We start from the raw sequence: 71,144 nt of genomic DNA on the forward strand, positions 1-71,144 counted from the left end.
ACCAAATGTAGCATTTAACATAAAATTAAGAAATCTTGAGCCACATCCTTCCTTTATCTCAATCATTACTCTGTCTAAACGCGAACCAAATTACAATTTGGTAGGGTTCAGTTCAGTATGTAAGGGTGTGCCGAAGTTGTACCAAACTTTTCAGAATTCGTTTTGTTTTGGTACAAAATGGTATGGATTCGATTTTTTAAAAGATGCATACTAATTAGGACATGACATATGATGCATTGTAGCATTGTAAGGGAAAAATAACATAAACCAAGCATTGGAAAATAGCTAGGTGATGAATACACAGATTGCACAAATAATTAGGACATGAGGTTGAGTTCAATTACAGATGAAGATCGAAGAAGTGAGAGCAATGACCAACTAACAAATGAGACTCTGATTTCTAAACGAATATGTTTGGTTCCAGTTCTTTTGGAATCTTTAAACAGAATGCCATGTGAAAAATGTTGTACTGTAACCATCTTATGCTTTTTCCTTTTCAGACTACATATTTTCTAATGGATAATGAGATAAATTCCCTAATCTAAGACTCATCACAAAACAAAATAATTCGCTTTCTTACTTGTCGACTCTCGAGGAATGTCTGCTTTGAGATAGATGGGAAGGTTAAATAGCGCTCTTTCAAACTAGCAGTATCGCAGGGCAACCTTAAGCATTAGTTTGATTCTTATTACTTTTCGAATTTGAACCACTTCCAATTTGCATACATGTTTAATTTGTCGAAAGGCAGAGCATCATTTTCAGGGGATCATGACAATTGAGGAAAATGAAATCTTTTTTCATTAACTCAAGATAATAATTTTACAGAGTATATATAACAACACCTAACTGAAGTTACCATAGAGGAAAAGTAAAAGAATTATTACTATAGTAACTCTAGCTAACTTTTGACTCTCTATTAGTCTCTTCACACCCCCTTAAGCTAAACGGAGAAGGTTGAAGTGAAAGCTTGGATCTTAGATCAAGAAACCATTGTTGAGCAAGAGATTTGGTGTGAATGTTCGCTAGCTGATCTTGACTACATACAAACTAAACTGTGAGAAGCTTGGCAAGAACAAGCTCCCTAATATAATGGTAGTCAATTTCGACATGTTTGGTCCGAGCATGGAAAACAGGATTTGAGGCTAAAGCAATCGCAGAGATGTTGTCACACCAAATCTGAGGTAAACTGGATAACTGAAAACCAATATCAGTAAACAATTGACATATCCAAGTGATTTTGGCAGCTGTAAGAGCTAAAGACCTATACTCAGCTTCTGTGGAGGAACGGGCAATAGTATGTTGCTTTTTGGCACTTCAACTAATAAGTGAAGGACCAAGAAAGATACAGAAACCACCACTTGATCGTCTATCCAAAGAGCAACCGGCCCAGTCAGCATCAAAAAAGGCTTTGAGTGTAAAAAGGAAGAAACTTGGGGAAACCACAAACCATGTCCAAAAGAGCCTTTGAAATATCTCAGTATCCGTTTTACAGCTTGAAGATGTTGATCCCTTGGAGAATGCATGAATTGGCAAACAAGGTTAACAGCAAAGGAAAGATCAGGCCTTGTCCAAGTGAGATATTGAAGAGCCCCAACAATTTGTCTATATTCTGCAGGATCTTCAAGCAATGCACCAGTGTGGTCAAGTTTGGTAGAACCGAGAGGAGTAACATAGGGCTTTGCTCCTCCATTTTTGTCCATTTAAGCAAGTCTAATACATATTTAGACTGATGAATAAAAATGCATGCAGAAGACCTTTGTACTTCAAACCCAAGGAAGTAATGAAGATTTTCTAAGTCTTTGACATGAAATTGAACACTTAACTGAGATATCACATCACTGCAAGCAGTTGAAGAAGGTCCAGTCATAAGTATATCATCCACATAGATAAGGATAAGAACTAGAACTAGTTTGTGAATGACAAATAAACTGTGATCTAATTGAGAGGCTTGAAATCCCATAGAAATTAATGTCGACTGTAGCTTCTCAAACCAAGCTCGTGGAGCTTGTTTCAATCCATAGAGAGATTTCTTTAAATGACAAACATGATTGGGGTGATCTTGATCAATGAATCCAGATGGTTGAGTCGTGAACACATTTTCCTTCAAATTGCCATGTAAGAAAGCATTGCTAACATCCAATTGATGCAGAAACCAATTAAACTGAACTGCCAAAGTGAGTAGGATTCTGATGGTGACTGGCTTTGCCACTGGACAAAAAGTTTCAATGTAATCGATTCCTTCCTGCTGGTTATACCCATTGGCCACTAATCTGGCCTTGTACATGTCCACAGAGCCATCAGGCTTTCTTTTAATTCGAAATACCCATTTACACCCAACTAGATTTTGAGATGGGTTAGATAGAACCAATGCCCAAGTTCCAGCACTTTGCAAGGCGTTGAATTCTTCTTGCATTGCTGTCCTCCAATGGGGAAATTTAGAGGCTTGCAAATAGGTAGAAGGGACATACTCAAGATTCAGGGTAGATGGCAAGGGATGTTTGGTTGCAATGTATGCTTTTGGTTTATAAATTCCAGATTTGGATCTAGTTTGCATAGGATGAGTAGAGGTAATGGGAAGTGGTGGATGTGATGGTAAGGGTACTGTACGAGAAGTACTAATGGAGGGTGAAGGAACATAAGTGACTTCTGTGGGTGGTATAGGTAAGGATACAGAGTGTGATGGTAATGGGGACAAAACTGAAGTGGAAGGGTTAGAGGAGGGAGACTGGTAGGTTGATGAAGGATATAAATTTGGAAAAGTAAGAGAGAATGAAGATGATGAAGTGGTGGTTGTGGAAGGGAATGTAGACATTGACATAGAGGTAGATTGATGAAAGGGGAATAAGCTTTCATCAAAGTAAACATGTCGAGAAATGTAGACTCTGTTGGTTAAAAGATCTAGACATTTATATCCTTTGTGGACTAGACTATAACCAATGAACACACACACCTTGCTCTTAGCCTCAAGTTTGGAGTTAGTATAAGGTTTTAGCCAAGCGTAGCATGCACACCCAAAAACCTTAAGGTGAGTGTAATCTGGTGACTTGTTGAAGAGTTGTTCCCATGGTGAAGGTTTGGAGACAAGTGGAAGTCTATTGATTAAATAGACTGCAGTGAGAAAGGCTTTGACCCAAAATTGACGAGGAATGTTTGATGCAACCAATAAAGTTCTAGCTGTCTCTACAACATGTATATGTTTCCTTTTAGCACAGCCATTTTGTTGAGAGGTGTAGGGACAACTAAGATGTTGTTGAATACCATGTGTAGCAAGATGTGTTTTGAAGGCAGAACTGAGGAATTCAACCCCTGAATCAGATCGTAAAGTACCAATTTTGGTTCCACACAAGTTCTCAACAAGAGCATGGAACTGTACAAATGTATAAAAGACATCTGATTTATGCTTCAAAGGATACAACCAAGTATATTTCGTGAAATCATCAACGAAAATTACATAGAACCGATAACCACTCACAGAGAGTAAGGGTGCTGGTCCCCAAACATCAGCATGTACTAGTTCTAAAGCTCTAGAAGTAGTACAAATAAAATCATGAAAAGGTAATCTGGCACATTTGCCCAATATGCAATTTGAACAATGAAACTGAGTAACATTATTAGTAATAGGCAAGATAGACTTTGATACAACAAATCGAAAAATCTTGAACGTTGGATGCCCCAAACATTGATGCCAGATTTGAGTAGTTGCTTTTATTGCAGGATTTGCAAAGAATCTTCGTGTAGAAAGATAAGACACAGAGAAGAGATAAAGACCATTGCGAACAGGACCTCTAAAAAGCATCATCCCCGTAGTAAGATCCTTGACATTAAAGTCAAAAGGATTTAGTGTTAAGGAGCACCAATTATCCAAAAGAAACATATTGACAGAGATAAGATCATGTTGCAGATGAGGAACATGCAAAACATTGTTCAATTTAAAGGTAGCAGAAGGTGTTTGAATAAACGAAGAACCTGAGTGGAGAATTGGCAAACCTTGGCTATCTCCAATGTAGACTTTGTCAGGACCAGTGTATGGCTGAGGGTTTTGCAGATTGTGAACATTGTTTGTCATGTGAGTGCTTGCACCAGAGTCAAGCAACCATGGCGGGGAAGAAGATGTGGTGGTGTTGGCACACATTGCAAGTTTGGCAGATGGAATGCACCCTTGGAAGTTTGGATTCATACGATTAACAAAATCGATAGCACGATGACCAGGATCCTCACAAATTTGACAAGGAACAGGGCATGGATAATTGTAATTATTGTTGTAATAATGTCCACCACGATTGCCACCACAATTTCCTCCGCGATTGGTATTGATGTAGCGATTGAATTTGTTGCGATTGGAATAATTGCGCTGTGAGTTATTCCTCTGAAAATTATTTCTGTTTGGCTGAGTTTGAGCATTGTAAGCTTGCACCTGAGGAACATTTTGTGTAGGCAGCAGTAGAGGTTGAGTAGATGCCTGGATAGAATTGAAAGCGTGATACTGATAATTAGAAGAAGAATCATGATTTTGCTTCTTTCTGGAAAGAGCCATCTCTTTACTAAGAAGAAAGCCATGAAGATCATCAATGGTGGTATCAGCCAAACGGAATTGAACAGAGTCCACAAATGAGTTATATTCATCAGGAAGGCCATTGAGAATGATGAGTAGAAGATCATTGTCATCAACTAATGCTTCAATAGCAGCAAGAGCATCTGTAACTTCCTTGATACGCTACAAATATTCAGAGATTGAAGATGATCCTTTTGTCATGGATTGAAGACTGGAACGAAGTTGATGAATGTGTGATCGAGAGACTCCACCAAAGCGACGTTCAAGATTCTACCGAAGCTCACGGACATATTAGACTCCAATAGTGAATAGAATGAGATCTTCTGAGATAGTAGAATTTATCCAAATGATAATGTTTTGGTCTTTCTCATACCACTGCTTGAAGGCTGGATTTGGAATAGAGGTGAGATTACCAGATAGATCAACAAGAAATTGAGGCGGTGGTGGCTCAAATCCATCAACAATTCCGGTAAACTTGTAGCGACGAAAGATCGGATTGAAAAGAGATTTTCAGACAAGATAATTGTGGCGTTTAAGCTTTGTTTGAGCCATACTACCAATGTTTTGGATCGTAATCCAATTGATCGAAGCCTGAAATGAAGAATTAGGATTTAAGAGAAGCGAAGAAGAATTCAAATTTACGATCGCACGAGGAGATCGAGGAGGTGCGATCGCTGGAGAAAATGAGCCAGAGTGTTCCGCCATTAAAGATCATAGATACAGAATTCGGAGCAAGAATTGAGAAAATGGAAGCGGAAGTTGAGCTGTTTGATAGGTGAGAAAATGACTGTTTGGTAGGTGGGAAAATTTTGGGAAAAAGGATCAAGGTTGTTAGACTGTGGCGAGAGATACCATATTGAGGAAAATCAAATCTTTTCTCATTAACTCAAGATAATAATTTTATAGAGTATATATAACAACACCTAACTGAAGTTACCCAGAGGAAAAGTAAAAGAATTATTACTACAGTAACTCTAGCTAACTTTTGACTTTCTGCAGTTGGTAAGAACAGCAAGCAGCTTTTGCCTATACTTCTTTGCCATCGATCTGAAAATTTTCTTCCCATTCAAAGAAAAGACCATAAAAAATAAAAAATAAAAAAATAATAAAAATAAAACAAAGAAACCATTTGAAACAATGCAATCAGCCAAAAAAAGAAACTCTACACACGACAGAGGATCGACGCAAACAGAGAAGCAGTGCAAGCTGAACATGTAAAAAGATCCAATCTTTAGCCAAACAATCTAAACCCTAAACCCTACCAAAATTACAAAGGAGAAGAGAGAAATTAAATTAAGAAATTAAATATATATGCACCACACAGAGATTGTAAACATTTGACGATGAAATATAGCACAACTGCAATTAGGTTTTCATCAAATTTTGAGTAATTAATCCTTGAAATTAAGCTGATGATCTAAATTAAACAGAAGTTGAAACGAAATTAGTGAAAGGGAACAAACCTTGATCCATTTGCCTTGCACTAGAGAACTAAAATACCACGAATATTGCTGAGGACTAAATCAAACAATAGTAAAAATTAAACCCTACTTTATATATATTTTTTTTTAGGGTAAATTACAAAAAACTACCTCAAATATTGGTCTCACGACACTTTCATACCTCATCTTTTAAAAATGACAATGTCATACCTCATCTTACGAATTTGTGCCAATGTCAGACCTCCGTCAGTTTTTCTGTTACTTTTTCTGTTAAATGCTGATGTGGCTAGAGACGAGACTCACTCACTAATCTAATTGGATTAAAAAAATATATATATATTTTTTTTTAATAATTAAAAATTAAAAAATTGAAAAAAATAAAAAATGGCCTAAGGGATCCAACCTTCCTTTCCACCCACACCAACCCTTTTTCACCCAAATTTTAAATTAAATCCTTTTACCAATCTCCTCCAACCTTCCTCCACCGACGACGATCACAATTTCTTCCCCCATCCCCTCTCTTTCTAAAATCGCCTCCCCGACTCACAAGTCAATTCCTTCAAGGACCTTCGTGAGCACCACCCCAAAAACCCTCGCCTGCAATCTGAAACTGTTTGTAGGGTTTGTACAAACGACAACAACACAGAGGCCTGAGCTCACGGCGTCGATCACAAGTGTCTTGAGATTTCAAAATTGGGGAAAATAGAGAAAATGAGATGGATTAGGATCTGCAGGTACATCAGTCAATCATCCCTTCTCCGAAGCATTTCCGGCGACACTGCATTGACCTACCAACGGGGACCAGTGAAGTGGCAGCGGTCAAAGAGAAAGACGACGACGATAGTGAAGATAAGTGGGTGGTTGAAGGGTGCGAGGGAAGCTCGCGTGTGTTTGAGATCAGAATTGGGACAGCTGGTTGTGCGGGAAGTTGAGGATCGCTTTGGCACCCCAGAGCTTGAACGCTGCTCAATTGTAAGCATTAGTTACTCCAATCGCCATGTTGAAAGTCCCTAGCCAGACCCGGAAGCTAATGCGGTTTGGATCCCAGATCTCCGCCGCGTACTTGCCCCACGGTCTTTGTCGGGCCCTTCAGTAGTGCTTCTTCTTCTCTTCGTTTGAACTCACTTTTTGAACCGCCATCGGCTTCACGGCGGCCTGGTCTGAGTTGGCAAACTGGATCCACTCAGTTTTGTTGGGAAGCGAGATTGTGAGTACGAGCTTTCAAACAGGGTTGGCGGGAGGTGGGTCTGGGGGGGTGATGCGAGAATTATACGCACACAAATTAAACCCTCTTTTTGACAATTGTAGTATAAGTATAAGTAGGGATCGTTCTGGACCGGGGATTAGGAGGGATTGTTAATCACTTGGATTTGACGAAAAAAAACGTAAAAACACAATATAAAACACTATACTAGACTCAAAGAATTCAAAAATACTTTAAAACATAAACTAAACAGATTCTAAGCACTAAAGAACAAGAAAGTAAAGGGGGGGTTTGATTTGACGAAATTAACTAAATTGCACAAATTGTAATTAAAGACAAAACGTAAATATGAATGTGATGAAAATATGGATGATGGAATAGCCAAGGGGTTCTTCTCCACACATATTACACTTGCATACAAGATTGATTCTCAGTTGGTCTTTCGATAAATTATGAAACTCAACACCTCGGGTTAATTAGGTCCGCTTAAATTAACCGTCAAGTTCTCCTTAAGTTAATGAATTGGATGGGTTAGCGCAACACAATTCACCACATTCTCCAAAAGTCATTTACGTGAACAACACAATAAAGATACAATCAAAGATCATTAAGCATTATGAAAACTATAAGTGTTGACGAGGCATTCGTTACTATGATGAGCATGAAACTCGTGCCAAGAATTCATTTAACGCGATTGTTTATAAGCAACCTCCACTACTTGTGAATATAAGTTCATAACGATTAGGTGAAACTCACTTATATTCTAGCGTCATATTCATGCATGAAAATTAAGCGTGCATTCTCAATAAACATACATAAATAAGTTATCAATCAAACGGTTAAATAAATTGAATCCACAACTTATGAAATTCCAACGAAAGTTAATCAATTCATATTGCAAATATAAACATAGTTTCGAATCACCCCCTAGCTAAAGGGGGGTTTAGTTCCTCATAACTTTGAAATCAAAGAAACACCTAAACATTCCAACAACTCAAACTTGAATTGTATGAATGTTTAGGCACTCTTCTCTTCCATTCCTCATACGTACAAAACAAAGAGAATTGAATTTAAACATTGAAATCAAAGAAACACCTAAACATTCTAACAACTCAAACTTGAATTGTATGAACGTTTAGGCACTCTTCTCTTCCTCGTTGTTGTAGCACAAGGTCTAAGGAGATGTTTAGGGCTTTAGGTGTATGTGGAATGGAGTGGGGAATGCTTGGAGTGGTTGCAATGGAGGAGAAGAAATGGTGCAGAAATGGAAGGGGATTTGCGGCACAAGGGTTGTGTTTGTGTTGTGTGAAGTGTTGTGAATGGAATGAATGAGAATGAATGCATTGCATGGTTTTATAGGGAGAGAATGGATGGGAGAACATGTGAATGGCAGCTAGGAATGATTAAAGAAGGGAATGCATGTGTAATGACAACTAGATTGGTTGGTGGAAATCTGAAAATGCAAATGGGAATGCTGGAAATGCAAGGGATGCCATGGCAAGGTGGGGTTTGGTGTGCATGTGGCTGATTTGTTTGTTGGGAAAGCATGTGGATACAAGCTAGGGTGAATGATTAGGAATGCATGTGGATTAAAGAGGGAATATGGAAGTGAATGTGCAGAAAATGATAGGATGAATGCATGTGGCTGCAAGGTTGTGTAATGATGGAGAAAAATGGGATGGATTTTGCACGGCAAGGGTGTGTGTGTGATGTGTGAATGTGGTTGATTTGTTGATGCGAAAATAGTTAAACACACAAATTAAACCCTATGGATGACAATTGTAGTAAATGAGCAAATAGGGATCGTTCTAGACCGGGGATTAACTAGGGATGCTAATCAATGTGAAATTGACTCAAAAACGTAAGAACACAATATAAAACACTTACTAGACTCAAAGAATGCAAAACTAAACTTTAAAACACTAAAACAAACCAAAAGACTCAAACATCACCCAAAACACTCAAAACTGCCTTAAAAACACTTTCTGGGCAGTTTTGAGCACTTTGGTGAATTTGGACGAATTTGTGTAACAAATTGAATCAAAACACTTAAAAACACAAACTAAGACACTTTCTAACTAAGTTGGACACTAAAGTAAAGGGGGATTAAGGTTTTGACGAAATTAAATTAAATGCACAGATTAATAAACTAGGCAGATTGTATAAACGGATTTGAGAAACAAGATGATGGATGGATTAGTTAGAGGTCCATTCTCCACACATGACACATTTATATATGAATCGATTCTCCAATTGTTTTTCATTAACTATGATGCTCAACACCCCAAGTTAACCGTGATGCACTAATTAACTCTCAAATTTTCCTTAAGTTATTGAATTGGATGATGCATGCGACAATTCAAATCATTCTCCAATGGTTCTCAACATGAATGCATAGAAGAGATACAATGAGAGATCATTATGCTCTATGAAAATTATAAGTGTTGACGAGGCAATTGTAACTATGAATGCATGATACTTTTGCCAAGAATTCAATTAACGCGGTTGTGACTAGCAACCTTCACTACTCATGTTTATAAACTTGTGACGATTAGGTGAAACTCGTTTATAAACTAGCATCGAGTTTATGCATGAAGACTAAGTATGCATCCCTAATCAACATACAAAAACAAGTCTTTAATAAACATGATAATTGAATTGCAATCACAAATTAACAAATCACAATTGGAAGAAATCAATTCATATTTCAAACATGTTCATGGCTTCAAACTTTCCCCTAACTAATTAGGGGTTTAGCCACTCATGATTACAACAAACTTAGAGAGTAATAACAAAGTAAACATTGAAAACAAGAATCGAAGTACACCTAAAAATTCCAACAACTCAATCTTGAATTGTATGAACGTTTAGGCCTCTTCTCCTCTAGTTGCTGCGGCACAAGGGGTTTTGGTGAGTTTTGGGGGTTATGGATGATGTAGAAGGATGTGTTTAGGGTAGGGATGGATGTAGGGGAAGGTAAGGAGTGTTTTTGGGCAGAAAATATGAAGAATGGTGAAGTATGGTAGTGCTAGAGAGAGGGGAGGAATTTCTGGCGTGAATGAATGTGTATGAGAGATGGTTTTCTGAAATGGAAGAGTGTGTTGTTTGTGGCTGCAATGCATGCTTATTTATAGGTGAAATGGGGGGAACATGATGACTAGGAATTAGGTGGAAAGCTGAAATGGTGATGGGAGATGCATGTGGCTGTTTGTGCATGTGATTAAAGGGTGGAAATGCATGTGCTTTGACAGAAATGAAAGGGAATGCACGGTTTTGGTTGATTTCTGGTGGTTGTGAGGTGGAAATCTAGGTGGAAATGCATGTGGATTAAAGCTATGTGAATGATTAAGGTGAATGTGCATGAGTGCATGTGAAATCTGCCAAGATGCATGTGTTATGAAGTGGATTTTCTGCAAAGGCAAGGTGAATGTGCATGTGATTAAATTAAAAGATGGAATGCATGTGAAAGGTTGGAGATTGAATGTGTGTTGGTGTGATTGAATGATTAAAGTGCATGTGGCTGATTTATGAAGGGGAAATGCAAAGGGGAAATCTGGAAATGGGATAGGAGCCACGGCATTGTGTGGTGTTTGTTTGAATGTTTGCAATGATGAAATGGATGGGAGTGGTTTGATGAATGAGTGGATGGAATGATGAAAGAATAAAGGGAATGATGAAAGGGGAACAAGTGCATGTGGCTGCAATGATGGTGAAAGAATGTGTGGATGCATGGTTGTGTTGGTGATGAATGTGAACTCTTTGTTCTTCATTTTCATTCCTTTGGTCTTCAATTTCGTCCATCTTCTTGGCTTTAAGCATATGCAATCCATTCCAATCTCTAATTTGCTCCAAAAGGCTCCGAAAGGCATCCTTTTGCATCCTTAGCCATATGAACCTATAAACACACGAAAATGACTTTAAACACTAAATTAAGTAAGAAAACACAACATAAATGCATAAGAACTAGCTAACTAAGGCGCATAAATATGCTTCTATCAAATTCCCCCACACTTAGCTTTTGCTAGTCCTCGAGCAAAAACAAAGAAACAAAACATAACCTAAACCTTCCAACGTTCACCTCAGGGATTTCCAATGGTACATGACATGTTAAAAATCATCATCCCCACAGATTTGAGTCATCTTTACAATTGAGAATATACTTAATCATAGTCACCACTTACTAGTTCACAATTAATCGATTAAAAGAATGTTTTGAATGTAGTAACATGCCTTAGAGAATTTGCTCAATCCTTACAAGATATGCACTCAATTTTCACTCAGATTTTCTAACTACACACCCTATACTAGTTATATGTGAGAAGATTGATGTAAATATGAAAACGAATGCTCACATATACGTATAACAAAGAACGCAATTTATGGAGTTAATAAGCATGTTTAGAAATGATCTCATGAATGGAATGCTACTACTTAGATGCGAGAACCAATGACCATATGCTCATACCAAATTCAAACTCCACAAATTGAAACACATAACACTCAAGAATGAAGTCAAGGGTTGTAACGGGGCTTGGGGTAGTGGTTAACAAAGAAAAGATAAGGAGAACAAGCGTTCTTCAAGTAATAGTAAGCAAAGTAGTGTACTTAAGACTTAGAATTCATTTAGATTGCAGAAATTAACTTTAAAACACAAGGGGAAGACTTAGACAACTCCTTAGGGCCGAATTCATTGTTTTGGACCCTTACTTCAACAAACAATACTTTGGAATTCTTTTTCACAACTTTTCAACTCTTTTTCATACTTTTCACGCCCTTTTTTTTTTCTTTTTCTTTTCTTTCATGCCGTGCCTATGGCACACAAATTCTCACACAAGAACACTTCCCCCACACTTGTTTTCTGCCAACATAAATCGAAAGAAATTCAATTTGAATCATGCTTTACTAAGCTTTAAGAACAAGGGTGTGGATGGTCCTAATCTAGGCTAGGTGAGGATAATGTGGGTTAACTTAAACATAAAATGACATGGGATACACGGCAATATGGCTAAGGTGGTGGTCACTACACAACTTCATCTTGAATCTGTGTTATGCAAATCAATAACATGCTTTGAATGAAATGGGCATGAGTTCTAGCATTTGGAACTAAATGATGAAACGCCTCTAAGTAGTAACCAAGCAAAGAATAATGAGATCATGCAACGACTTAGAAAACAAAAATGCACAGATTCTAACTCTCCAAATAAACGTTTAGGCTCAAGTCTCACAAGGTTGTAGCGTTAATTTGAGTTCCTTCCTTCAAGCATGTTACAAAAACTGATTTTTTATTTTTTTATTTTTTTATATTTTTTTATTTTTTTTTTTTATGATTGCATGTGAAGTCATAAGTTATAACCACAACCAAGCATACACAAAGAGTAAATCAAACTTTCATCCATGTTAATCACTCTCTTTAACAGCCATGTAATTACAAACCGAATCCTCATCATTGTGTTGGAAGGTACCCTAAAACAAAAACAAACACACAAAAACACTTTGAAAACAACTCTTTTTGGGTTTTTAAAACAAATTTTTCAAATTTTTATGTGATTTTCGGATTTTTACTTCAAAACACACTAAAACACACCAAAACTGCTTAAAAACACTTAAAAACAGCAAGGAACAAGTCTATAAGTAAAGGGTGATAAAATCCCATGAATTTGCATCAAAAACACTTAGTTACCCCCCCCCACACTTAAATCAAACATTGTCCTCAATGTTTCAAGCATAAAATCACACAAAACACAAAGAAACACACAAACAGCAAGTAAAACAACTAAATAGGCAGATTCGAAATAAACAACAAAGTGAAGGGTTTAGGAACGCAAATCTGGAATTGGAGTGATTCCTTGAGCTTCCTTTGTTGAATTGCATGGGTTGCCTCCCAAGTAGCGCTTTCTTTAACGTCTTGCAGCCGGACGAAGACACGTTCATGCTCCATTGGAGCTCACGGCATGGAGTGGGATCTCCTCCACGACATGCTCCACAAAGTTCTCATAGTATGGCTTCAATCTATGTCCGTTCACCTTGAACTCGTGGCCACTTTTTAAGCTTTGGACTTGGACTGCACCATGAGAAAAAACATTAGTAACAACAAGAGGTCCAATCCATTTAGAACGTAACTTACCAGGGAATAACCGAAGTCTTGAATCAAAAAGCAACACTTTCTGCCCCTTGGAGAACGTTTTGGTACGAAGCATCTTATCATGATAAGCCTTCGTCTTGTCCTTGTAGATGCGAGCATTCTCGTAAGCCTCGTTCCTAATCTCCTCAAGTTCATCTAATTGGAGCTTCCTATGAACTCCAGCAGCGTCTATGTCCAAATTGAAGGTTTTCACAGCCCAATGTGCCTTGTGCTCTAACTCAACGGGCAAATGACATGGCTTACCATATATAAGCCGAAAAGGTGACATGCCAAGGGGAGTTTTGTAAGCCGTACGATAGGCCCACAATGCATCGTCCAAGCGCAAACTCCAATCTCTTCTTGAGGGTCCCACGGTTTTCTCTAGGACTTGTTTGATCTCCCTATTTGAAACCTCCGCTTGCCCATTAGTTTGAGGGTGATAAGGTGTGGAAACCTTATGAGTAACGTTGTACTTCTTGAGCAAAGCTTCAATGGTGCGGTTACGAAAGTGAGAACCCCCATCACTAATTAAAACTCGTGGCATCCCAAACCTAGCAAAAATATTAGATTTCACAAAATCTGCAACAACCTTAGAATCGTTAGTACGGGTGGCTTTGGCTTCCACCCATTTGGAAACATAATCGACAGCTAGCAAGATATAAGTGAAACCAAAAGATGGAGGGAAGGGGCCCATGAAATCAATACCCCACACATCAAAAATTTCCACAAATGAGAGAGATTGTTGTGGCATTTGGTCCTTAGGCCCTATGTTACCTGTTCTTTGACACTTATCGCATGTTAAACAAAACATTTTAGCATCTTTAAAGAGATTAGGCCAATAAAATCCAGATTGTAACACCTTTAGGGCTGTCCTTTGGGTGCCAAAATGTCCCCCACATGCATAAGTATGGCAGAATGTAAGAATGGAATTAAATTCAGATTCGGGCACACATCTACGCACAATCTGATCTGGGCAGAATTTCCATAAATATGGATCATCCCAAACATAAAAACGTGCATCATGAACAAGTTTATCACGTTGGAACTTGTTTAGGGTACTAGGAACTTGCTTAGACACCAAGAAATTGACCAAATCGGCATACCAAGGGGTTCTTACCTCAATGGACAGAAGTTGCTCATCCGGAAACGTTTCTAAAATGGGGGTGGACTCTTCCTCACGCACCATTCTACTTAGGTGGTCAGCCACCACGTTTTCACACCCTTTCTTGTCTCGGATTTCAAGATCGAACTCTTGAAGTAGGAGCATCCAACGAATGAGTCTTGGCTTAGCCTCCTTTTTGGTGAGAAGATACTTCAAGGCTGCATGGTCAGTGAAAACAATTACTTTAGTACCAAGAAGATATGATCTAAACTTATCTAAAGCAAATACAACCGCCAAGAGTTCTTTTTCGGTTGTAGAATAATTCAATTGAGCATCATTTAAAGTGCGGGAAGCATAATAAATAACATGTGACTGTTTATTTTTCCTTTGACCCAAAACAGCCCCAAGTGCATAATCCGAGGCATCACACATCAATTCAAATGGAATGGACCAATCCGGGGGAGTTATGATGGGTGCCGTGGTTAGGAGCTCTTTGAGATGCTTGAATGACTTCTCGCATGCCTCGTTGAACTCAAAAGACACATCTTTTTGGAGGAGGCGGCATAGGGGTTGTGCAATCTTGGAAAAGTCCTTGATAAATCGTCTATAGAATCCTGCATGACCAAGAAAAGAACGAACCTCTCTAACCGAAGTAGGAGAGGGTAAGTAGCGTACAAGATCTACTTTAGACTTATCAACTTCAATTCCTTTTTCAGAGATTATATGACCCAAAACAATACCTTGTTTAACCATAAAGTGACATTTTTCCCAATTTAAAACAAGATTTGTTTCAACACAACGTTTCAAGATTAAAGTGAGATTATCCAAACAATGATCAAATGAATCACCAAAAACACTAAAGTCGTCCATGAATATCTCAATAATCTTCTCAACATAATCAGAAAATATGCTTACCATACACCTTTGAAACGTGGCAGGAGCATTACACAAGCCAAATGGCATGCGTCGATATGCAAACGTTCCAAAGGGACAAGTAAAAGTGGTCTTTTCTTGATCATCCGGAGCAATGACAATTTGGTTATAACCGGAATAACCATCAAGAAAACAATAAAAGGAATGACCTGCTAACCTTTCCAACATTTGATCTAGGAACGGCAATGGGAAGTGGTCCTTCCTTGTGGTGGAATTTATCTTCCTATAATCAATGCATACCCGCCAACCGGTTTGAATTCTCATAGGCACAAGCTCATTCTCGGAATTCTCCACAACCGTTACCCCAGATTTCTTAGGCACACATTGGATAGGTGAAACCCAACGACTATCGGAGATAGGATAAATAACTCCACAATCTAGAAGTTTAATTATCTCCTTTTTCACAACTTCCATCATCGGAGGGTTAAGACGGCGTTGAGCCTCTCTAGTTGGTTTGGCCCCCTCCTCAAGAAATATGTGATGCATACAAGTTGTAGGGCTTATACCTTTAATATCGGCCAATGTCCAACCTAGGGCAGATTTGTACTCCTTCAATACACGAACTAATTTCTCCTCCTCTTGTGCCGTGAGGGAGGAAGAGATGATGGCAGGTAGTGTCTCGTTTTCCCCCAAGAAAATGTACTTCAAATGACTTGGTAAAGGTTTGAGTTCAAGAATAGGTCCCTGAATTATGGATGGAAGCAATTTGTTAGTCGAAATGGGAATGGACTCACGGTTAGGAAACTTTCCCTCATGTTTAGGTAATGACTCAAGGGCAGCAACTACTTCAAGGAATTCCTCACTAGGAGGCACGTCATAGGTTTGTTCAAGTGTGCCGTGGGTTTGCATATAGCTTGCCTCCTTGGTTTTGACTTCTACACCTCTTGTAATGACCTTTTCAAGTGCATCGTCATTCAAATCTTCAAGATATCCCTGCGCCAAAGAGTCAACAATATCAATAGAGAAACATGAATGATCTTCACTAGGATACTTAATGGAATCAGAAAGATTGAAATTAACCACTTCCCCATCAAATTCCATGGACAAAGTTCCATTAAACACGTCAATCTTAGTACGGGCCGTCTTCATGAATGGCCTTCCAAGTAGAATGGGCAGCGAGGGTGCATGATCCGATTCATCCATCTCAAGAACATAGAAATCCGCCGGAAAGATCAAATGATTAACCTGCACTAAAACATCTTCCAAAACTCCTTTTGGATAAGCATTAGATCTATCGGCCAATTGTATGATAACACCATCATTTTTCAACACTCCTAGGTTCATAGATGCATAAATGGAATATGGATCATTCCTTGGTTGATTGTGGCTCGGAAATCCAATAGCATTTGCACTCTCCCATCCCCCATTCTCAATCAATTGTGGGCATTTTTCCGAAGGGTGTCCTTGGATAGAACATACACCACATACAATCGGTCCTTGTATCTTCATTCCTTCGGCCATCTGAGACACAATAGAAGTAAGATTAGCTAATTGAGTTTGAAGGTCGGATTGAGAACTTACCTCATTCACTTGTTGCCGTGGGGGGTCCCTTTGCCCAAGTCCTTCATATTGTTGTGCATTTAGAGCACGGTTTGCGATTAGGGTCTTGGCTGCCATAGGAGTTTTGTCCACCAATGCACCTCCCGCCGAAGCATCGAGCATTTGCCTTTCAATGGGAAGAAGGCCCTCATAGAAATATTGAAGGAGAAGCTCCTCCTTCATTTGATGTTGAGGACATGATGCAACAAGGGCTTTAAAACGCTCGTAGTATGCCGGAAAAGTTTCTCCTTGACTTTGTTGGATTCCGCTAATTTTCTTCCTCAAGAGAATGACTCTTGAAGTAGGGAAGAACTTCTCCAAGAACGCTCTCTTCATGCTCTCCCAAGAAGTAACGGTCCCGGGTGCCAATTCATAAAGCCAATCCTTAGCCTTTTCCACAAGAGAGAATGGAAAAGCTTTCATCATTAGAATGTTCCCATCGACATTTATGGGTGTCATGCTCGAACAAACAACCTCGAACTCCTTGAGATGCTTGTTGGGATCTTCCATGGAAAGCCCATGGTATTTCGGAATGTGGTGCAACAAGCTTGACTTCAACTCGAATTCATCGGTCTTGCCTTGGGCAGCCGCGGGGTATTGAATGCATAATGGTGCGGCATTGGCCAACCCCGAGGCCGAAAGCTCTTTAATGGTCCGATTGTCTGCTGCCATAACTTCTTCTTCCACACTTTCAAACTCAGATTCGGCCTCTGAACTTGAACTAGGTTCACTAGGTTCGGGATGCCTCCTCTTTCTTCTCAAATCACGTTCAAAATCGTCGTTAAAGTCTAAGATATGTGCATGCACAGTTTGAGAACTCCGCGTCATGCACTAGTACCTAAACCAAGAAAACAAAACAAAATGAGAAAACTAGGTAAATTACACTAAAAACATACGGCAAAAACACAAGGGATTAGCAATTTTGCTAATCCCCGGCAACGGCGCCAAAATTTGATGCGAAAATAGTTAAACACACAAATTAAACCCTATGGATGACAATTGTAGTAAATGAGCAAATAGGGATCGTTCTAGACCGGGGATTAACTAGGGATGCTAATCAATGTGAAATTGACTCAAAAACGTAAGAACACAATATAAAACACTTACTAGACTCAAAGAATGCAAAACTAAACTTTAAAACACTAAAACAAACCAAAAGACTCAAACATCACCCAAAACACTCAAAACTGCCTTAAAAACACTTTCTGGGCAGTTTTGAGCACTTTGGTGAATTTGGACGAATTTGTGTAACAAATTGAATCAAAACACTTAAAAACACAAACTAAGACACTTTCTAACTAAGTTGGACACTAAAGTAAAGGGGGATTAAGGTTTTGACGAAATTAAATTAAATGCACAGATTAATAAACTAGGCAGATTGTATAAACGGATTTGAGAAACAAGATGATGGATGGATTAGTTAGAGGTCCATTCTCCACACATGACACATTTATATATGAATCGATTCTCCAATTGTTTTTCATTAACTATGATGCTCAACACCCCAAGTTAACCGTGATGCACTAATTAACTCTCAAATTTTCCTTAAGTTATTGAATTGGATGATGCATGCGACAATTCAAATCATTCTCCAATGGTTCTCAACATGAATGCATAGAAGAGATACAATGAGAGATCATTATGCTCTATGAAAATTATAAGTGTTGACGAGGCAATTGTAACTATGAATGCATGATACTTTTGCCAAGAATTCAATTAACGCGGTTGTGACTAGCAACCTTCACTACTCATGTTTATAAACTTGTGACGATTAGGTGAAACTCATTTATAAACTAGCATCGAGTTTATGCATGAAGACTAAGTATGCATCCCTAATCAACATACAAAAACAAGTCTTTAATAAACATGATAATTGAATTGCAATCACAAATTAACAAATCACAATTGGAAGAAATCAATTCATATTTCAAACATGTTCATGGCTTCAAACTTTCCCCTAACTAATTAGGGGTTTAGCCACTCATGATTACAACAAACTTAGAGAGTAATAACAAAGTAAACATTGAAAACAAGAATCGAAGTACACCTAAAAATTCCAACAACTCAATCTTGAATTGTATGAACGTTTAGGCCTCTTCTCCTCTAGTTGCTGCGGCACAAGGGGTTTTGGTGAGTTTTGGGGGTTATGGATGATGTAGAAGGATGTGTTTAGGGTAGGGATGGATGTAGGGGAAGGTAAGGAGTGTTTTTGGGCAGAAAATATGAAGAATGGTGAAGTATGGTAGTGCTAGAGAGAGGGGAGGAATTTCTGGCGTGAATGAATGTGTATGAGAGATGGTTTTCTGAAATGGAAGAGTGTGTTGTTTGTGGCTGCAATGCATGCTTATTTATAGGTGAAATGGGGGGAACATGATGACTAGGAATTAGGTGGAAAGCTGAAATGGTGATGGGAGATGCATGTGGCTGTTTGTGCATGTGATTAAAGGGTGGAAATGCATGTGCTTTGACAGAAATGAAAGGGAATGCACGGTTTTGGTTGATTTCTGGTGGTTGTGAGGTGGAAATCTAGGTGGAAATGCATGTGGATTAAAGCTATGTGAATGATTAAGGTGAATGTGCATGAGTGCATGTGAAATCTGCCAAGATGCATGTGTTATGAAGTGGATTTTCTGCAAAGGCAAGGTGAATGTGCATGTGATTAAATTAAAAGATGGAATGCATGTGAAAGGTTGGAGATTGAATGTGTGTTGGTGTGATTGAATGATTAAAGTGCATGTGGCTGATTTATGAAGGGGAAATGCAAAGGGGAAATCTGGAAATGGGATAGGAGCCACGGCATTGTGTGGTGTTTGTTTGAATGTTTGCAATGATGAAATGGATGGGAGTGGTTTGATGAATGAGTGGATGGAATGATGAAAGAATAAAGGGAATGATGAAAGGGGAACAAGTGCATGTGGCTGCAATGATGGTGAAAGAATGTGTGGATGCATGGTTGTGTTGGTGATGAATGTGAACTCTTTGTTCTTCATTTTCATTCCTTTGGTCTTCAATTTCGTCCATCTTCTTGGCTTTAAGCATATGCAATCCATTCCAATCTCTAATTTGCTCCAAAAGGCTCCGAAAGGCATCCTTTTGCATCCTTAGCCATATGAACCTATAAACACACGAAAATGACTTTAAACACTAAATTAAGTAAGAAAACACAACATAAATGCATAAGAACTAGCTAACTAAGGCGCATAAATATGCTTCTATCATTTGTGGTCCAATGATGAAAGGCAAAGTGCATGTGCAATGTTGGAGGATGAATGTGTGATGGTGTGATTGAATGATTTAAAGGGGCATGTGGGTGAATTAAAGGATGGAATGCATATGAATTAGGTGGAAAGAGGTGGGTGTGCATGTGAGATGAAATGCATGTGTTTAAATGGTTGAAATGTGTTGATATTTATGGGTATGATAATTGATAAGTGTATGGTTATGATAAGTGATAAGTGAATGATTATGATAAGTGATAAGTGAATGATATGATAAGTGATAAGTGAATGATATGTTAAGTGATAAGTGAATGATATGTGGTGATGATAAGAGTATAATTGTATGATAGGTGGTGATGATAATTTGGTCTTCAATTTCGTCCATCTACTTGGCGTTAAGCATATGCAATCCATTTAATGCCCTAAACTACTCCAAAATGCATCATTTCGACAAACACATCTTATGATCCTGAAAACACACAAAAGAAGCATAAAGGACTAAAATAACTAAAGAAACATAACGTAAATGTACGAGAACAAGCCATTTAAGTCGCATGAATATGCTCCTATCAGGGGGAGATGTTGGCTTAGGTAGGGAGATGTTGGCGTGGGTGGGAAATGGGCCGAGGGTTGCAAAGAATGGGAAGGAGAAGGGATCTGGGTTTTGGATTTGGGTTGTGGGGAAGGGGAAGGGGTCGGGGAAGATGGATGTTTGGGTTTTTTTTTTTTTAATGGTAAAATATTATTTTTAATTTTTTATTAATTTTTTTAATAGAAAGTGGGATCCAAATCAAGCCGCGTCAACACTTAATTGAGAAATTCACGGCGAAGCTAACAGAGGTATAACATTGGACCAAATTCTAAAGATGTGGTATGACATTGTCAATTTTAAAAGATGAGTATGAAAGTGTAGTGAGATCAATAGTTGAGGTAGTTTTTTGTCATTTACCCTTTTTTTTTAATTCGAAAAAAGAAAGAAGGTAGTGAATTTTCTTCACAAACCTCTCTAACCCAATTAAGGGCGCTCCTATCAAGTCCTTTAGTGAACATATCTCTTCTGGGTTCTTCCTTTACCTGCAGAAAAAAATTAAAAACCCACAAACCAAAAACTACAAAAAAATTAAAATAAAAATAAAAATCAATTCACTCAACAAACTCAAGTATAGGTAGAAAGATCGTCAGGAGAGGATAAACTTTCTCTCTTGGGCCGAGACCAAATTCCGCCAAAAAACAGTCACTGTTCTAGGCTCCAATCTTTTAGCATAGTTGATTTTGAGGTGTGGGCATCATATTAAATGGAAGAGGGTTCTGATACAAATTTATAGGCTCCGACCTTGCTCGATTTCGCTGCCATATGAAAAAGTTATTATGAAATGAAGTTTTTCGAGTAGAAGAATTAAGGATGAGGAGAAGATCTACATGCAGCAGAGGAAGAAGAAGCAGCATCAGCAGGAAAACCAAAAGAAACAGAGGCAGAGAAAGCCGATACAAACGGAGCAAAGGAAATGAAGCAGAAGAAAAAGAGGGTAACCCAATTGAGCTCGAGGGTATTCCAATCACCTAATGGATATTAACCCCAAATCATAATTATTTAAAAAATAATGTTTACATGACGAAAATGTTCCTGAATTATTTAATGTTGTTGTGAATAATGTGGATGGCCCACATGAATAGTCTGTTACTATTTATGCACAGTATTTTCACTATTCATTTGTGGAAAATTTGTAAAGTGAATAGTGTTCTATTTGCTTATAAAATGAATGAGAGATGAAGAAGAGGTTTACGGAAGAGATGGTGAAAGAAGAAAGAGGAAGAGAGAAAAGAAAAAAGAGTAAAAGAGAAAATAGAGGAAGAGGAAAGGGGATAATAGAGAAAGAGTTATTTTGTACTCTTATTATTCTAAATTATAATGGAAGCACTACCGCTGCCCCGAGAACGTACTCCAGTCACACTGACTGTAGAGGAATCTCGTAAATTTTGTGTCTTGTTTTATTTATTCCACTGCATACCGTCGATTTTACAACACGTTATCAGCACGAGAAGCTCTCATGTCAGTGGAAAGCATAACGCCATAAATTTGGACAAACAAATGTACAACAAAACAAGCAAAGGTATGTCCATTTTTTCGTCTCTCCCACCGCGCCAGAAGGGCCCCACCGAATTTTGGTGAGAATTGAAATTTACAACGACCTGTAGTCGTCACGAGATAAGAAAACTCGTACCTGACAACTGGTTTTCAAAGATCCAGAAGAATCTCATCAGACTTGGAAACCTAGATACCGTCATTTTCGACGGATTTCGAGAACTCTCATGAATACTCGATTGTCTGAGATGGTGATGGCAGGACTGACTCCACACAAGTCTCCCTCTCTTGTACCTCCATCAACTCCGCTATCATCTATGTCCCTATAAGGAAGTTCTTGCTTTGCGATGCCATGTTCTCTAAGCCATGCAAGTTCAACACCAATCTCTGGTAGCCTTATTGGATTGAATTGGTTCTGTGTGACCTCCACAACAACCCAGCTGGTCCTGGGTTTCGAGACTGGTAGAGACAAACAAAGAAAGTGCTCAGCTTTCCAAGCAAAGGAAGAAGTATTATGTGGAGGAGCTGGAGGATAAGGCAAAAGCAATGGGACCTTTTGAAAATATAACAAAGAAAATAAATAATAAAATAAAAGGAAAAATGATGTTGCATCAGGCACCATGTGGAAACCAAGGAAGAAAACAAATAAATAAATAAATAAACAAAAGTTTTTGGAATGATAGCATGTAAATGAATAAGAAGAAATAATAAAACAAAAAGGGGATAGAAAGGTTGTTGTGAGGGTAACAAATTTCGAACACATCCATAAGCAGAATTGTCAAACTCCACCAACCACAACATTACAAGCTCTTTATTGCAATTTATTTATGTAAATGGTGTTGGTTTAAAATCCTTTCACAAGTTCTATTTACTTTAAAGCAATTTATTTATCATGGACTGTTTTACCGCTTACTGCTTTAAGTTTTGATTTATCTGAATGGTGCTGAATTAAAGCCCTTTTCACAAACTTTATTTACTTATATGCAATTTATTTATTATGGCTGGAATTACCGCCTATTGCTTTAATTTACGTATTGTAATTATCTTTTGTTACGATGAGTAAATACAGGACCCAAAGTTCCTTGATCAGATCACAACCTGCAGTTTCTTGATCCTCATCATATAAAATGATTGGACCCGAAGTTCCATCGTATAAAAAGATCGGGCATGAAGTCCCTTGATCCTCAAGATCAGGACATAAAGTTCCTTGATGAGTACAGTAAGTTTGAAGTGCCGCAGTGCCTCAACTTAATTGCAATAAAAGCCTAAGAGTCTCAGTCTACAGACTATTAAATAAGGACCAGAAGTTCCTTATATCCATACTCAAAATGGTTTAATAGCAGTATTTATTAAGTGGATGCAATTGATTACCCACACTCTGCTAATGAAAATGAAATTGCCAAGTTTCTACATGGGGACATGTCATTTTACATGATGCAAAAATTAATTCGGTTGAGACATGTTGTCAACCATCAATATTTTTCAATACAACTCGTGTTTGGGCACTAACCAAACATTACACATCTACGAGTTTTTGGTTGTATTATCTTTGTGCCTATTGCACTGCCATAACGTACTGAAATGAGGCATCATCGCGGATTGGGCATTGACGTTGAACACCATCTATCATTCAATATTTGAAACCCGTGACCGAGGATATGTTTGCCGCGTGGTTTGCGGATTGTCATTTTGATAAGACAATTTTCCCACCGTTAGGGGGGAAAATAACTTCGTTTCAGAAGAACGATGAGAAAATATCATTCCAGAAGAATGATAAGAAAAGATCGTTCCAGAATAACGAAGAGAATTTGTCTTATTTTGATTCATGAAGCAATCAATATAAAAACGAAGTGAGAATAATTGAATGATGCAAAGATATGCAAATCAAATGCCAGATGCATTTAATGATGCAAAGAAAGTGATGAAATCACATATACTTGCTGTAAATGTGCCTACAAGAATTGATGTCCATGTTGGACAAAATAATATGGCAGCAAATGATTTATCTGTTGCACGCCTGAAGCGTGGCAGACCTTCAGACTCAAAAAGTTTGGTCATTTGAAAGAAGAGGAATATGACACTATTGAACTATTGCATTCCCGAAGCATAAATGTTACATGCCAAAAGTATGACAGTAGCTGCATGGATATATGTACTAGAAAGGACAATCCGCGAACATGGGAATGTTGATGTCTCATGCATGAAGCATGATAGACATATAGGTTCCAAATGACTCAGCTCCCAAAGTGGAGAATAAAATTCAAACTCTATAACGCTCAAGAGGAGGTTATGATCCACATTCTCTAAACTATGACTATCCTAGAAGAGATAGTGTAATGCCCTTGCAGAGGCAATGGATATCCAAAGAAATGAAAAGCTTTTATGCATACGCATGCACATGAGAATATGGGATCACAGATTGATGATAACCAATGGTAATTTTGGTTTTTATAAGTAGCTACTAAATTCATCAATGAGTTGTGTTGATATTGAGTCCTGTTCTTTTTTCCGTCAACAAAATTATTGGCCAAAATGGAGAAAGGCAATTCCATTACAATTTTGTAAGAACGTTGAAAAATAAACCTATATACTTGAAAACAATACAAATAGCCAAAAGATGTTGAACCTAGAAAGTTACATATGGGCATTTGTAATACTGTGAAATACACTCACATGGTATAACACAAGGTTATAAACAAGTTCATATGAATGGAGAATTATATACGAAGGGTTATGAGTCGCCCGCATCATATCTCCATAAGTAAATCCCTCAAATATAGATGGAAGCAAATTGCTCTGTATAAATTCCAAAGGAAAAATGTGTCATGAAGTGTAAAAAATCTCTAAAGGATTCAAATTGCTTGAAGTAAGCCCCAAAGGGTAAAGCATAAAATATGTACTCAATACTAATGGATGGTATAAATTGCCTTAGTGAGTACTTTCATTATGATATTATTGCAACATACTAAAATCTCTTGCAAGAGTTGATGATATCAAATTGGGACTCCTAAAGAGTCAAGAAAGATTATAAAGTGTTGAGAGAAATATTGCCTCAAACTGCAAATCAAACAATCTACCAACACGAATTTTATCCATGATGTTTCTGATATTAAAGAATCATATGGATTGAAGATTATGAGTTGAATACTCAAATGATTTGGACACTAAGAATGATCATTTATCTTCGTGAGGGTAAAGATAAATTGATATTTGGTCCAGAAGCATCACATCTTAGTGAAGTATATGCTTTATTGTATTTGGCACAATACATTGAATGAAATAAAGCTTATCTATTAATATCTCTGAGAAATTACAGATACGTGCATACACATGAGTTAAAACAAACAAACAGGATGAAGCCTTCACAAAGGTTGCTCATGTGAAGCCTCAGTACTCGGCAGTACCCAAGAAGGGGGAGGCACTGAAGATTGATCATGTGGCACCCCAGTACTTGACAAAACACCAAAAGGGGAAGGCATCGGTTGCCTTCAGAATCTAGCAACGAACCTCTGGTGATCACTTTGAATCTGACTTTCGGATTCCTGTAGCTGGTCGAGATCTCTTTTCATGTTCGTCGAGTAATTATTTGCAAGCACGTGTAACACTCTATTCTCGTGCTTGAGCCCTTTGATTTCTTGTTTAAGACTTGCCACCTCAGCCATCAATGATTCAACTTGGTGAGTTCGAGCAAGTAGGTGTTGGCCTATATTAGATACAGAGCCCGCACATTGAACACTAAGAGCCAAGGAGTCTTGAACGGCCAACTCATCAGACCGTTTTGAAAGGATTCTATTATCCTTTGGAGTGAGTAGATTCCTAGCCACCACTGTAGCGGTTATGTTATTCTTCATCACATAATCCCTAACCGTAAGAAGACCATTAGAAGATAAGAAGGACGAACGCCATATATTATCATGATGCTGCTCGTCTATGTCACTCCTAAGACTCAAATATAACAAATATTAGATGGGCAAGCCATTTTCAGAAATGATGAAGGAAAAAGGAGGTCAAATAAAATCTTAGAAGTGCAAGAAGGGGAAAATTTATACAGACAGCAACTTTCTGAGTATACTCTTGAACACAATTGATGTCTCTATAAAAGAAAAGGCAACAGAGCCACTTGTTCAGAGATCGAAGAGGCGTTACTCTTCGAATTTCAAAAGCCAGATTTTCCTGAAGAAGGTTCGTTGGCATTTTTCAGACGCAATCTCAGCTTTTTCGGATATCGCGTGTAACTTTGTCAAAGATCTCTGACAAAGTTGAAAACACGTAAATCTTACTGTTCTAATTACACCACAGTTGTTGACAAGAGTAAAGGCAGAACATCACTACTTGCTATTGAAAAATCTCTATATATGTCGACCTTCGTTCTCCATAACAAGGCAGACTTGCAATAATACCTAACTCTTCCTCATCTCCGAGAATGCATCTTCAACAAAGCATCTCAAAATACTCAGTTTTCTTCCTCTCCGATAATACCTCTTCAAATCCAGTCACACCAGAGCAAAATTATCTCATATCATCATGGACGAGAGTAAGAGTATCTCATATCATGCAATCTCCTTGTCCTTTCCTTTGTCCTTGTTCTTACCTGCAAATACAAGGATAAAGAAAGCAATATGTCGGAACCTCCACTCAAACTTTCGGTAAGGAATCGACTGCCTGGAACCTTTCCTGATTGCTTACCTAGAATTACTCTCGAGTACTCATCTTCAACTGTTGATGGAGCTGGGTCTTAAGTCATCAACACCGCAGAATAATTGGTCTGTTGTTGACTTTTTACACTAAAGCTGCCACGCATGGATAAGTCACCAAGAAGTGAATGACCATTCAAATGCAAGGTTTGCATTCCACTTATGCATCAGAGGACAAATACTACAAGAGAAGGTGTCAAACCTGCATAAGGAAAATATCATTTTTGCAAGGGGGCAAGTAAGGGAAGTGAAAATGATACATTGAAGCATGTGAAGACAAGCGCAACAAACACGTGCTGATTCATCCCTGACAAAGTCGAAGATCACTTGCCACATGAAGCTCCTCATGGTCCAATTTCATTCAAGATCAAGCCTAGACGACCCTTGAAGAAATCACAAGTCTGATTCAAGATCAAGTGTCCACCACCCTTGAATCAAATTTAGCTCTAGATAAAAGTAGTAAATTCAGACCTTTGGAGGAAGTCTAGCAGAAGGTCCTCCAACCCAATTCAAGAACAAATCTGTGGAAAGTTAACAAGTAAAGCACCTCATTCGTCAACTCATCTCGCTAAGAGACTGAAGCAGAATGACCAACGATCAGCCTAAATGATTTGAAATCAAGGGAAGATACTTATCAGGGGGAGCATCCAAAACAGAACAAGATTTTAACGAGTCAATCGAAGACTTGTGGCCATCCAAGGGGGAGTGTTGTGAAGAATGTGGATGGCCCACATGAATAGTCTGTTACTATTTATGCACAGTATTTTTACTATTCATTTGTGGAAAATTTGTAAAGTGAATAGTGTTCTATTTGCTTATAAAATGAATGAGAGATGAAGAAGAGGTTTACGGAAGAGATTGTGAAAGAAGAAAGAGGAAGAGAGAAAAGAGAAGAAGAGTAAGAGAGAAAATAGAGGAAGATGAGAGGGGATAATAAAGAAAGAGTTATTTTGTACTCTTATTATTCTAAATTATAATGGAAGCACTAGCGTTGCCCCGAAGACGTACTCCAGTCACACTAACTGTAGAAGAACTTCGTAAATTTTGTGTCTTATTTTATTTATTCCACTGCACACACCGTCGATTTTACAACAAATGTATTATTTTGAACTTCTTCTGATTTTTTTTTTGTTTTGAGGGCATCTGTATCCAAACATTTTTGTCGAATCCAATAACATCACATTACTGTTCATCACTGTTCACCCCACTGCTGGCTTTATATATAATAGAAATAGAAATAGAAATAGATAGAATAGATAGATAGATGTACCGTAACAGAACAGACGAACGAATCTCAGAACCAGTTGTTCGCCTCCAGCGCAACCTACCGGCCTCTGTCGCTCTGTCTGTCCCCTCTCTCTCTCTCTCTCCGCCCTTTTTATTCGCTGTTCAAATCTCCGGCGGCGACCCATCGCCGGAAAAATCGTGTCGAGCCGATGGAGGAGTCCTACCTGAACCCGTTCTCGGAGGAGACGACGTTTTACAACCGCATTGTGCTCGGCACCCTCGTCCCCAATAGAGTGTGGGACCCACTCCCCCACTTCTTCCAGACGTGGCTGCGCAACTACGTCGGCGGGACCTTGGTCTACCTCGTCTCCGGCTTCCTTTGGTGCCTCTACATTTACTACCTGAAACGCAATGTTTATCTCCCCAAAGGTACACCAATCACCAAGGTCCAATGCTCTCTCTAATAGTGGTGTTGACTTAGGGGTTAAATTGAGATTTTGGGGGTTTTTAATTCTTTTAATGAATCTAGGTATTCAATCACGATTTTAAGTGATTCTCTAAATTGGGATTTTTCGTTATCTTCTGTAAAAAAAGAGTTGTGGTTTGGCTGTGGGATGAATTATATGAGTCTGTAGTTTGGTGGGTAGTGTTGGTTATTGAGTGTGAATATCACTCCTCTCATTGATTCATGAAAAATTTTGGAACATTAAAAAAAAAACACAGTGGTACTCAAGATGGCTAGAGGAGTGTGCTTTTCTCTCTGTACTTAAGTTCGAATATCAAATTAGATTAATTAGAGTATCGCCTCGATCTGCAGAAAAAGAAAACATAATTAGAGACCATCACATTGTTCTTGAGTAGGTATGTGATTTCTTAAGATTTCTATCTAATTACTCTTGTTATTTTCAAAGTATGGATTAAGGATTCTCTCTGTCTCACTGAGTTTTAGTGATTTTGTAAATCTATTTAGCAGATTGGCTTTTGCTTGGTTCAAAACTTTTGAATCTGTTATTTGTTTGTTGGTTTGATTATTTTTTTCGTTGCTCTCTCTCTTCAATTGTGTTTCTATGAGCAGTTTATTTTAATCTCAGGAAAATTAGATGGACTATGTTTGTTCAAGTTGTTTTTTATGTACATTGATGGATCTGATCTGAACTCCCTCTTTCATATTGATTGACGATTAAATTTTGACAAAGATTTAGCATACATACTACAACTGAGTAGATTACAAGATTGTGGATCCTGCAATGTTTTGTTACTTCACCGTAGAATTTTGTGCGTATTAACAACTACTGTTAGAAACTTAGGATGATACCAATTTACGTTATTGTTTATTTGTTTCCTCATTGCAGATGCCATTCCCTCTAATAAAGCCATGCGTTTGCAAATATATGTTGCCATGAAGGCCATGCCTTGGTACAGTGCTCTTCCAACTGTTTCTGAGTACATGGTTGAAAATGGCTGGGCTAAGTGCTTTGCAAGAGTAAGTGATGTTGGTTGGCCCGCTTACCTCTTGTATTTAGCAATTTATCTTGTATTCGTGGAGTTCGGAATTTATTGGATGCACAGGGAGTTGCATGACATAAAACCTCTGTATAAATATCTTCATGCTACCCATCACATCTACAACAAGCAGAACACCCTCTCTCCGTTTGCTGGTAAGCTATCAAACTACTCAAATTTCATACTTTGTCATTTTGAATGTTTTCGCATCTTATCTGATTTGGATCATGAGCGAATATATATGTGTGTGTGTGTGTGTTTGATTGTGTTATGGCATATGTAAAATCCATGTTTGGTGCACTTGATGAGGTTACATATTTCTGTGACATTGTTTCCTGAATTCTTTCTCCTCTGGAAGACCGTATATGATATATCTTGATTGTTATTATCATTGCATTTTAAGTCTGTTTTATCCTGCCAATTGAGTTCCACTCTTGTCTATTTCGCTCTAACACATGACTTTTTCAAGGACTTGATGGAAGAAGGATAACAGTTTCCCTTTTAAAAAAGTTGATTTCTTTGTTCTGTTTCCTTTCTTTTTTCCATGACATAAGATGGTTAATCACCTTCGTATGGCAATTTTGGCTCTAACTTACTCTGCCACTCTCAGTGTACTTGTGGAAACCAACTTTGCGACTCTCAGTTGCTTTCTGGATCAGTAAGAAGCATGAAAATTACATGGAAGGATTTTCTGTGCACTTTCTCCTTAACAAGCTAATTATGTACTATCTTTCATTCGCTCTGCCAATTCTTCCTCCCCAACTAGGATTTGATAAAAGAACTTTAATGTCCTGTAGTTCTTCCCCAGGATCATTGGTCGACCAATAAACTAACCTTATTATCACCCTGTTGAGTTTGGTATGGTATAGGCTTCTGATATTATGCTTTTGCTACGAAGGGCATTCCGAAATTAGGTAGTAGGAAACAATCTATGTATCCACTATACTTGGACTAGGTTTCGGTAGAACTCGGGTATACAAATCATGATTTATGTCTTTGTAAGCCATTTTAAAAGAACATTCCTCCTTTGGAGTCCTCGTGATGGTTATTTTGTGGGTAATCTTCATGGACCAAAGTTGTGGTTTCATGCGATACTGGTTGTTTTGTACTTATTGTGTGCTTCAGTTCATCGGAATCCCAGACCAGAAAAATAAAATATTCATCAGAAAATTTTCACGTACCTCTTTCTTTCGTATTCATGTGGATTTGAGTGTGGCGGTCTCCGGGGACCAATAGTGCTTAGTTTAATTGTTCTGCATTCTGCTTGAGCTTCGCCTGTTCTGTCTTGAGATTGACAGCTTATCAACTTTTGTTTATGACATGTTAATAAAGTATCAGTTTTTTACAAGTAAAGGCCATTTTAAGCTTTTTTTAAATGAAAATCAATGTCATTTGAACAATTTCTATTTTGTTTTCCTGAGTTTAATCTTGTAAGAGTCACTTGTTTCCCAATCCACTCCGCTTGTTATTCCCGACAAATATGATGCAAGGGAAAAACAATCACTGTTCTTTACTTCATTAAATTAAGGAACGTAGTTCAACTTAACATAATTTTCATCTAGTTCAACTTGTCATCACATTTTTGAAATCTTTTCCTTACATATGTTGCTAATGCTCGACTGTTTTGGATCTGTTTATGTCAGGTTTGGCTTTTCACCCGATTGATGGGATACTACAGGCAGTTCCACATGTTTTAGCTCTATTTCTTGTACCAATGCATTTTACAACCCACATAGCGCTCCTATTTATCGAGGCCATATGGACAGCGAACATTCACGATTGCATCCACTCCAAAATATGGCCTGTCATGGGTGCCGGCTACCACACCATACATCATACTACATACCGCCATAACTATGGCCATTATACCATATGGATGGATTGGATGTGTGGAACGCTTCGTGACCCCTTGGACGATGAATCAAAGGTCTTATGATGCGCTCACTGCATGGATTAACTTTCTGCGGCTCTCGTTTGTCAATGATTTTCGTGATGGTTGGATTTGTTTTTATGTCTGTCGTCTTTTCTTGTATATAGAAGCTAGCAGAGAAGAAATTTTGAGCACAAAGAGGAACTTTATCTCCTCCATATCTAATTCAGCTGTTCCCAAGTCCCGTAGCCCATGTGGTCATTGGAATAAACTGTTGCAGTAAACTTTTGTGGCATGCTTTGAATGAATTAGAATTTTTTTTTTTTTTTAATCAAATCAGAGATTCTTTTCTTCATGTGATTCAATATTTTTGTGGATAGGTTGATGGGTTTCTACCCTAGTGCTCTAAGCTCGAGACACCCCCCTTCTCCACTAAATTAATGTAATAGTTTCGAACTCTCTTTCTCCTTTCTCTTTTTCTTCTTTTTCTTTTTTTTTTTTTCTATTTAAAAACTGTGAAACTAGATATGTGCTGCGGTTTAAGTTTAAAATATAAGGGGATTGTAGAAATTAGTGTGAGAGAGAGAGAACTCTCCCCAAAACACAGTTGTAGAACTCATGAGGATTCAACCTTGAAAGTTGTACAACTATCATGGAGAAAAGACCACGCCACCATTTGATGATTTTCTAATAGTAGACAAACAAGCATTGTTATAACTTATAAGTCACCTCCAGCAATGTGACGAGCTTCGTCCTCGTACTTGTTTGCCAGGAGCACAAACTGCAAGAGCCACAAAAAACCACAACCTCATATCTAGACAATAGATGTCGCTATAAGATTTAAGGTTGAGTACTAAGCCATAGTGTTGTTAAGCCCGCTATCAAAGGCTCTCATCGATTGAGCGAGAGAGAGAGAAATACAACAACTACGAAAACTTAGCTTAATATACTAGACCAAGCATCTTTTTGCCCGTTAATCTTCTAGCAAGTTATAGCAACGCGTCAACACGCGCGACACGGGAATGGTGTTAAAGGCATCCTTCATTGCCTTAAAGGTACTACGAATCTGGACTTATTCTATCCCTATGAACTTCATAATAGATCATACCCTCTTGGTCTTCATAATGAGGTTTGTCTTATTGGTTATGTTGATGCGGGTTATTTCTCAAACCTGCAAAAGACACATTCTCAAACGGGTTATGTCTTTACCATTGGAATCACCACAATATTTTGGAGGTCAATCAAACAGACTTTAGTTGGGACTTCTTCGAATCATATTGAAATTCCCGCTGTACACCTCTTTTTTCTCTCTCTCCTTCACTACAACCATCTCCTTCAGTTAAATTTAAGACTATAACAATGTTAACGATCGACCACTTAGTACTACGATCTAGTGATATTCTTTTTTAACTTGTAAATAAAATGTCTTAGATTCGATTCTCGTTAAAAACAAATATAAATCATATTATTATTAGCCATGATGTTAAGTCATTGGCTATCCCTCCCTTTAGTGTCATTTGTTAAAAAAATTAAAAAAAATAAAAAGAAAAAGAAAAAGACAATGTTACCGAACGAAAGAAATTGTTAAACAGGTTGAGTTTAATGTCGACTATTAATTGACTACACGAATTGCCATCTCTAATTTTTTATGGTGCCAAAAAAAAGGAAGCTGCCAGAAAATCCCAAACCGAAATGTAGGTCCAACGATGATCACTCATCAAACAATCACCGGTTTTGCAGAACACAGAGGATAAGAAAACTGAGACTTGATCTCCCTGTCCTCCGCAGTCGCTGAGACGCTAACTATGCCCGCCACTCTCTTCCTCTCTCCTCTTTCCACTCTCCCAAACACCGCCCATCTTCTTCCCTCTCACGCGCACTTTTCCATCTCATCTTCCTTAAACCCAAAACCTCCACAAAACCCAACTCCCTCCAAAACCCCGCATTCCACGCCCCCATTGGAGTCCTTTTCGAGCTCCGACGCCTCCGTTAAGGCTCCCGCTGCACCATGGATGAAGGGTCCGCTTCTTCTTCAACCCCACCAAGTCATTGACTTCTCAAGACCCAGAAACAGGAAGATCCCCGGCAATGCCAAACCCGAAAACTCCGATTCGGAGCTAGGAGGCAAGTTGGTCGGCATTAGAGGGGAGAGAGCAATCAAGCAAATTGTCCAGAGCATTGAGAGGCTTGGACCAAATGAGAATCCGGAAAAACCCCAGAAAGGTTTTGGGGAGTTTGGGATTTGGGATTGCTTGGAGGGGCTTGTACAAGAGGATAATTCGGTAGGAACCCACAGAGGTTTTGGGGAGTTTGGAATTGGGGATTGCTTGGAGGGACTTGGAAAGGCCGACGACTCGAAGATTTCCGGGAAGAAAATGCCGTGGGAGAGGGAGGAAAGGATGGTGTTTCCGAAAGTAAAGAGGGAAATAGTGGCGAGTGCAGCAGAATTGAGCCTTGAGAAAGAGTTGCTTGACAGATTGAGAGGTGAGGCTGCAAAGATGAGGAAATGGATCAAGGTTAAGAAGGCCGGGGTCACTCCAGCCGTTGTTGATGATGTGAAGTTCATTTGGAAGGGGAATGAGCTCGCCATGCTCAAATTCGACGTGCCACTCTGCCGGAATATGTATAGAGCTCAAGAGATTCTTGAGGTTTGATTTTCTACCTCTACTTGCTTTTTTGTTTTATGCAGACCAGAGTGATATATTCAGACAATTGCTAGACATTTTCCTGAGTTCAACAAATTAAACTGATTGAGATGGTGCCGTATTTTGGTTTATATAGTTGATTTGATTTAGTTGTCCTTCTGCAGCTTGTTATATTTATGTTCACTCTTTTAATTGTCTGCTTGAAGAACATTGAATATTGAGATTTGTATCAATTCCAGCTCCTGCATTGTTGGGCTTTCGCCTATTGGGACTTAGTTGTGTGTTTATATGACTGCTCTAATTTTTATTTTCGCATATTATTGGGCGAACTTTTTCTAAAAGAATGAGATATATTCATTATGAGAATTATATTAAGTGATCCGCCTTCCTAGTTCAGTAGTTCTATATCGCGCTGCTTTGGATTTTTTTTTTTTTCTGTTCTTTTTAGTTATTACATGTTCTCTTGGTGATTATATATACGTGCATATGTTTCATACACAGATGAAGACTGGAGGCATGGTTGTTTGGAGAAATAAAGACTCACTTGTTATTTATAGAGGGTGCAATTATCAATTAACTTCGAAATTTTTTCCAAAGAGGCGCCCACACTCTGCTGGCTGTCAAGAAACATCATCCTCAGATCTCATTCAGCTGGATTTAGAAAAAAGTAGTATTTATCAATCTGAAACTTTTGAAAGTGCTGTGGATGAAAAGTTGAACAAAAAGAACGACAAAGGGGATCCTACACAAATGTTTCTAGAAACCAATGTGAGTTGCCAACCAACAAGTAGCTCCTTGTATGAGAAGGAAGCAGATAGATTATTGGATGGCTTAGGACCTCGATTCATTGACTGGTGGATGCACAAGCCTTTGCCAGTAGATGCGGACTTGCTCCCAGAAGTGGTTCCTGGATTTAAGGCTCCAATTAGGCGTTGTCCACCAAACACTAGATCAAGGCTAACAGATGATGAACTAACTAACTTGAGGAAGTCCGCTCGTTCATTGCCTACTCATTTTGTCTTAGGTATTACCTTTCCTACTGACATATATATAGACATAATTGACAATACATGGTGGTGCATACATGCATTTGTATGTATGAAATGTTTTCTAATTTTGTTTTCCTTTTTCAATGTTCTCAAGGAAGGAACAGGAAACTTCAAGGCTTGGGTGCTGCCATCTTAAAGTTGTGGGAGAAAAGTCAGATAGCAAAGATTGCTGTGAAGTTCGGAGTTCCAAATACAAACAATGAGCAAATGGCATATGAGCTGAAGGCAAGTTTAAGAAAATGTATGCATATACATGACATCCACGACTCAATCAAAACGCTATTTATGCATCCTATCATTATTGGGTAATAAAAGGTGTAACATTTGAGGAAAAGTCGGCTGCTTTTCCTTAATGAATAACACCTGATCAGAACTCATAATTGGCAATTTTCCTTTTCTGTTATCATAAATTCAGTTAAGCTGTAATATCAACAACAAAATTAAAACTTAATCTCAAGTTCTTGACTAATTATGTAACTCAAGGACAATTTTTACTAATGCAGTGTCTCACAGGAGGAGTTCTGTTACTGCGCAATAAGTTTATTATATTACTCTATAGAGGCAAGGACTTTCTTCCTTGTGGAGTTTCGGATTTAGTAGCAAAAAGAGAAATAGAGCTCAATAGATGGCAACTCCATGAAGAACATGCACGCCTGAAAGCAATTGAAACTTTTTCTGAAGATGATGATCCATTAGGCAGTACTGGCACAGTGGGAACATTATCAGAATTCCATAATATCCAAACAGAGTATGGAGACCTTATAAGAAGAAATAAAGACATTGAAATTAAGCTGGAAGCTGAAAAGGCACGACTGGGGAGGGAGCTGAGGAATCAAGAGTGCAAGGCGTTCATTGTAAGATGCTAATCCATGAAACCTTTATTACCACTTTTCACTTTTTTTATAATGTTTTCCATTTATAATAGTTTGTTATGGTTTTCAGCTAAACAGAAAAATAGAGAAATCAACAAATAAGTTATCAAAGTTGAATTCTCAATGGACACCGGCTGAGCAGGATGTTGACCAAGAAATGATGACTGAAGAAGAGAGAGAATGCTTCCGAAAGATAGGACTGAAGATGCATAGTTGCTTAGTACTTGGTAAAGATAAACTTCCGTCTGTTGTACACATAACTGGCTCTAACCCTACTTTATTCTCCCTACATTCATTATCTGTGGTTTGATATTTATATATTGAATCACTCATTAGTCCCATATTACCAGTATTTTCTTCAATTTCGTTGTTATTTTTCTTTTTTTGTGGGTCAGTGGATTTGTCATGGATGGTTGAATTCTATCTGGGTGAACCATCATGGTTTTTTTTTTTTTTTTTTTTTTTTTAATTTTAATAAAGTAAGAGATTAATCTTGATATATATATAGTGTGTAACGATGTATAGCTCTTCCAAACTTTATTCTTCTTGAGTTTGCATTGAGGTTTGTGTTTCTTCTCATCCAAATAAAAAAAAAAGGTTTGCATATCGAAAGCTATGAACTAAATCAGATTTTCATTACTTACCACTAAAGATCTTTAACTCCTGGCCTCATGGGGGTTCCAACTCTGAGATGTTTTAGCAGTCTGCAGATGACGTTTAAGAGGGCTAGGATTCTTTTTACAGTCCCACTCATGGCTTAATCTTTTGCTTACTTTTCATTTCTCTGTACATTTATGTGTAATTCCTTTTGATTGTGATATGTTGCCTAGTCAAATTGACGTTTTCAAAAATCTTCTATTAGAGCCATACTCTTTATCTGGTGTTATTCAAGAGCTTGTTTGGAGGGGACACTAGTTTATTTCTGAACCCTTAATTGAAATCGAAATCTGGTAGTTATCTTGTTTGATGAGTTGTCTTTGTAATCGTATCTCATTGCTTCAATGTTGGCTTCAGGTAGGCGTGGGGTCTTTAATGGGGTAAAGGAAGGTATTCATCAGCACTGGAAGCACAGGGAGGTAGTCAAAGTTATTACAATGCAGAAACTGTTTGGGCAGGTCATGTACACTGCGAAGTTCCTTGAAGCAGAAAGTGGTGGGGTTCTCGTCTCGGTGGATAAGCTAAAAAAGGGCCATGCTATTATTATCTACCGGGGGAGAAATTACCGACGGCCTTTTAAGCCAATATGTGGGAATCTTCTATCTAAAAGAAAAGCATTACATAGATCTCTTGAAATGCAGAGAATTGGAGTAAGATCTTGTTTCCTTGTCGTTGTACTATTTCTCGAGCTTTGTATAGTATATATCTGTTTCTAATTTGAACCTTGTTCTTTTTCTCTCTCAGTCGCTCAAGTTTTTTGCATCCCAGAGACAGCAGGCAGCCTTAGATTTGAAACTGAAACTGGTAAGAGTTTCAATATATAACCTGAAAGAAAATGCTTGAGGCTACTTGTCTATCTTTTTCAAGTCATGAATAACGTGCTTGTCCATACTTTTGATATCTATATGCCTTGTTTTCATGCATTGCCTCAATAGTAAGTACTTCAAGAGATGAGAATTATTTTGAGCCCGTGAATGACAGGAAACTTTGCAACAAAATAGAGGAATTAATTGAAGAGAATCCGAAGTTTGACAAACTATTAATTAAAAGACTTGTCGAGCTGCTTCCCATGAGTATTCGGCTCCTTTATGGAAGGATGTTGATTTTCCATAAGACAGAAACTTCTTCCCAGTCATCAATTCAGTTTACAAGTAAGGCCTTGGAATCTTACAATAGTTAGTCTCCAATATTGTTTATATCACATATACTCTTCAAGTATTTAACTCGACTGGTCTAATTCACATGTACAGCTCCAGAAAATTGGGCATCACCAGAGTTTCACCTAGATACAGTATAGCTATCCATCAGCCTCTGTTCACAAGGACGGAGGACATCATGTAAAACTGTAATTTATTTGCGTGACACTCACCTTTTGTGCATATGCACTTCATAACTTAGTATCAATTGCATGCAGGGTATTTTAACTAGATTCAGTAACATCAATTTTCTCTTTGGAAATCATTAACATTTTATCGAGATGACGATGTTGTGCCAGAATGTTGTGATCTTGTAGGAGAAGCCAAGAATGGCTTTGGAGGAATTTCCAAGGATTGAAGCCTACCTTCCAGCATTAGTCTGAATGTACCACAAACTTACCAAATGAAGTTCCTTACAATTGTTTCCTCTCCAGCAGTAATCCCCTGGAGTCCTAAATCGTTTCCCTCGTCAAGGCTCTTATAAATATGAGCCTACGAGTATCATAAGTATAGTTGAAGAAGTAGAAATCCGTATTAGTATTAGTAATTACTAAGCCTGCTGGACTAGAACCCAGGAACGCTTGTGACACGGTTGGCATATCAGGGGCATCAGCTTTGCAGTCTAGATGAAAGCGGGGTGACCACTGTACATGGAGCTGTGAGGACATTTGAAATCGATAGCAGTGACGAGGACGGGAGAAAGAAATTCGTTCTGCTAGAGTAAAGAAGAATTGAAATAGCATATAGATGGAATGGTGAAGAATTGGATGCAGAACTTGAAGTGTTTGAATGGCTTTTTTCCCACGTAACAAGTTCATAGAGCAACCTTTTAACACAATCATGTATTTCACTCTTTTCGTTCGAACATTTCCTGCAAAGTTGTCACATTATGTACTTAATTCACTTACTTTCCGCACATTTCATTCAAATGTTTACTCCTAAATGGCGAAAGGAGCACGGTGATTTCCATTCAATAGTTGCCGGAAATTCGCAAACATTTGGTTGCTTTTCAAGATCCACCAAATACATGGTACTCCACCGGGCCAAAGAAACAAAGCAAGAAAAGAGAGGGCAAATGAAAGGAAAGGGATGCCAAGGTCATCGGAGACAAAACTGTTTCCGCCTTGCGAGTGCTTTTGGAACAACCCGCCAAGGCGGAGGCGGACAAGAGGCAGAGACGTGAACAAATGAACCAACACGGGGAGGAGATGCGTGAGAGGAACACAGCACACATGACTCCGAACAGTAAGGAGGTTTTTTAGAGGGCAATTCAAAAGCAACACCGATCACGTAGGTTTCTTCCCTAGTTGCAAAGATCTCCAGTCTCCGGCGTGTTTAAATGAAGCTGATTTCGCATTAGAAATACAAAGCAGGACTTTCCCCAGTTGCAGAATATACATACAAAATGAAACATATAATTTATGTGAACAACACGCTATGGAATGGATGCATCATTTAAACAACACAACTTATTTCAACTGCTCTTCATGTAATAACAAATCACCACACTAACCCCTTCTTTCTCCTAAACGTGTCGACTCGGTCAGTGCTCATCCGAGACTTTTCGGGCTTGTTCGACTTTTTAGATTTCTCCAGTCGACTATCTAAACTGTTTCTAGAAACTTCTGGAAGATCAGAACCCACTTCAGTTGAATCTGAAGTACCGGTTTCAGATGGTTTGTTCTTGTTCTCAGAATCTACTGTACTTGTTCTAGAACCATTTGTGGTCGATTTTGACTTTCCGAGGCTGTGTACGAATTTCTTTAGATGTTTGATAAATTCTGGGTAAAGCTCAAGATTGCAGTGTCCACCTCCACTGAGCCATAAAGGCTCATACTTTTCCTTGCAAAGCACCCATAGTTGCTTCCCATGGGACGAATCTACGACCTCGTCTGCTGTCCCCTGGGCATGGAACATTTTATTACTACTTTCCACACAAAACAAGCAGCAGTTTCTAGTATGAGAAAAGATGGAAAGGGAATGAAAACGAGTGGCGGTAACATAACCCATTTAAAATGAAGTGGCTACCCTATCCTGATTCCAATCAGAAGACGATGACTGCAATCTCTCACATAAAGTGAAATTCTCAAACCAATCTAATGAGTTTTTTCTAAACCAAATTCACTTATTTCATTCATCCGATAGATGATGCATGAAACATCCCTTTATATCTTCTGTCCCTAACAGCTGGAGAAAGTTGCAGATTCTACCACAAACTTTAATAATATGTCGAAAAATCTACCACACATTAATCTACAGACTTGTAATCTATTGAAAATTTACTAAAGAACTCTGTGTGGTTACACTTCAAACTCTGTCTGCATTCAGACGTGTGTGTGTGTGCACGCAGAGAGAAGAGTAAAAACTGGAAGAGAGGAGATAGACTTACATGTATAACCAGAACAGGACAGCTCACCATTGAAATTTTGTCGATATTCTGGAAAAGATAATAGTTTTTGGTCAATCTAGAAAACGATAATGTAAGTCCTGTTTGGAGGATGAAACAAGCAGGCAGTGCAAAATCACCGTTACAAAATTACCTTGTAAATATCAAACCAGTACGTCCGTTTGACAGGGTACAAAACCCTCAGCCCAGACAAAATGGGACTGTGTAACACCACACCTCTCAAGGTTGCTAGACGTGATGCAAGATCAACAGTGGGACCACTACCAACAGACTGACCATATAATATTAGTTGTTCATCTTTGACCCCATATTTCTCCTTGAGGCATTTGTAAGCTGCATCAATGTCCGCATATGTATTATATTCAGTTGCCTGATTCAAGAAGAAAGGGTGACTGTTACTTATTACGCATGAACTGCTACTAAACCTAACTGTTTAGCCACACTCACAAAGTAATTTAGCAAGCAACGGACATCAATGAATGAGTATGCAAAACCCATATTTATCACTCGCATATAATAACAAAAGGAAACAAGCGTATATTCAGATGCATCAAGCTACAGTCCATTTTTCTCCTGGAAAATCAACAACCAAAAACAAGGATACTAACATGCTAAAGATCTCCAACCTTAGTTTCCTAATCAGAATCCATTTTTGCACGATGTATCTGCATTCACATTTTCTACACTCGAGTGCCCATTTAACCATATAGTTCCCAGCCAAAGAAAAGTATAATGAATTTATTCATTTTTAACAGCCGGATCAGAAGCTTAATATCTTGAACAAGAAATAAAACAAAAACCATGATCTAACACCCTTCGCTAAAAAAGAAAAACAAATAAATAAAAAGATACACACAGAGACACAGCTGATATCATACGTTACACCAATTAAGTTGGATAAACCATATCTCGCTCTCAGATCTCATAAACACTTTAAGAAGGTAGCATCTTATGACAGCATATGTGGGACTTGGCTTCTAACCTTTCCAGTTGACTGTCCATAACCAGAGTAATCATACCTGCGAAATCCATGGAAACATACACTATTAAATTAAGTCAACGATAGAAACATATTATAATCACTTAAAGAAAGAGGTGTCAATAAAAAACAAATGAGAGCCTGCCAGTGCAACCACTGTGACAACCACTATGCCTATACGAACTCAATTCATTCTTTCTGGATAGGAATGTAGAAACAAACGAAAGGGGTTTTTTGGATGAAAAAAAAAAAAAAACAATTGCAGAATTATAGAGCCGCCAGGTGAGCTGAAATATCTAGTATGTGCTCGTTGTGTCTCTTGGTGATTTTTCAAAAATTTGTGAGAGTTTACAGCCTGCGGGTACTCCTTTACTGGACTGGTCATGAGTCTCGACTGAATGCTTTTTTATTGCTATAATTATTAATAAAAAAAATCTTGTTTTTGAGTTCTTTAATGTCAACACCAAACATAATGTGTTTGATGATCTGATTCACTTGTGTACATAGTTGAACATCTTGTCATGTTCCTCTGTTTAAATAAACTTTGTGAGGCATTATCTGATTGGTATTTTTGTGGGAATAGGCCATCGAAGATGACTCGCTTCACCTGCATTTCAAATCAAGCTCTTTACGGGTTTCTATGTTTTAAGTGTTTCATTAGTCTTTTTTTTTTTTTTTTTTTTTTTTTTTCACTTTGGTTGCTTGGTTTCAGACAGGGTACTTCTCTATTGTTTAGTGGATTACTAAACACTCATGGTATAACTTTACATGTACTTTGGTAACACCTCTTTGTTCAGCAATATAAATTAATATCTTCCTAAAATCAACGTCATAACCTCTGAATATTTTACTTGTGTGACTATTAGAATGGACCCATTTTCTTGTTTGATATTTGTATCTCATGTGTATATGGACGTAAAGGAAACCAAATAGATGCATATCACAGAAGGAAAAACCAAAGGGATGGACGTACTTAATGTCTGAATCTGCCGATAATTGAACTACAGGACCAATATGATCACTGGTGAACCAATCAGACTTGTCAATAGCATTCAACAATAAAATCAATCACCCAACAAAATCAATGACCCTATTTATTTATCTAAGACTTGGAATAGTAAGAATCTTCATAAAAGATCACTAGTTAGTAGTTACTATCTTTTTGTTTTTCCACCAGAATCGCTAAGAGTTGATGACAACATCTATAGTGGATGAGACACCACATACATGGACCTAACGCTCACTGAAAATACCTAGCTCCAAACATATCTCAAAACTTATCAATATATTCAATCCAACAGAGACATGGATGAGAATCTTATACTATGCAGAGCTATTTACTAATACGGATAAAAGTTCTAATATGTTGCAAATTATTGCCATTAAATCAAATGAAGGGGTGCAGATTTAAATCAACAACCTAATACTTACCCAGCCAATGTTCCAAACATGTTTTATTAACACACAACAACAAAAGCACGGGAATCTGGCGTTAGAGCCCAATGCAATATAAGCTAAAGATTTTTCGGCCATAAGTCTAAAGGAGGATTTATCTTATTCCTAAATGAGATTGACCAAGGGGATAAAGACTATAGCTTACCACAGAAAAGAATACAAAAATAATACATAAGGTGTTAGACTAGGCAATAAAGACTATAGCTTCACCATTATAGTTATCATCAAAGAATGCTCGCATAAAAATTTAACCTTCAAAAGGGAAAATAATCAAATAAAATTATAAAACCCCGACATGAGCTTTCTGGTTACATTATTCACCTTCTATGCTACTTCGTCGTAAATCTAGCTGTTTTCGTTAGGGAATATAGAAACTGGACATGAACATAAAAACACCAAAACCGGAAGTCTATTTCTGGGGATAAGGGAAAATTTGGCTTTCAGCTGGCTCCCAAGGGCTCCCAAGATCTTAATGCTAATTAATTAATTGTTTAACTAGGCTCAATTTGCTTTGTGTGAAGAACTATAAATACATTAACAAAGTTTTACACTTTTGCTGTCATTTTCCATTAATGTGGCACTGATGTGCAATTTTGCATTTATTGGAATATTTGTAAGTGAGACAACCAATCTTGTAGTGATGCTTCCAAATTTTACAAGATTTACTTCCTAATATATTTTCACATTAATAACTCTAAACTGAATTAATTAGCAATAAATTAACTGCATTAACCAACAAACACTACAAAAAAACTCCAACTTTGCAATCGCATAAGAATTATTGGCAAATAAATTGAACGCAATCAAATTCAAAAACCCCAGAAACAAAATCCACAATCAAAAGCACTTACTTACCCCATCAAATTAATCCGAAGGCGAGCACTCAATTCGACGAAAAGCTCATACATCTGCCCCAAATCAGCAGCATTTCCATGGGAGTAAAGCATGGTAGCTGAGGCCTTGGGGTGCTTGACGTGTACGGCCACGATTTCATTTCCCCGGCGAGTCCTGAGCTTCAGCACATCCACGTCGTCCCTCCTCGGCACCTCCGGAATGTAGAGCCTCCCTCCACACGACTCGTCGGCGACGACTCTGTACGACGGCGGACTCGGCGGGAAAAACGCGAACTTGGCTGCGATCGAAGAGGTCACTCCGCCCATCTTATTGTTCTTCTCATCACAGCGGCAACCAAAATTTCAGAGTCCCCAAACGCACACCACTGGATCGATCTCGCCTTAAACAGACAGACAGACACGAGCGTGACAGAAGCACATGATTGTTTGCCTGTGGCGGCGCGTGGAGGTGGAAGGCGGTGGTGCGTGGAAACTGGAGGGAGTGAGAGAACGTGTCAAAGTTGGCCGAGGAAATGGAAATCACATCATCGTCGTCTTTTGAAGTGCTCGTAGTCTTTTGAATCTCTTTCTTTTTTAATTTATTTATTTGTTTTAATTTTTTTGTTCTTCGAACGGCGACTTTATATGAATGTCTAGTGTGACACAATGGGATAAGAATAAGATAAGGAGGGGTGGGGATGCGGGCCCAAGCTGGGATTGATGAAATGTTTAATGTGTCGGGAACATCAATATATCCGATGTCATAATATAAGTGTTAAAAATAGTGTTTTTTTTTAAGTATCTGATTATTTATATTATGACACATAATATAGTGATTATGTTTCTGGTACACTAACTCTCAATTTATATCAACTATGTTTTCGGCAGATTAAAAATCTCTCGGTTTATTCCAACCATGTTTTCTGCATATTAAAAATTTCTTGGTTTATTGTTATGTGGGGTTCACTGAGTGTCTGATCATCTGTATGGCTGACGTGGAGTTTGGTTCTATGACGTGTCGTCGAGTTGAAGTATCATGTGGTCACTTTGGGTGTGCTGGAGACATCAAAATTCAAAGGTATATTCAAGGGGGATCGCTGATGAGCATCGGCACATGGTATGTCATTAGGCTAATTGGACCATTAGTTTTCGTCGTGATAAGGTAATTGAAAGATCGTTCATATAGTCAAAAAATTAGAATTTAGGTTTTTATGGTAAAGTTCATTAAGATTTATACCAAAATTGAAAATTTTATAAATTTTTTGTTAATTATTAGCACGTAAGCAACACATATTAAACTAAAACGGAACTCTCCATATATATTAGACTAAAATAAAACTCTCTGTTAATTGTTAGAAGGTAGGACTAGCTCACATGCTAATGATTAACTCACATGCTAATGATTAACAAAAAGTTGACGAAATTTTCCATTCTGAGTATAAATTTTAACAAACTTTACTACAGAAGCTTAAATCCTTTTTTTTTTTTTATCACATAAACTATCTTCCAACTATCGTATCATAACAAGAACTATTAATCCAATTAAGCCATGTCATTATGTTAGTGGGATCTTTGGGTAAAATTGTAAATTACTCAAATTTACTACAAGGGGATTTGTGCAATTCTTATGAATAGTAATTGCTACGATGTCAAATTAAAATGTCAAAAAATTATTTGTAGCTGATGTGGTAAAATAATATTTTGTAGAAGATTATATATAGCTATTTATTATTACGATCAATGAGTATTCATTTTTATTTGTAAATGAGAGTTTTTAAGTTCAATTATCATCAAAGGTGAATTAGAACAACATTATTGTTAGCTCATTATGAGGTTTAGCCTATTCTCTTCCCTTAGTGTAGATAATATCGATTGCTCAACAAAAAATTGAGATGTCAACTCAAAATGTTTTTTTTTTTTGGTTATTTATAAAATCAAGTCAGTAGAAATTTAATAATTAAATAATCAATATGTGAAGAAAAATTGTCACATCCTGGCCCGGGGCGGATCACTTCCTGGGCCCGCTCCACCACTGTAGCACAATATTGTTTGCTTTGATCTACGACCACGCCCTCACGGTTTTGTTTTTGGGAACTCACGAGCAACTTCCCAGTGGGTCACCCATCATGGGATTGCTCTAGCCCCCTTCTCGCTTAACTTCGGAGTTCCTACGGAACCCGAAGCCAGTGAGCTCCCAAAAGGCCTCGTGTTAGGTAGGGATGAGAATATACATATAAGGATCACTTCCTGGGCGATATGGGATGTCACAATCCACCCCCCTTAGGGGCCCGACGTCCTCGTCGACACACATGCGACCAAGGTTAGGCTCTGATACCAAATTGTCACATCCCGGCCCGGGACGGATCACTTCCCGGCCCCGCTCCACCACCGTAGCACGATATTGTCCGCTTTGGGCTCCGACCACATCCTCACGGTTGTTTTTGGGAACTCACGAGCAACTTCCCAGTGGGTCACCCATCATGGGATTGCTCTAGCCCCCTTCTCGCTTAACTTCAAAGTTCCTACGGAACCCGAAGCCAGTGAGCTCCCAAAAGGCCTCGTGTTAGGTAGGGATGGAAATATACATATAAAGATCACTCCCCTGGGCGATGTGGGATGTCACAAAAATAGTCAACATTAATTATAATAAATGATTAAACAAATTAAAAATTAATAAATTAAATTTAATAATTAATAAAAAAACATTAAAAGTTGTTGTCAAATTTGACAGCAACCTCCTTTGCTGCCAATTCATGTCATCACCATATAAGATTTGGCACTTCGGTTGGAGAATATTAGTGTGATCCATTTTTACTGTTATAATTGATATATACATTTTGGCACCTTCTCTGGAGATGCTCTAAGCAAGCAAATACCCTATCAAAAGTCAATTGGACTAACGGTGAGTTTGGTATTGTTGTTACTTTGTTTTTTGTGGAATACTCAGTTGTAAAGTAAATTAATTAAACGTTTAATAGATTGTATTTTAAATATGGTTGTGAGTGGAAAAAAAAAAAAAAAAAAAACAATGTTATAGTGTTTAATACATTTTTACGTAAAATATTAATAAATATGTATTGATGATTGATGGCCTTGAATTACGTACGATGAGGTCGAAAAGGGTTTTGTTTTAATAAAAAGAGAAAAAGAAACTAATTTTAGGGAGTGGTAACGGCAATGGTAGTGGATGCGGATACACAATCGAGTGATGGTGGCGAGGTTGCTAATGAACCTTGTACATAGATTTTACCTAATTTTTGTGATACAAATTACCAAAGTTGGCATAAAAAAAAAAAAAGAAGCAAAAGGTGGGATCTAAGTTGCATGTGCTCCAATATGATCATATTATAGTGGGTAGATTGTTGGCTTTCCATCCATACATCTCAGATTCGAAACTTCTTTTCCTCAAAAAAAAAAATTTATTTGTTATGAACTCCTAAATTATTGCAATAATTTTGAATTCTTCTCCTCCCCCTAATAATTTATTAAAAAAAAAAAAAGGTGAGATATAAGCTTGAAATGTTAACTCAACCTTAATTTATCCTTTACGATTCGGTTTAAGTTCATGGTCGATTTTCATCACGATAAGAGGTTTTAGGTTTGATTATCGTCAAATACGAATTTTAACCACATTATTGCTAACTCATTGTAAAGTTAATCTACCACCCTCCCCTTTAGTATAGATAATGTCGTTTGTTCAAAAAAAAAAAATGTGAATTAGGCATCCTATGAGTTCTAATGGTTTAGGAATCATGAAACAAGGTTGAGCTTTCGAATTGTAATGGATCTTACAATTTGAGTTTGAGTCGCTCATTTTCGTTGACAAGTTACGAGGATGGTGTCAGATGTGTGATCAAAACTATATGAAACAACAAACATGGATCAATATGAATTTTTAATATGTTCGTAAACGAACATCGTTTTAGTAACATGAGCCAAAAAAATGGTTGTGAACCTGTTTTAGATAGTCCTCTTATAGAAGATTGTGAACTTGTTCCACGTAAGCTCTCTTATAAATGCAGTCCAACAACAATAAAAGGGTTTGACAAAAAAAAATAAAGCAACAATAAAAGGGTGGAGGCCCAAAACCTTAGTATAAAGATTGTGTCCATCTCAGCCTACAGAAAAAAGGTTGTATCCTTCAAATCCTAAGGTCATCATCTTTGTTTGGGTCCATTAGCATAAAGTTTTGGGACGCATTACTGCAAAGTTTTTGTACTCTGTACACTTGGTTATGGAACCTCTCTGAAACCAACACGTGCAAGCTGCACCTGAGAGAGACTTTTAATTAAAAATTTAATTACTCCCCTGCTTTCTTTGTCCAAACCTTGTCCTTGCATCTTCACTGATTCAAACCCACCAACTACTAAATCTTGTTTAATAGTAAGAATTAATCTTTTATTATTCAAGTGATAGATTATCATAGTGGTTAGATTATCATAGTGGCCAAGTGTAGCCCTCTCATAGCCTTTTGCGAGTCATAGTTGCAATAATAATTGATTCAAATCAAACAGCTAAATTGAAAACATTAAACAATAGTTTGATTAAATTAAATAATAAATTTAAAATATAAACTTAAAACTAATAAATTTTTAAAGGGATTAGGTATATCTCCTCAAGATGATATATGAATATGATTTGACACTTATATAAAAATAATTTCTTACAGAACAATAATTTTGGACAGACTATATTTACCCTTTCTATTAAAGACGGCCTAAATCTACGAATTGGCTTAAACATTTTTTTTTTTTTTAAACAAGAAATATTACTGCTCCACAAGAAAATTCCACAAATCCACCATGCTTTTAAATTTTTAATAATAAGATCCCGACGTCATCTAATTCTAACCGACCAAATGCGGAGATGATGCTAATATGCGCCGCGATACTTTTCGTTAATATTAGCAGCTCCGGCGCGCATTAGCATTGGGAGGCGCCAAAATATGCCCGTTGGCCGTTGCCACCAAAATATTAAATTGTGAATCTAATTACTATTTATAAAAAGAAAAAAAAAATCTAATAAGATTACACTCCAATCATATTTTCCAAAAACAAATTAAAAAAAGTAAAAAAAAATGGAATTATCCATACTTTCACAGAAAATTGAGAACGCCTAGCTACTCGGGGATGGAAACCAGAACAGGCCGCCAAGATCGTTTCAGCAACCTATTTCGAAACGACAGCCCTCGGCCTCGCCGAGTCGGAAACCTACCGGCACCGCCACCACTTCCGGTTTCCGATAACAACCCTCGCTCCTCTTCTTCGTCCACAATTCCTCGACCTCTCCTATCCGAAACACTATCTTCGAACGGCGGCGACGACACGAAGAGGTCCTTCAGCTTGCGCCGAACCCGAGCGACATCCTTGCTCTTCTGCGGCGGATCACCGTCGCGATTGTCGCCGTCGATGGGTGGAGATTTTGAGGAATTGGTCCGGCGAGGCAATCGGCGGTGGTCCTGGCGGGAGAGGAACATTCTTAGAGTTTTGCGGCGGCGGAGGTGAATGACTGGGCTGGCCGATGGGCTCCGCGTTGGGCTACCGGCTACGGCGCATTGAGTCGCTAAGAGCTTGACTTTTTGCAGGGTCACCATGGTAAACGATGAGTTGGCGGTGTGAAGTTTGCGGGTGGCGATTCAATGGTTAGAAATCATGGGTGGTGGTGGAGTGGAGAGAATGTGAGATCTGATCTGGGGAGGAGTGGGAGGGTTGGTATTGGAGCGAGCAAGCAAATAGAGCTGAAAAATGTATATTTTTTTATATTTTTTTATTTATTTGTTTTTTGGTGGAGAGAAGAGAACATAGGTGTCAAAGTGGAATGTGGGGCGGGCCCGGCGGGGCTTTAAAAAGAAAAAGGCTTGGCTCTCGTACTTTGACCAAGAAATTGAGATATTTTTCAATATGAGCGTCACACGAGATGATATAAACGTGTTTTTATATAAATGGTAAGATATGTATATTAAAAAGTTAATAACTTAAAAAATAAAGTTTTCCTAAACTTATATAAAAATACGTAGTGTACCACTCGTGTTCCTGTTACAACTAAAAATTTCTTCAAGAAATTCTCCCCAATTCATTTAATGGCTGATTTACAAAATTTTCTGTTTATGATTAATTTGTTATATTATAAATAATTTAAAATTTATATTTATAAAAAAATAATTAAATCAATTTTGTTTAGTCAATCAATTATAATAAATCAAAAAACGTTTCGTAATTCATTTACTGAATTCATTCATTTGTTTATAAAGCTCGATGACCAACTAATCCCATATTTATTTTTTTTTTCTTTTGGTTTCTGTCGCTAAACAGCGTTTTAGTTGTAGTAAATGTCACACTTGATCTTCCTTTCTCAAATTTATTAAGTGAAAGTCAAGGTCTAACAAATTGAAATCCGATGCTATCCCCTCAAATCTTTGCTTTTCTTTGCCTTCTTGTGTCAAATTGTCAAACAACTTTTTCTTATGTACATGTCACGCGTAACCTTCATTCTCTAAATAAAATGGGCTTTTACAAATGAGCTTGTTAGCATAATCCATGACATGGCATTTAAGAATAAGAATAATTGTTTGGTTTGACTGTGTATATAGAATGTATAATTATACATAATTGTACAGTACATTCACCCAAAATACCGTACCATCCAAATTCATCTCTGCCATACTGTATAATAAACAACGTATCGTACTGTGTCATCGTATACCAAGTTAGTCCCCAATCCGGCAATGACAATTTGCGTAGTAGCATCCTAGATTTACAAGTTACGAGTTACCAAATCAATCCCACGATCTGGAGGATAGAAGCAGCCAGATTGCCCTCACCACCATGGGTTGGATTAAATAGTATTGTCCCATCTCTTAAAAACCTGTTGAGGTGAAAAATATATAAGAAATATTAAAATGGGAGGAAAGGTTATTAAAAAAGAAAAAATGAAAAACCATGTATTAGGTTTCTGACAAACGTCTAAACTACAGGGTAAGGGGTTCAAACTTCGGTGCAGAGTATAGAGCAAATTGTTTTATTTGTAATATCGTAAAACCGATAAGAAAATATTAACAAAAATACATTTCAGTGCTGATGGCTTATGTACAATACTCGACTGACGATATGGAAAATCAAAAGAAAATCAACTGACGATATGGAAAGACACTCGAGTTTTAACATCCGTGTATGAGAGTATACAATACTTTTTACCATCTGTTTTAGAACTCAAGGCTGCAGCTCACTGGAAAAAAAAAACAAGGAAGGAGGATATGGAAATCTCTACTGCTAAAAGGAACTAGGTGTGGTAGAGCTGCTAACCAATTTATCAGTTCCATTCGAGTCTGGTGAAAGCGGGGGTGGCATACTCTTCAAAAGTCCAACCTCGTCTGCTCCGATATCCAGCACCACTGCTTCGCCGTTTTCTGAACCAAGATCTTCGTTTTGGACTGCTTTCAAACCCTTCAACACTTCGTCCATGGTTGGTCGCATATCCTTCTCCTGTTGCAAACACCGGAAAGCCAATTCTGCCACAGCTGTTGTCATCCTTCTAACTGAAACGTTTGTTTCAAACCCTAGAAGAGGATCGACCAGCTCATTTACTAAATGGTTTTGGATTTTGTTGACGGCCAGGTTGGCCAAATTTATGTCAAGCCGATGCCTATTGGTGTCCACTGCTTGTAATGATGATAAAAGCTCGATCAGGACCACCCCAAAGCTATATACGTCACTCTTGTCTGTGAGTTGGTAGCACTGGTAATACTCGGGATCAACATAGCCGGGAGTCCCTTGCGGAGCAGTTGACACATGGGTGGCATCGTTGGGGAACAAGCGTGACAGACCAAAATCAGCCACTTTCACGCAAAAGTCGTCCTCTAGGAGAATATTGTTGCTCTTGACATCGCGGTGTATTACATCATTGCGATGGAGGTAAGCCAGTGCATCAGCTGTCTCTATGGCAATGTTCAATCTAACAGGCCAACTAAGAAAGCCAGATTCCACTCGTTTCCCATGGAGATGGTCAGCCACTGTTCCATTAGGAATATACTCATAAACAAGGAGAAGTTCTCGGCTGCGTTTTGAGGTGCATCCATACAGCTTGACAAGGTTCCGGTGTTCAAGACGAGTTAAGATCTCGACCTCATTCATAAATTGCTCCACACGTTTGAAATTGTTTTCATAAAGGCGCTTCACTGCAACTACACGGCCATCATGTAGCTTACCTGGACAAACAATTAGAACGTTTAACAAAACATAATCAAGATTATCTGTTGGTGAGCTAAATTGCTTGCAAAGAAGGTGGAAAAGGAAGTATTTTCGAACCATAGTAAACAGTGCCAAAGCCTCCATCTCCAAGCTCTTTAGCGGGGTTGAAATTTTCAGTAGCTTCCTTTAATTCAGTATAGCTGAAGACCTTAACTCCAAAGTAAGTGCTCGCCTTATTATCATACTCAGACTTGGAGGTAAAAGAGGGATAAGACGGGATGCTCTGAGATTGAGAGAGATTAGTTAAGGGAGTTGTAATGCTATTGCTTGTAAGGGGTGTAGGCTGCTCTTTGCTTTGAGTCTCTGCAGCAAGTTTCCTCTTCTTGCGTTGGATGAAATAATAAACATAGAACCCAACCAAAATGCCGAAAAGAATTGCACCTCCTATAGCAAGACCTGAAGATGAAACAAAATACTGTTTAGATTTTCTTCTCCGCCCCATGATGCCAGTGGAAATATTACAATGAGTTGTTAATGAAGTGATTTATTACCTACCGCGATTCCCGTCTTTTTTCCTACAAAAAAGATAAGAAAAAGAAAGCAGTGTTAATAAAAAGAACATCTTCTCATCCAAACTTGAATTGAAAGTTAGGAACACATGAAGAGAATTTGACGAACTGTAGATACCATACAGCTTCTATAAAACCAAGTAAACTTATATGTGGGAAACTAATAAGCAGTGGACCGAATTAGTCATATACTTGAATTCTTTTTGCATCAAGAACTTTGCATGTCATACACTACAATATACTCCCAAATGTACGGTGTACCAACGATTCTGCTACAGAAAGTGTTGCAAACTTCACATATTTTCAAATTAAACTCCAAATGTAAGCTGCATCAAAGCTGAACATGCCATATGGGGTATATAGTTTTGCAGTTCTTGCTATTAGTATAAACAACTGTTTGCTTCTGCTGTTCAAAGAATAGTTAGTCTCGTCTAATTGAGTCAACGAAAGAAACAAAAATCCCTGTTCCAAAACAAATAAATCAACGAAACATTGAGATCGCAACACTAGTTAAATAGTACAGTACACAACGGTCTTCTAAGTTTTCAGATGAATGAGACTAGACTAATATTGATTTAAGGGGAAGTTTGATATCCATTCAAAACTAAGTTATAGTTTTCGAAAATAATGAATATAAACGATACCAAAAACACTCTAAACTTTTAAGTTTGGGCACCCCAAGCAGTACCTAAAACTTGCCCATAACCACGGAGTGAATTCTACAATACCCAGAAAAGGAAAATACCTGCCGGGTTACACAACCGTTTGCCGCAAATGCAAACGGGTCGGTTCTTATCCGAGTCAAACCCACAAAGCCCATTGACATTAAGACACTCAGCGCACTGCTTCTCATACGGGTTCGTATAATTGACATTGAACCCTGCCATGATCGCTTCCTTAAACAGAGACCGGTTGCCGACGAGAACCGCCGCCGTGGTTTTGAGAATCGGCACCGTAATCCCGATGGAGCACTTGAACAAGCTCACGATCGGGTCGAGGGGCACCGGCCCGATCAAGTAATAAGCGTCTTTGAAAGAGAAATTAAGGTCGCAGAGAAACCAATTCGGCGGCTTGGGATTGATGAAAGTGGAATTGCAGCCGTAGAAAATAGTGACGTCCATGTCGTCGTCCTCATTGTAGCTGAAGAACTCGGACTCAAGAGTCGAGTTCGCGAGTTTGTCAGTGCAGCCAGAGTTCCAGAGGTCGGACCGGGCGAAGGTCATGTTCTGGTGAGCCGGGTCGAGTTTGAGGATCCGGTAGCTCAGCAGCCCGATGGTCAACTCGGGCGAGTCGTCGACGCAGGTGAGGTGGAACTCCGGCGGGCCGCAGTAGGAGGGGCGGGTACCGCCGGTGAAGGGGTAGGTGAGGTTCCGGAGGGGACCGCAGTCGAAGGTTTGGGTGCAGTTGGAGAGATCGGCATGGGCAGGAAACGACGTCGCAACGTCGACGGAGCAGAGCAAGAAGAAGAGAAAGAAGAAGAAGAAGAAGAAGAAGAGAAGCGGGAGCATTGGGGGATAGGTGGGAGTGAAACGACAGCGTCTGGGAGTTGGGGGCGGGCGAAGCGGCAAGTGATCAGAGTTCAGTGATGAAATGTGGAGCAAGGATGGAGGTTTTGTGATGACGTGGCGGGCGCCGCTGGTTGACTGGAATGTTGGACTATAGTGTGGAGGTAGAGGTTGCACACAGTTTTTGAATGTTTTTCGGAGGCTGCCGACAAAAGATGTGCGCTTTTTAGGCTGTGTTTCGATTTCTTTGCGTTGGCATGTTATGGAGGGAATTCTATTTGTTCAATAATCGATGAGCATTTTGGTAATTTCATCAAGTATTTGTAGTACTATTTGTCATTTAAATACCGTTATTATTGTTAATTATTTGTGATTTGGTGTGCGTGTTGGTCAACTACTAAAAGGTTTGAGTCAAACAATGTGAATGAAACCCAAGTAGATGATTTCTTATTAATGGCGGTTGATGAAAGTAGGGAGATTTTGGGTGTGAAAAGAAGATGTCATACAAGATATGTATTGTACTAGTAGTTAGCGTATTGTGTTTCTTATTAAAATTCTCATTTAAAATATAAAAAAATTAAAAATATAAGTAATCAACGAGCGCATCGAATCAAAAAAGAGGTGTGCTGAATATTTTGCTTAAAAGTTCAACAACTACGCACATGCAATTTAGTTATTATTAAATCATGTTGTGGGGGTGTTTTTTTTTTTGTGTGTAGGGGGTGAGGTCGGGGGAGGTGGGGGGCGGGGTGGGGTAATTAACAAAGTACAATCTCCATCTAGAGTTTGATTAAATGCACCTACGTTTTAATAGTTTAATGCCTTAGGCATGCATGCACGTGAGCTTTCTTCAACTAACATCAAAACATGGAAGAAATCGTGTTCTTCCCTCAATTGTACCTAAAGAAATTTGACCAAAAATATAAAAGAAAACTCTACCTAGGAAGTTTTTGCCAAAAGTGACCTGTTCAAAATTTATAACTGAATTTACACCACAAAGATCTTCAAATGCAAAGCAAATCCACTCTAATTAACAACTTCCTAATGTATTGGAAAAGTATAGTTTCCTAGTCGATCTGTTTTGCACATTGTTTGATTTCTTACATGTAAAGATTCATTCCTCTTTACATAACGACGTGACATCATTTCATAATACAAACTTCACAATCTAAACCGTTCGTTCTTTTTATCACACATACATATCATCTTCATTTGTTTTAGAGATCATCCAGTTCTCCATATGAATGAAAAAAAATTGATGGTTAATCATGGGAACATTACTTGTTACCATGACCGTCAATTTGTTCAATTAATATGGATAACTAAATTATCTTTAAATTAAAAAAAAATTCTAGAGATTATCTTTAAATTATGATAAAGACAATGAATTAATGATTCAGACCATGACGTTTTTATGGTAAAATGTTACAACGCATCATGTAAGAAGAGAAATGACTTCTTACATGTGGCTACTTATAAAGAGTCAAGTATTATTCTGTTGAAATATAAGCATCTGAAACATACTATACCAATAAAAAATACACTCAAATAAGCTCTAATTAAGCCCAAAATATGAAACACACCTAAAAAAAAAAAAAAAAAAACATAGAAGAAAATTATGCATAATAGTGTGACGCATTATCGTGATTAATAGATGCACATTCTAGTTCTTGTGTTCTAATAAAAGGTTTAAAAATAATGAATGTTTAATCCAATACTTATAAGTATTTTATTATGTTTGTCCAGCTGTTCTCCATGTCGGTATGGAAAAACTTATATGGCAGGCAGCATAAGATTGCTGAGAACCAAACAAGTTTTGTGTGGTCACGGTTAAGTCACATTAACATTTTATATTGTTTTTCATTTATAGAGATAATAAGACAAAAATAAATAGTAATATAAAATGTTAACGTGCATTAATCGTGACCACACAAACAGTAGAGCACGGAAGGACACAGAAAGTGGAAGAGCAGAGAATCTGCCTCCCAAGTTATGACCAATACAAAAATAGTTCCTTTCTCATATTATTTGTTCATTTTGGTTATTTTAATCTTTATTTTTTACGTTATTTTACTTTTAGTTTTGTTGTTCAAATAAGCTTATTAGTGGGCTCATGGTTGCCATGTGTAATATTTAACCTAAAAAATTAATTGGGCTTTAAAAGGATATGACTTTTTCAATAGACTGGGTACTCATGTGAAATGTTTGAAAATGTTACGACTAACTTGATTTGCATTGACCAAAAAAAGCACCTACATATGATACACATGTGATGAGAGTGGGAGTGAGTGGGTTTTGTTTTGGCATGGAAAATGCCAGCTGCCTAATAGAAGATTGGAATCTAGAAGCATAAATTAAAGATGATAATAAGAAATCAGAAAAAAGAAGGCACCTAACTTGAAGGTTCCAAATGGAATTCCTCATATGAGTTTTGACATGGTAATCAGTAAGAAAATTGGATGGAGATTGAGAAAACACATTTCTCTCACGCATAACAAAAGCACATGAAGATGTGCTAAAGCCTAAAACAAATGAATATAAACCACCCTATAAATTGGTAATATAAGTTTGTCGTGCAGGATTTTCTAAGAAAATTCTGCACGACAATTTTCTTCACTATCAAATACTAATTTCAATCCGGAATGTTGAGTGCATCAATCCGAGGTCAGTAATCTACAGTCTATTTCACGTATTGCCAATTCGTTTTTGGTTAGATTAATATCTAGATTCTATCATAAACATACTGAAAAGATATTTAGGCGCATACCTTCACATCTTGAGGGATTAGGTCCATCCTTACAGAAGCAGGTGAATTCAGTTGAAGATATATTGTACCCACACTGACCCCGAGACACCTGACATTGGCCACACAAGGTATTACTTGCATCCCACTTCAACCCAAACCCGGAATCAAGTGCAGCAACCAGATTATCCTTGGACGAATTCAACCCCAAATCCGCGGCTGCGGATTGAGAAACGCGGGCAGTGACAGTCGTGTTGCAGTAACCACTAATATTCGGCAGCTCTAAATTTGTGACAAAGTAATTAATGGAAGTGGCCTTACTGTTTACGATGCAATTGAACTGACCTGTGGGCAGATTTGGAAGAGGAATGAAAATTGGTGGACAATCGTAGAACAGAAGTACTTCTTGAGCATCCGAAGTATTTTCGATATGGCTTGATTTTATGGTGGTATTGGCAAGTGACACTGGACAAAGGTTGTTCCAAAAGTCCGTTCTAGCAACCCGTAGAGTACTTGTAGATTGGTTTATATCGAGGACTCGATACTCTTGGCCCTCAAATGAGATCACGGGGGCATCTCCGCTGCAGTTGAGCTTGAAATCGGGGAAGCCACAATAATCTGGCCGGCTTGATCCCCAAAAAGGGTAAGGAACTTCCCGAAAATTTGCGCATTGGAACGGCGTGCTGCAGTTGAGGTATCGATCGTCATCCACAGCGGACGAATTTCGAACATGGAAAAGGCATATGGTAGTTGTGATCACAAGGAGTAAAGAGATGTTTTGGAAGGGATAGGGATGTGTTTCCATGGCGAGAGAGAGATGAGTATTCAAAGTGGCTGAAAAATGAAGGATACGAACGAGGAATTATCGTCATCTGCATAGGACGAATGAGAAGACAAAATAGGTGGGGAAATGCGACCAAGTTAACGTTAGGTTAAATCTTAGTTTATGTTTTTTGTTTTTTAGTAGTAAAAAATAGAAGGTTCTATTGGAGCGTTAATTTAATTAGGATTGCTTATAGTCAATGGAAAGTTTTGGAGGCCAAGTCTGTTACTATTTTTATGGTCAGCTTTGCATAGCGGTCTCGTCACGAAATATGTATTGGTTGTCGAACAGATAAGCCACCTTATTAGAAAAATTGGCTTAATTTTGGAGTTGTATATAGCTAAATCCCTCTGCACTTAGATTAAAATCATCAAAGTCAACAAAGGGTGACTCACGTTTTCGGTGGAATTGTAGAGTTGTATGGTAGGTTAGGTGTATTTTCTAACAAAAATATAGCGTTTGACATGCATTTCAGAAATTTTTATTTAACCACTTGTAGCATGTAAAACGAGAACTTAGAATAAAAAAAATTCCAGTGTGAGGAGAACAAAAGGGTTGGCTAGATGGTCATGGTAACAACAAAGGATCTTTTTCCAAAAAAAAAAAAAAACAAAAAAGGATCAAAATGACAAAAACATGAACAATCTTAAGAGTTTTAGGGTGGCTCGAGCAATATTTGCCAGGGATATATGGAGTTGTTTGGTATTCAATTCGGAAAATAATTCATAGTTTTCGAAATGATTAAGGTAACTACGTTATTAGTAATAATTGGTTTCAGAAACCAAAGAAATTGAATCCAATATGGATACCAAACTATTCCATTAACTGTTTGCTGTTTTTGCAAACAATTGGCTCTAACTATACTAGATTCCTTCCCTCTGCTTCCTAATTTTATCATGGGACCAGATAGCTCACATCCGAAATTTAGACCCGGGTTTTCTAACACATACGCCTAATTAAACACGGTTTACGACTAATCATCTAAAACAAAGAGCAAGCTAGGAGTTCCATATGTGTAATTTATAAGGGAATGACAAGGGACAGACGTACCTCCGCCTTGATTCGAAGTACTAGCTCCATTACATGTGGATGCATAGGCTTGATCTGCGCAAAAGCAACTGAATCCAGAATTCGTAGTAGTGTTAAGCCCACACTGTCCTCCTGATTCCAAACATTTGTCGCATTGATCGTTGGCAATCTGCAATTGCAGTGAGAAACCCCCGTCTACCGCATCGCTGATCGTAGTTGTTTGACCGGCCTCTATAGCAAGAGCTGCTGTTGTATAAACGGGAACAATAACCACATCTGTACAGGTCACAAGAGATGGCTGACCAACTGTCACCGGACGTGTGAAATAGACAACAGAGCTTGTGTTGCAGGACTGAACATTAGGAAGCGTTATGGTGGTAGGGCATTGGTAGTAAAACGTCATGTTTGTATAAGTAGAAACATAATCAAACAGAGAGAAGTTGAGGGTGGTGTTGACGAAAGTCGGATTACAGATACTACCCCAGTAATCGTTCCTAGCAACCTTAACGGTCCAAGAACTTGTTGTAGTGTTCATTTGCAGAATTCTATAGCTCGCACCCGTCATGTTGAACACAGGGACGTCGTCTAGGCATTGGATCTCATATCCGGGTTGACCACAGTAACTAGCTCGGTTTACCCCCCAAAAGGGATAGGATATGCCTCCAACGCTACCACAATTGAGTTCGCTGCTGCAGTTTGTGAAATGTTGATCATTCTGGCATTGACTCAACTCGACATTGATCGAAAGAAAGGAAGCGATCAAAAGAAATGGAAACAAGGATTGGAGCAGAAAGAAATGCATGATGGATGTTGGAGGAAAAATCTCAGCAAACAGATTGGAGCATCAGATGGAATGGGGAATTAGTACAAGGAATAATATATATAAGTTGTTCAAACTTCAAAGTCATGAAATGTAAGCCTTTGAAATATTCAATGAAACAGTAGCCTCTCTTGTTTCTATGAGTTTTCTTCTCAATTTTTTTTTCAACGTTCATATCTGAATATCTTGCACACCGGCGAATCCGAAGACGCCACGTACTAGTTTAATAATATTTGTAGCCAGTTTCCTTAGCCCACTCGGAATGATCTAATTAGAGGTATTTTTATATTGAGGTATGAAAAGTATGTCGTTCCAGTCTTCCAGAAGCTATAGGCAAAGTCAAGGGGTGATGGAGTCATTGAAAGCCGTCGCAACTAGAAGGGTAGTTATAATAAAAAGGAGAAAATTATTTTCACCTTTTTTTTTAATTACTAAATTACAAATGTAAAGAAAATGCCAAGATGAAAACAATAAACAAGAAAAGATTCCTCAAGTTGTTCTGTGTGAGAGGGAGAATCCCATAAATAATACGACAGGGATAAAATGTTCGAAAAAAATTAAGAAGTGTTAATTCCAATCCACTGTCTTATTTCTCAATTTACTTTTAATCAAAAGTTTAATTATAATTGTTCATTTGCATAGTAACCGATAAGGATCTTGAAATATATATAACGATAAAAGGTTGGGCACAAAAAGGTAACAAGAGCCTTAGATTTACATGGAGTTGTGAAAGGAATGGACGATATGTGAGCCAAATTAACCAAAAAAAGACTTACAAAGGATGAAGACGAAAGGAATTTTGAAACGAAAAAGTGTGGATCGATACCCTTTCCAATCAAATGGTAAGAAGCTATAACTGATGATGATTGAGTATTTATGTTTGATTGCATAATCACATAACTGTGAAACATTTGGAGGGTCATTGATTTGCTGGTGTAGAATTCTGGAACAAAAAAGTGTGGACGCTCTTTCCAATTAAAGGGTAAGAAGCTAGCAATTGATGATGGTTGGATATTGATGGTAGCTAGTTACTAGAGTGCATAATCACACAATAATAGAGCTTTTGGAGGGTCATTAATTTACTGGTAGACTATCGTCGAAGAAGACTTCGTTGTTGGGGCAATAAAATTTCATTTTTTTAGGAATACTATATAATGAGTGGAGAAATAGCATATTAGAGATTCGTTTGGAAAGCTTTGTATGTGCGAAGTTACGCGCTTTGTTTCTGTAGGCTTGGGGTCAGTTTTTGCAGGAGGGGATTTTGAAATCTTGATTTGTATATTTGGCTATGTGTAATTAGGTTTGATTACCTTTCTTGTAGTACACACAATTGTAATTCTATTTATAATTTTTTATGGAGAAGAATTCATCATACAGAAAATTCACATAAACTATTAAACTAAGCAATCGATGATGAAAAAAGTGGGTTTTTTTTTTTAATTAAACAATATTATATACACTAAAGGACGGGAAAGTAGGCTAAGCCTCACACTCAACTAGCTATAATAATGTGGTTTAAATTCGTCTTTGACGATAATCGAACCAGTACGGATGAATTTAAGTTTCACTAATTTTGAATGTTTCCTAAAGAGATTGTCCAAAAATGTATATCAATTTCAAACAGGGAGGGATGGACCTCATACGCTGTCCTCACGCACCTTGAGTACAAAAAAAAATAAAAATAAAAACTAAAAACCAAAAAAAAAAGTGGTTATCGATCAGACTCTAAAACTCTTAAAAATGTCCCAATCCCTATCTTGTTGCTATAATAATCTATTGACAAACCAATTAAGTAAGGATTTAGACACAGCCGGTTCATCTTTCCAACTTCAAACAACTTCATTATACTTTGAAGGGGACAAGCCCTCAAACTTTGACAAATATCAGCACTAATTTGACCACTAAGCTACATGACCCCTAATTGTGATGGAAGGTTAATATTAATTATCTACCTAGCTAAAGTAGACTATCAATTTAAACCACATTTGTAAATTGTGTGATCGTGTTAGGGAGATCAAATTTTTAAATCAAATTTTTAAATCAAATTTGTAAACGAAATGATGTGTCACCAATAAAAAAATAAGCACGTTAGTCGACACATAATTAATAATTCAATCATCAACAAGTAACAACCACATCATTTGGTTTACACAATTTGATTTAAAAGTTTGGTCTTCCTAGTATTACCCGTAAATTATGTGATGTGTCATCAATAAAAAATAAGCAAGTTGATCGATACTTAAGTAATACCTGCATAAATTGTAATTATGGTTAAAAAAAAAAAAGGTGTTGCATAAAAATCACTGACGAGTATATTTTTTTCCCTTGATAAACTGGTTGTGAAAAGAGCCTTACATAATTTTGATTTTATTTATTTATTATTATTTCTTTAGATGGCTTAATATGCTAAATTTGGACAGTTGACAACAATTTCATTTGTTTCCAAACATTTTATTACCACGATCACATTGCTAATCACTCTCCCTGATTTAAGTAATTTTGTCTACATAAGTATAGAGTCCAAAAAGTGGCTAAAATATTCTTAAAATTGACAGTGACTGAAATATTGTAAACAATTTATACAGTCCCCGCTTGGTATAATTAGTACTTTCAACACTCTTCCTGGCCACTCTAATTCTCCAACATCGGTTAGTTTGTTCAAGCAATTTCTAACCATATATGCTCTCCCATCCCCTCAATTTGGCATGGGTCTAATGAGGTCACATAATTCCATGGGACAAAACAAAGTAGTGTAGCCGGTTTGGCACACATAGTTGTATGGTACTGATGAATGTTTACCTACTTCGAATAGAAGAAGTCGGGAATTGAATAGGATCCACTACCTTATTCTAATCAATCTAATTCTTGATTTTCTTTAGATATTGAAATACGGACTGTAATGTGGAGATCACTACACGTATTCTGTACGTATGTGGAAGTCATGATTCGTAATAATTCGAGTAACTACGATCAATGCAAGTATTGAAAGTCCAAAAAAGTTTGATGTAAGGAACTCAGTTGCCAAAATTGTTTAGCCTACTGATATTTCCTTTCCCTCTAAGTAATTGTAGGGCGAGTTAAGGATTCAAGTTACTAGAAAGAAATTCAGCTTAAGATGCAAAATCAAGCAGAGCTATTGGGTTCTTAGTTCATACCTTTAGCAGGTGGCAGTGGCACTGCTGCTGGATTGTTTATGGCCGCTGTTGTGGCGGCGGAACAAGTCCGGGGCTCGGAAGTTTGATTTGGGCAGTGACAAACAGTCTCATTCAAATTCCAATCATAACCACAAACACCCTTTGAACCAACACACTCGCCACATTTTCCACTATCCACCTTATACTTCACCTCAAATCCTTCTTTCACTGCAGCTTCAAGTGCCGTCACGTTCAGTAAACTGAATATTCCGAAACCTATAGGATCACTGATCCGAACAACCACTTTTTCCTTACAAATCGGAGTGCCCGGGACAGCTGCAGGTACTGCAGCCACATTCGCGTAAGTTCCGTTGTCGGGGCACTTGAAACCTCCAGCTGGCGAGCTAGAAGCACAATCATAGACTAACGTGACGTCCGAAGAACCGGAAACATAGTCGAAGAGATTGGAATCGAGTTTGGTGTCCCCAAACTTCGGTGAACAAATTTTGTCATAGTAGTCATCTCTCACAACTTTGAGTGTCTGCTCATCTTGGTTAATCTGCAACAATCTGTATTTGACCCTCATAATCTCAATGGTGGTAACATCATTCGAGCATGCGAGCTTCAGTTCCGGATAGCCACAATTGTCCGGCCTTCCATCTCCCCAAAAGGGAAATCCCACTTTTGTGATGCCTCCACAGTTAAACGTTTTGCTACAAGTTGTGTACGAATCGAAGCTTGAGGAAAAAGGAATGCTGATGAGAACAAAGAAGGCGAAATGGGATGAGTAAGAAGGCCAGGAATTCATATTTGGGGGAAGAGAGTGTTTGATAGGAATGAAATGAATAGAGTTTGGAAGTTGTGGTTGGAGGTGAGGCGACACTTACAAGGAAAGAACTAGAGATGAGCTAGTGACGTTATGGGAAAAGCTTATTCAAAGATGGGGATTATGAGACAAATTATGAGTACTTCATGAGGTTTTGTTGACTTATTCTTTTTTAAATATTTTATATACAATCGAGAGTTCTAGAGTTCAAAGGGTGTTATTGATTATGGGTATTCACCATTCAGGAATCGAAGCTTATGGGACACGAGCCATTCTACCCAACGATTCAATAGTTGATTATCTTGGTTTGACTATTCAATACCAAATTATCGTTGTTTTATTTCACTCTACGTGTAAGTTAGAAGTATTGTGTTCGACTCTCCTAAATGGTGAATACGATACTAAATATAGCTAGCCTATTGTGTATCTTAATTAGCCGAACTCTAGAACTCTTGATTGTATATAAAGTATTTAAAAAAGAATAAGTCAACAAAACCTCATGAAGTACTCATAATTTGTCCCATAATCCCCATCTTTGAATAAGCTTTTCCCATAACGTCGCTAGCTCATCTCTAGTTCCTTTCTTGTAGGTGTCGCCCCACCTCCAACCACAACTCCCAAACTCTATTCATTTCATTTCCATCAAACACTTTCTTCCCCCAAATATGAATTCCTGGCGTTCTTACTCATCCCATTTCGCCTTCTTTGTTCTCATTAGCATTCCTTTTTCCTCAAGCTTCGATTCGTATTTAGTATCATAATTTGTCCCATAATCAAACTATATTTAGTATTGTAATTTGTCCCATAAGCTTCTCACTTACGGAACAAATGTGACGGGTGTCTTGGTTCAAAGGGTGTTTGTGGTTGGAATCGTATAACTATTAGATTCCTTTTTCCTCAGGCTAACTATATTTAGTATTGTATTCACCATTTAGGAGAGTCCAACATAATACTTTTGACTTACACGTAAAGTAAAATGAAACAACGATAATTTGGTATTGAATAGTCAAACCAAGATAATCAACTATTGAATCGTAGTGTAGAATGGCTCGTGTGGTTTTGTTGACTTGATAAAAAAGTGTCATTTAATGCAAGGCAAATACTCTTCACCTCTGCGTGTGATTTTATCGTTTGGGGTTATCTGCTACAAGTCAAGCCAAAATAATTAAGTACAAGCGTTTCCCAACAAGCAAAAAGACACAGATTTTAATGGCCTCACAAATTACATCGCGTCGGTTCATCCAACTCCCACCAATCTGATCACGTACGGCCTTGCAAGGGTAGTTGGCTCTTAATTAGAAGATATTTAAGTGGTATTTAAGAGGTATGTTGTCCTTCTTTTTATTTTTTATTTTTTATTTTAAAAATATTGGTAAAAATTAACTCACACCAAAGTGTAGAAATATTATTATTTCCCGTCACTTTCTTTTGATCACACTCACCACAAATATCATTAAGCATAACGTGAAATAAAAGCTAAAATTTGAAGAAAATAACTCAATGGAGCAGATCTACAAATCCTAGCAAACACAACCCAAATTCACGTAGATCCACCATTGTCAGGAGCACGTATATTTAATTGAAAAGTATAAACATGTATGAAACGAAAACTAAAAAGTAAAAACTCTAGCTACATAATTCTAAAATATTTTGTATTACGATTTTCTAACCAACTTAACTTGTGAAATTAAAAGCATTCACAAAGACTCGTTCCGGGCTTGGACACTATACAGCAGATGCAATTGAAAGAGAAAATAAGAAAATTGCTACTTATCTTTTAAGACGAATGGTATAGAAAGGAAAGTGAGAACGTGACATTTTGGGGTTCGTCGCGTGTTGACAAATCTTTATCACTTGGAAGTGGTTCTTGCTCAGTTGCTAGGGTTTTGTTTTCACATTACCTCCTTCAAACTTGTGGTCCGCTCCTCTGAATTTTGTGTGTGTAAATTTTGGGCTTTGACGCTACATTTGATACAAAAGACAAACCTTTGGGCCTTCTTTCGGCAAACAAACAACAAACTTTTAGGTTTATAAAAAATGAAGTTGTCACTTAATACTACGATCTAGTAGTATTCCTCTTCAATTGTAAGTGAGAGGTTTTAGTTTTGATTCTCGCCAAAGGCGAATTTGAACCACATTATTGCTAGCACATTGTCAGGCTAAACTCACCCCCGCTCCCTAGTGTAGATAATATAGTTTGTTCAAAAAAATAAAAAAGAGTTTCTCCAGTACACATCACCAAATACCAATACCTAAGAAGCAGTAGTTCGGCAAACTGGTGCCGAACTCCAGTCACAAGCAACTTGGAGTGGCTCCAATACGGCTAAAAAATGGAGCGGAGCGGCTTGGAATGGCTCGGATTCTCCAAATTTAGTTGACGCATGACTGAGTAATTAGCAGTGGCGACCTCACTCGCGATGAAGGCGGCCCTTGACTAAGGGGCAGTTTGGGATTCCTGTGATTTAAGAATAATCAATTGAAGGTTAAAACATTTGAGCTTTTGATAAATTATATTTTTAAAGAGTATAAAATCAATGTAAAAATATTTGGTAAATTTTAAAATAAGTGATATAATCGTATATAATGACAAAAATAGGTATGATATGAGGTGGTGCCAACAATAACTATGGTTGCGACATTGGTTGGATTGATAGTGGTGGTTGTGGTAAAGGTGTTGGCAATGGTGGTGGCAATGTTGGTGGTGCTGATGTTGCTAGTGGTATGAGGTTGGTGGTTGCAGTTGTAGTTGGTAGACTCGAAGGACATGATGGTGGCGATGGGGGTGACGGTTGTTATGAAAGTGGCAACGGTGGGTATCAATAGTGGGGTGTGGTGGTTGGGGTGCAGAAGTGACAATGGTGGTAAGGGTGGTGACAATAGAGATTGTGGTTGCATTTGTAGCGTTTATGGTGGCGGTTGCGGGAACGATGGTGGGAATGGCAATGGTGGATGTTGTTGTTATTGTGGTGGTGGTTGCGGTTATGGCTAAAGTGGTGGTGACGATTGTGGCAAAAGTGATGGTGCCAATGATGGTGGTGTAAGGTTAGTGGTAGGTAGTAGCGACCATTTTTTTTTAACTAATGAATTGAAAATATTCACTAAAGGCTCAACTTCGTTGATTATAAAAGCAGCTTTTAAAAGTAGCTTACAATTACTTTTAACTGATGTCTGGAGACCATTGTTTTTAAAATAAATTAGAAAATTATAATCTTTTTATGTTAGGGCAAACTAGTCTTTTTCACATCAAAATTTAGACAGAGGTGCTCAATATACTGGGGTTTGCAGACTTGCACTTGTATGCACAGAAGTTAAATATTTTTATTTCACATTCAATTGAGAAAACATTTCTCAAAGGGTTGATATTGACATATTTTCATGTGTAAACAACAGAAAACAAGAGAAACAAGTAAAAAGGAGACTAAGACATGAACCCATCACCCAATTAAGTGCTAGATGTCAAGAAAAGATAATTTTTAGACATCTAGTACGAACATGACGTTTAACCAGAGGCATAATTTTATTTAGACATCTAGTACGAGGAACTTGGCAGCTTTCTAAAATAATTTTTAGATGACAAGAAAAGATAATTAACCGTGCGAATTATGTTGTTTGTATTAGGAGCCATTGTCAAATATCATCCTACTTTAAATCTAGAGAAATGCTAAAGAAATTCTCTCAAAAGTAAGATTTTTTATGAACTTTCTGCGACATTCTAGTTTAACATAAGTTCTCATACTAACATTAATAAAATATTTTGGCAAAAACATAAGGTGATAGAGAGTTCATGAAAAGTCTCACTTTTGAAAAAATCTCCTTAATATTTCTCTTAAATCTATCCCCGACACATACCACACTAATAAAAAAAAGCACTAATTTACCCTATCGAACCCCAAAAATAATAAAACACGAAAAAAAAACAAATACAAAAAAATTATGCAAATAGTATAATGCATTCTCTTGATTAATGGATGCAAATTATATCACATAATCACAATTCTTGTGTTAATATTGCTGAGAAACTAACAAGTTATCAAATACAAAAATAATTTTTTAATAGCAATATATCTCAACATTCTGCCAAGGTTATTTGCATTGGCCTAAAAATGCACCTACATATGACACACATGTGATATGAGTGAGTTGGTTTTGTTTTGGCATGGAAAATGGCCACCCTAAACGGAGATTGGAATCTAGAAGCATAATTTGGAAATGCTTTTATTAAGAAATCAGAAAAAAGAGGGCACCCACCCAACTTGAAGTTTCCCATCGAATGCCACATGGCTTTTGTCATGGTCATGGTAATGTGAAAGAAAATGGATGGGATTGTGAGAGCCCACAATAAGAGTGAGAAAGTTAATTGGTAGTGAGCATGGTTATAGCACCAGTTTAAGAACAAAGAATGGGAGCAACCACTTAATACTATGGTCTAATTGTATTTCTCTTCACTTATAAGTGAGATGTCTTAAGTTCGATTTTTACCAAAGGTGAATTTGAACCACTTTATTGCTAGCCCATTATGAGGCTAAGTCCACCCTCTCCCCCTTAATATAGATAATATCGTTTGTTCAAAAAAAAAACAAACAAACACAAACAATGGGAGCAAACTTAGAAGAATGCACAAGGAGAAAATGATGTGCGGAAATTCCCTTCTTTATAGAAAATAAAATAAAATTTTAAAAAGTAGTTTAAGAACATAGAATAGGAGAAAATTTAGCATAGCACAAAGTTAGATCACTAGTTTAGGAAAAGAAGAAAGTTAAAACAGAGAATTGGCGCACGAGCACATAATGTGTGTTACATGCTCTTAAAGTCCGTCTCTTCTATTAATTCCGTATAGATTACTTCCACATTCCACCATATCCTTCCTCCGCCCTCTTTCATCTATCATTTCTCTCATGCATTTTCCTTAGTCTCTAACAAAAAACAAATGAATACGTGCTAAAGCCTAAAACAAATGGATATAAAACCATCCTAAAATGGTAATTTAAACTTTCTTAGCCATCTAAGAAAATCCTGCACGACAATTTATGCACTCTATCAAATTCTAATTTCATATCCGTGCACTCTATTAACTTGTTAGAGTAGAATATGTACTTGTTCTAACAAATGCAGATGGTTCTCTAATTTGAGGCAGCGCATTGGTTGCTGAGGAAGCCTTGCCATAGTACAAAGTACTAAAATTGGAGGACAGAAACTAAAAAGGGGCGTCAATCTAACCCTTCAAACACCAGCGTATTGTCTAAGACCCAGATTGTTGAGCGCATCAATCCTAGTCAGGAATCTAAAGTTTATTCCGCATATTGCTAATTGGTTTTGGGTTAGACCGATAGTCAAATTCTATCATAAACATAGTGGAAAGATGTTTAGGCGCATACCTTCACAGTTTGAGGGAGTATGTCCATCCTTACAGAAGCAGGTGAATTCAGCTGAAGATATATTGTACCCGCACTGACCCCCTGACCCTCGACATTGGTCACACAAGGTATTGCTTGCATCCCACTTCAACCCAATCCCGGAGTCAAGTGCAGCAACCAGATTATCCTTGGACGAATTCAACACCAGATTTGCAGCTGCGGATTGAGAAATGCTGGCCGTGACAGTCGTTTTGCAGTTACCACTAATATTCGGCAACCCTAAATTTGTGACGTAGTAATTATTGGAAGTGGCAGTACTGTTTATGCTGCAACTGAATTGACTTGTGGGCTGAATTGGAAGAGGAATGTCAAGCGGGGGATTGGAGATTTTTGTGTTGGAGATTGGAGATCAACATCATTTCATTCTTGAACTCTACTGCACCTTGTCCTGAGGTACTGGATAGTCTTTTTACTGCTATTTCCTTCCCTTCTGCTAGCTTACCCTACACAAAGTCGACAAATAAATCACTGCATTCATGTCTGTCTCTCTGTATCTATCGTAAAAATAAGGATAAATTACACAAAATTACTTTAACGGTAGATCACACAACAATTTCCTACCTCATGTTTTAAACATTGCAATGTTATACCTCTTCTTACGAATTGATTATAATGTCAAACCTCCATTAGTCACTTTGACAAATTAGCCGTTAAGTGATAACGTGCCAACGTAGAATCCATATTTTACTGAGGTGGCGGTCAATTGTGCCACTTAGATAAATACTAAATTATAAAATTAATTATTTTAAAATGAACATAAATTTTTACGCAAAAAAATAAATAGAAAGAGTGGGTCCACCCCTTCAATCCTACCACCCATCTGATGCTGCGCTGCTTCTAAACCACCATCTCTCCCCACCCTCCGCCGCCGATTGGAGGCAAAAGCAAAGGGAAAAACAATGGGGATGGCAGCAGATGCGAGGGAACTCGTCAGGGTTGGTGGACGCCCAGGTAGCGATGTCGTCGGAGCCGATGTAGGTGCAGCGCCGCCAGACCCAGCGCATACTGCCCAACATCATTACCGACAACGCTTTTTGATTGCTGTTGGGTTTTTGCCAGAATTAAAGATCGAAAATTTTTGAAATTAAAATTGCAGTCTCCGTCTTTGGCAATTGCAGAGTCTTTATTGATAGCGAGAGATGGAGAAGAGAAGAATGGGGGAAGAGAGAGAAAGTCGGAGAGGGTAGGGAAGAAGATTAACAGGATGAGGATGAAAGGGACTGTGCACATTTCCCTCGCATCTTCTGCAATCATATCATCCTAAACCAAATCCAAAATATCATACCATCCCCAACCAAACCCAGAAAATCACCGAACAGGCCATATCAAAGTTTTCTGAAAAAGAAGAAGAAAATCACCCCAAAAAAACAAAAAGAAGTTAAAAAAAAAGAATACAAAAAAAGGGATAACATGCGCTCCATTAAAGAGAAGCAAAAGAATCGAATACCATCCCATTTCTAACCCAAACCCATAAATCTATTTCCAAGTTCCAAACCAAATAATTCCAACAAAAATATCAAATTTTGTCTACATCCCCACCCTCCCATGTCTCCTCCACCTTTTCTTTCCAGCCAATTTCTCCCTCACCTCACTCCCTTCCAGGCCACCACTCACAGATCCGACCCACCCACCACGGCCTGTGGGGGTTTCACGGGTTATGGGATTTCAGTGACAGTGGAAACGGAGAGAAAGAAGAAGGCGCGCGGGAGGTGGAGTGGTCGAAGGTGGGGATCGAGGGTGTCGGAGTGAAAGTGGAGACGAAAGGTGGGGATGTAGGGCCTTTTTTTAAAATAAATTTCTTATTAGTTTTAAATACTATAAATAATAACAATTTTTTATTACTTTCTTGTCCACTCGGCTCCAACTTAATGGATTTGGATTCTGTTCTGAGCCCAAGGTGAGGATGTGGATCATTAGATGAAAATTCAACAATTACAAACAGGAAAATCCTTTTAAAGTTATAATAATTATAGTCGTTAGATTTTCATCCAACGGCCCACACTCTTTGGTATGGAGGATCCTTATCTTGGGCTCAAGTGAGGATCCAAATCCCAACTTAATATCCATATCCGCAAAATATGAGCCTTATAATTGACATGTCAACATTTAATAGAAAAATTGACAGGAAAGTTGACAAAGGTCTGAAATTGCAATGAATACAAAGTTGATGTATAACATTGCAATGTTTAAAAGATATGAAATTGTTATATGACTCAAAGTTAAGGTGGTATGGTGTAATTTATCCTAAAAATAATAATAATAGTAATTACCTTATAAACTGGACCAAATCCTCCTTGCCCGAGTTTGTTTTCGGTGCTGAAATTGTCCATGGCAACAAATATGCTTTCAAAATCATAGATCAGTAGCTCATCATGTTTTCCACCTATATATTCTTGAAGGGTGTCCCTTGTTATTTTGATGTGCTTCATTGTTAATTTGATGTGTCCTGATTTTGCAAATATACACATCGAACACTGAATCAAAACAACTTCCAAAGTTTTGAGAGATAATCTG

At 37.9% G+C, this 71,144-nt stretch overlaps 6 protein-coding genes across 20 annotated transcripts in view; 2 read left to right on the plus strand and 4 right to left on the minus strand.

Moving 5' to 3' along the window:
* The first annotated feature begins 28,148 nt into the window (after positions 1–28,148).
* Positions 28,149–31,824, plus strand: LOC137740136 (delta(7)-sterol-C5(6)-desaturase). The gene is made up of 3 exons (XM_068479948.2): positions 28,149–28,544; positions 29,468–29,773; positions 31,262–31,824. The coding sequence occupies exons 1-3, from the start codon at positions 28,325–28,327 to the stop codon at positions 31,552–31,554; spliced, it is 819 nt and encodes a 272-aa protein (XP_068336049.2). The 5' UTR covers positions 28,149–28,324; the 3' UTR covers positions 31,555–31,824.
* A 143-nt stretch (positions 31,825–31,967) lies between these two features.
* CRS1 (maize chloroplast splicing factor-like protein) lies at positions 31,968–38,881 on the plus strand. Of its 7 annotated transcripts, none has more exons than XR_015966126.1 (9): positions 31,968–34,136; positions 34,635–35,157; positions 35,277–35,407; positions 35,686–36,036; positions 36,125–36,281; positions 37,069–37,361; positions 37,456–37,515; positions 37,647–37,862; positions 38,207–38,881. XR_015966126.1 is itself a non-coding variant. In XM_068478313.2 (8 exons), the coding sequence occupies exons 1-8, from the start codon at positions 33,294–33,296 to the stop codon at positions 38,222–38,224; spliced, it is 2,376 nt and encodes a 791-aa protein (XP_068334414.2). In that variant the 5' UTR covers positions 31,968–33,293; the 3' UTR covers positions 38,225–38,881. The 7 variants fall into 7 exon arrangements, 2 of the variants coding, with proteins under 2 accessions (XP_068334414.2, XP_068334411.2); XR_011069064.2 differs by having other exon boundaries at positions 37,693–37,862; XR_011069063.2 differs by having other exon boundaries at positions 37,693–37,862; positions 38,225–38,881.
* A 360-nt stretch (positions 38,882–39,241) lies between these two features.
* On the minus strand, positions 39,242–44,232 carry LOC137738840 (uncharacterized). Its single transcript, XM_068478314.2, has 5 exons — positions 43,604–44,232; positions 41,297–41,333; positions 40,448–40,684; positions 40,297–40,344; positions 39,242–39,809 (listed from the first exon to the last, which is right to left on the minus strand). The coding sequence occupies exons 1-5, from the start codon at positions 43,906–43,908 to the stop codon at positions 39,408–39,410; spliced, it is 1,029 nt and encodes a 342-aa protein (XP_068334415.1). The 5' UTR covers positions 43,909–44,232; the 3' UTR covers positions 39,242–39,407.
* Positions 44,233–48,552: 4,320 nt separating this feature from the next.
* LOC137741134 (50S ribosomal protein-like protein) lies at positions 48,553–49,380 on the minus strand. The gene has a single exon (XM_068480938.2). It carries the CDS (start codon positions 49,172–49,174, stop codon positions 48,701–48,703), a length of 474 nt encoding a protein of 157 aa, XP_068337039.2. The 5' UTR covers positions 49,175–49,380; the 3' UTR covers positions 48,553–48,700.
* A 722-nt stretch (positions 49,381–50,102) lies between these two features.
* LOC137739574 (LEAF RUST 10 DISEASE-RESISTANCE LOCUS RECEPTOR-LIKE PROTEIN KINASE-like 1.3) lies at positions 50,103–63,459 on the minus strand. 8 transcript variants are annotated; one of them, XM_088700426.1, is made up of 5 exons: positions 62,412–63,459; positions 52,319–52,342; positions 51,885–52,223; positions 50,883–51,784; positions 50,103–50,445 (listed from the first exon to the last, which is right to left on the minus strand). In XM_088700426.1, the coding sequence occupies exons 1-5, from the start codon at positions 63,196–63,198 to the stop codon at positions 50,416–50,418; spliced, it is 2,082 nt and encodes a 693-aa protein (XP_088556552.1). In that variant the 5' UTR covers positions 63,199–63,459; the 3' UTR covers positions 50,103–50,415. The 8 variants fall into 8 exon arrangements, with proteins under 8 accessions (XP_088556552.1, XP_088556556.1, XP_088556554.1 ...); XM_088700430.1 differs by lacking the exon at positions 62,412–63,459 and adding an exon at positions 58,458–59,339; XM_088700428.1 differs by lacking the exon at positions 62,412–63,459 and adding an exon at positions 56,609–57,919.
* Positions 63,460–65,203: 1,744 nt separating this feature from the next.
* Positions 65,204–71,144, minus strand: part of LOC148694458 (LEAF RUST 10 DISEASE-RESISTANCE LOCUS RECEPTOR-LIKE PROTEIN KINASE-like 1.2) — a 7,190-nt gene continuing 1,249 nt past the window's right edge. The window contains exons 3-5 of one of the 2 annotated variants that reach the window (XR_015966869.1): positions 70,901–71,076; positions 68,592–69,073; positions 65,204–65,671 (exon numbers count right to left, since the gene is read on the minus strand). Coding sequence is in view for 1 of the 2 variants with exons in the window: in XM_088700434.1 (XP_088556560.1) it covers positions 68,939–69,073; positions 70,901–71,076 (311 nt within the window). In the remaining variant the exon portion in view is untranslated. Of the gene's footprint in view, positions 65,672–68,590; positions 69,074–70,900; positions 71,077–71,144 lie in introns of those variants that run through there. The other variant, XM_088700434.1, reaches the window with a different exon arrangement.

Source organism: Pyrus communis, chromosome 9 (genome assembly GCF_041283825.1).
Source record: "Pyrus communis isolate YQ-2024b chromosome 9, ASM4128382v1, whole genome shotgun sequence".
Taxonomy (NCBI): domain Eukaryota; kingdom Viridiplantae; phylum Streptophyta; class Magnoliopsida; order Rosales; family Rosaceae; genus Pyrus; species Pyrus communis.

Bases quoted from the DNA above. Each gene is read 5' to 3' on its own strand.
- LOC137739574 (XM_088700425.1), bottom strand. From the start codon at position 63,198: ATGAATTCCTGGCCTTCTTACTCATCCCATTTCGCCTTCTTTGTTCTC. The intron at 52,224-52,318 runs GTAATAAATCAC...TTTCATCTTCAG, and splicing joins AAAGACGGGAATCGCGGTAG to GTCTTGCTATAGGAGGTGCA. The intron at 51,785-51,884 runs GTTCGAAAATAC...TTGTTTGTCCAG, and splicing joins CTTTGGCACTGTTTACTATG to GTAAGCTACATGATGGCCGT.
- LOC137740136 (XM_068479948.2), top strand. From the start codon at position 28,325: ATGGAGGAGTCCTACCTGAACCCGTTCTCGGAGGAGACGACGTTTTAC. The intron at 28,545-29,467 runs GTACACCAATCA...TCCTCATTGCAG, and splicing joins CAATGTTTATCTCCCCAAAG to ATGCCATTCCCTCTAATAAA. The intron at 29,774-31,261 runs GTAAGCTATCAA...TGTTTATGTCAG, and splicing joins CACCCTCTCTCCGTTTGCTG to GTTTGGCTTTTCACCCGATT.
- CRS1 (XM_068478310.2), top strand. From the start codon at position 33,294: ATGCCCGCCACTCTCTTCCTCTCTCCTCTTTCCACTCTCCCAAACACC. The intron at 35,408-35,685 runs GCAAGTTTAAGA...TTACTAATGCAG, and splicing joins AAATGGCATATGAGCTGAAG to TGTCTCACAGGAGGAGTTCT. The intron at 36,282-37,068 runs GTAAAGATAAAC...TGTTGGCTTCAG, and splicing joins GCATAGTTGCTTAGTACTTG to GTAGGCGTGGGGTCTTTAAT.
- LOC137738840 (XM_068478314.2), bottom strand. From the start codon at position 43,908: ATGGGCGGAGTGACCTCTTCGATCGCAGCCAAGTTCGCGTTTTTCCCG. The intron at 41,334-43,603 runs GTAAGTAAGTGC...TGGATTTCGCAG, and splicing joins CTTCGGATTAATTTGATGGG to GTATGATTACTCTGGTTATG. The intron at 40,685-41,296 runs GTTAGAAGCCAA...TTCTTGAATCAG, and splicing joins ATGGACAGTCAACTGGAAAG to GCAACTGAATATAATACATA.
- LOC137741134 (XM_068480938.2), bottom strand. From the start codon at position 49,174: ATGGTGACCCTGCAAAAAGTCAAGCTCTTAGCGACTCAATGCGCCGTA.